General features: G+C 42.4%; 3 protein-coding genes across 3 annotated transcripts; all 3 read right to left on the minus strand.

Annotated features, from left to right (window-relative positions):
- Positions 1-7,456: 7,456 nt before the first annotated feature.
- On the minus strand, positions 7,457-47,677 carry LOC308400654 (extracellular calcium-sensing receptor-like; the record flags this gene model as incomplete). The annotated part of the gene is made up of 10 exons (XM_080888491.1): positions 47,574-47,677; positions 22,080-22,216; positions 11,549-11,843; positions 11,360-11,446; positions 11,010-11,279; positions 10,611-10,820; positions 10,207-10,482; positions 8,693-8,920; positions 8,476-8,599; positions 7,457-8,367 (listed from the first exon to the last, which is right to left on the minus strand). Exons 1-10 carry the CDS (start codon positions 47,625-47,627, stop codon positions 7,457-7,459), a joined length of 2,592 nt encoding a protein of 863 aa, XP_080744617.1. The 5' UTR covers positions 47,628-47,677.
- LOC308400993 (vomeronasal type-2 receptor 26-like) lies at positions 18,412-20,334 on the minus strand (the record flags this gene model as incomplete). Its single annotated transcript, XM_080889060.1, has 3 exons — positions 20,239-20,334; positions 19,441-19,564; positions 18,412-19,322 (listed from the first exon to the last, which is right to left on the minus strand). The coding sequence occupies exons 1-3, from the start codon at positions 20,314-20,316 to the stop codon at positions 18,412-18,414; spliced, it is 1,113 nt and encodes a 370-aa protein (XP_080745186.1). The 5' UTR covers positions 20,317-20,334.
- Positions 47,678-55,509: 7,832 nt separating the features above from the next.
- On the minus strand, positions 55,510-65,113 carry LOC308401084 (extracellular calcium-sensing receptor-like; the record flags this gene model as incomplete). Its single annotated transcript, XM_080889145.1, has 10 exons — positions 55,510-57,605; positions 57,726-57,849; positions 58,534-58,809; positions 58,936-59,145; positions 59,320-59,589; positions 59,671-59,757; positions 59,855-60,149; positions 60,313-60,443; positions 64,307-64,346; positions 64,611-65,113. 10 exons carry the CDS (start codon positions 65,111-65,113, stop codon positions 56,695-56,697), a joined length of 2,847 nt encoding a protein of 948 aa, XP_080745271.1. The 3' UTR covers positions 55,510-56,694.
- Positions 65,114-72,089: the final 6,976 nt, after the last annotated feature.

Below are 72,089 nucleotides of genomic sequence, written 5' to 3' on the forward strand. Positions count from 1 at the left end.
AGGAGGCTCCGGTCCATTCGCACCAGAACCTCTCGCCATAAGAACAGTTTCTTCCCCTCTGCTGTTTGACTCATGAACAATAACTGTATGACTGTTCCCACCACTAACACATGACCCTACGCTGTGTTCACTGCATCATTCCATGTTTGGCACTGATCACCACCTGCACTCATGTATATATCTATCTACTTAGCACTTTTAATTCTTATTCTTATTTTTATTTATTTATTTTTTTCATGTCTATTTAAGCGTAATTTATGACAGTATGTTTGCACTGAAGCACTGCAGCAATATCTTAATGTTGTAAACCTGCTCAACATTTGGCAATAAAACCCTTTCTGATTCTTTCTGATGCTGATCCACACAGGTATGCACAGAGGTGTACATTCACAGACGCGGACTACACCTTTCTTGGCTGTTGCCTCAAAGCACATTGTGCGCTGTCTATCTTGCGTGCTGCACAATATTGTTTATTATTTAGTATCTACTGTTATCTACTGCTAGCTAGTTTATTGTGATGGTGCTGTTTTTTTATTATGTTGCTCTTTGTTGTTTGCTTTCTCTTCTGTTTTTTTTCTCCATACAGGTGATCCAGGTGTTTTGTTTTTCTTTTCTTTTTTTTTTCTTTCTCCCCCCCCCTTCTCACCGTCTCTTCTCCCCTTTGGTGTTTTCTTTCTCTCCCTCTCTTTCTTTCATTCTTTCTCCCTGTCCTGTCCCCCAGTCATGTCTGTGTGCACTTAACGCCTACGCGTGGAAATGGTAGGCTACACTACAGTTCACTACCGGTAAAAAATAAACTTAATACAGTATTTGATTTTTTTTTATAGAACAATAAAATAAAAAGTGCTGGCTGAGGACCGCTGCCGTGTTGAACTTTGACCTCGGAGTGACGTGACGTTTGTTCTCACAACCAATAAAAGTGCAGAAAGTTGCAAATCAGGCATATTGTTCGTATATACACAAAATAAATAAATAAATAACGAAATAATCCCGATATTGTGCCAAAGACTGATTTACAAAGTTACTTTGTGTTCTATGTGTAATACCTTTGCTTAAATGACTAAATGGACTGTGTATTTATGACTCTGCGTTATAGTCCTGCATACATAAGTAACATTCATATGTACAGATTAAAATGTACAGAGATACAGTGGGGCAAAAAAGTATTTAGTCAGCCACCGATTGTGCAAGTTCCCCCACCTAAAATGATGACAGAGGTCAGTAATTTGCACCAGAGGTACACTTCAACTGTGAGAGACAGAATGTGAAAAAAAAAATCCATGAATCAACATGGTAGGATTTGTAAAGAATTTATTCGTAAATCAGGGTGGAAAATAAGTATTTGGTCAATAACAAAGATACAACTCAATACTTTGTAACATAACCTTTGTTGGCAATAACAGAGGTCAAACATTTACTATAGGTCTTTACCAGGTTTGCACACACAGTAGCTGGTATTTCTCCATGCAGATCTTCTCGAGAGCAGTGATGTTTTGGGGCTGTCGCCGAGCAACACGGACTTTCAACTCCCGCCACAGATTTTCTATGGGGTTGAGGTCTGGAGACTGGCTAGGCCACTCCAGGACTTTCAAATGCTTCTTACGGAGCCACTCCTTTGTTGCCCGGGCGGTGTGTTTTGGAACATTGTCATGTTGGAAGACCCAGCCTCGTTTCATCTTCAAAGTTCTCACTGATGGAAGGAGGTTTTGGCTCAAAATCTCACGATACATGGCCCCATTCATTCTGTCCTTAACACGGATCAGTCGTCCTGTCCCCTTGGCAGAAAAACAGCCCCATAGCATGATGTTTCCACCCCCATGCTTCACAGTAGGTATGGTGTTCTTGGGATGCAACTCAGTATTCTTCTTCCTCCAAACACGACGAGTTGAGTTTATACCAAAAAGTTCTACTTTGGTTTCATCTGACCACATGACATTCTCCCAATCCTCTGCTGTATCATCCATGTGCTCTCTGGCAAACTTCAGACGGGCCTGGACATGCACTGGCTTCAGCAGCGGAACACGTCTGGCACTGCGGGATTTGATTCCCTGCCGTTGTAGTGTGTTACTGATGGTGACCTTTGTTACTTTGGTCCCAGCTCTCTGCAGGTCATTCACCAGGTCCCCCTGTGTGGTTCTGGGATCTTTGCTCACCGTTCTCATGATCATTTTGACCCCACGGGATGAGATCTTGTGTGGAGCCCCAGATCGAGGGAGATTATCAGTGGTCTTGTATGTCTTCCATTTTCTGATGATTGCTCCCACAGTTGATTTTTTCACACCAAGCTGCTTGCCTATTGTAGATTCACTCTTCCCAGTCTGGTGCAGGTCTACAATACTTTTCCTGGTGTCCTTCGAAAGCTCTTTGGTCTTGGCCATGGCGGAGTTTGGAGTCTGACTGTTTGAGGCTGTGGACAGGTGTCTTTTATACAGATGATGAGTTCAAACAGGTGCCATTCATACAGGTAACGAGTGGGGGACAGAAAAGCTTCTTACAGAAGACGTTACAGGTCTGTGAGAGCAAGAGATTTTCCTTGTTTGAGGTGACCAAATACTTATTTTCCACCCTGATTTACGAATAAATTCTTTACAAATCCTACCATGTGAATTCATGGATTTTTTTTTCACATTCTGTCTCTCACAGTTGAAGTGTACCTCTGGTGCAAATTACTGACCTCTGTCATCATTTTAAGTGGGGGAACTTGCACAATTGGTGGCTGACTAAATACTTTTTTGCCCCACTGTATGTACACAAGCGTGTACACAAAAGTCTACTGCCGATCTAGCTGCTCAGTGGTCGTACAGTCTCATGCAGAGAGCGTGGAGGTGTTGTCCATGGTGGATGTTAGCTTAGACAACATCCTCTCCTCCCCAGTCTGCTCAGTGGGCTTTAGCGGAACGCTAAAGCTGGCCCTCCCGACCAGTTTGTTAAGTTTCCCCCTGTCCCTCTCTGCCATTCCACCACTCCAGCAGACCACAACATAAAAGACAGCAGACGCCACCACAGTGTCGTAGAACATCCTTAGAATACGTACTACCTACATCATAACCAATCAAGTCCTGCTTTTTTTTAAATACAGAAGAGGATTTATTATTTACTGAAAGGCTATGCCTTAGTTTGCTTCTTTCATTATTGTGTTTCGCCCTGCATAAAATAGATAGCTTTTCTGATAACTACAGTCAGTACTCTCCTACTGGCATTAGCGGTGACCTAAGAGGCTTAACCGTAATATTGTTGCAGAAAATGAATCAATGATCGGAACTTTTAAAATCAACTGGCTCAGAGCTTGTTTATCTCAGTCTGATTCCATGTGGTTTCATATACCCAGATCTTTATTTAAGGACTAGGAGGAATTGATTTTCTATTAAGATGTGACTTTGAAACTAGTAAAATACCTGTTACACTCTCTAATTTTCACAAACAGATTCTTCATTTTTGGAAAATGATGTTTACACACAACTTTTCTCTTCACATGTCGACCCTATGGAACAATAGAGTGATAACTGCTAACAAAAAGACATTATTTATCAGAAACTGGTTTGAGAGTGGTATCTTGTTTGTAACTGACTTGCTGGATTTGAGTGGTGCTTTATTGGATTATGTGTCTTTCTCGAAGAGACACGACTTTAATTGTCCATTAAAAGAATACAGAAAAGTTTGCTGTGCTATCCCTTTGGCCCTAAAGCAGCTGATACGCAACACAATGCTACATTCTGAGGTCAATCCAGCGCTGCCAAACTTAAAAATTGGTAACTACAACCTAAATGATAGTAAATGTAACAATAAATTTATCAGTGTGAATTTCAAATCTATTCTTTTCCAGGGGTTTAACTCGGGTAGATATTTGCAGGCCCTTCATGGGGATCAGTCACTCATGGAAAAGGCGTTCTCAAAATTCATCAAGTGGCCTGTCACCCCAAAAGTAAAAGAAACTCATTTCAAGATAATTAATAATATATATCCTGTTTCTGAATTTCTAAAGAGGAGGTTTAAATTTGAGGTTAATCAGTGTGCATTTTGTGATTCAGCCTGTGAAACATTACACCATTTGTTTTTCTCATGTCCTGCATCAGCTGCCTTTTGGTTAGAACTACACAGCTGGTTATCCCTCAAGATCAACGATATCCCCCAGTTTAATATTTCTGATATTATTTTCTATAAGGCTAAACAACATCCATCTGTCTCTACTGTGATTAACATTGTCATCCTGTTAGGTAAATACCATATACATTGTTGTAAATGGAGAAATAGAAAACCATCCTTTATATGGTTCATCAATGACTTGAAACATTATTTCATGTCACTTAAAAAACTGAAGTCAAGCAGATTTGCCACAATCTATGATGACATTTCCCATTTGCTACTGTTTTGATCATTACCTCTATTGTGTATCAACCTGTGCTCTTTTTTAATTCTTCCCCGTTAATACTGTGAATTTTTGTTTAGCCCCCTCCCCCCATATCCTTGCTGTTAGTTTTGTTGTATTGACTGTGTTCTTTTTTTTATTTATCCTCCACGAGAGTTCATTTGCACTATATTGTGTTATGTTGTTTGTGACTGTATTGCTCCATTTGTTAATAAAAAAAAAAAAAAAAAAAAACCTGGTGCACACCTGGACACAAAGAACCACCAACGCACCGATGTCTGAGGGCGTCTGCCACTAGCAGGGGAAGTGGTGGGGGAGATAGGCCTCCATACCTTCGAGGGCCTGAGATGTCCCTTGAGAGGTGGCGTCTGATACCCAACCTGACATATAGACACAGACATACAGGCACACACAGATACAGACATCCATTCCCACCCTCATGCTCTCATATGCAATTACTCAACACTCAACCAACGTGGAGACAGACAAAAAGAGACACTATACACACCTTTACCCCAAGGCCCTGCATGTGTGGGTGATTGTGGTGGAGCGGAAAGAGGGAGGCAGCTGGACATGGGGAGGGAAGGAAGGGAGGGGCAAGTGACCCCTCCCTGAGGCCAGCTCCCCCGCTGACCCCTGTAGGCACCCCCATACTCTGCAACCCGCCAGGGAAAGGGGGCTCAGGCCCATCCGGACCGGGGCCCAGTTCAGCAGCGCCACAGAGCCCGGGACAGTACCCGACCCCACCACAGAGAAAACTGCACCCACCCCGTCATCCACTCATCTTCCAGACTACACAAGACATTAGACGCCCAGGCTGAGATCTTCCTCCACCTCTCCTATATCTCCCCCTCCTGCAGAGTGAGTTCCTGAAGAGAGGAGACCTCCTGCAAGATTTAACAACCTCCCCCACCAGTTGAAGAGCCCCCCAGGTGGCTCGATGCACTGGCGGCACCCCGTGCCAGGGCTGGGCCCCATACACCCACCCGCCCACAACCCCAGCAACACACCAACCAGGACCCAAGCCCCAAGGCCCAGCCAGGGCCCCAGCCCAGAGATGGAGCACCCCCAGAACCCCACGCCTGTCCCGGACCCACCCAGGTGAAGCCAGGCTACCAGGTCAGTAACCCACGTCCATCAGCACAGACCCTCCCCTAGCCCCGCTGCACGCAGCCACGAGGAAACAGTCACCTAAGAGCCAACAGAGCCCTTAATAGGCCATGACCGCAACCCTCCAAGGAAGATGCTCCTGGGGAACCCCCCGACGCCCTAAGCCTGTCCCTACCCCCACACCAATCAGAACAGCGAAGGTAGGACCAAACTATGACCCCCCCGCCCCCACTAGGTGATGGAGCTGATCAAAGGAGCCCAGAGCAATTGATCTGATGTGGTGGCAGAGGCTGTATCAAGACTAATGTAATCTAATAGATAATTTCTATATTGGTTAGAATTAAGATTATTTTTATTTTTCCAGTTCATGAGGACTGTTTTCTTGGCTATGCATAGGGCAGTGAAGACCATATGGGCTATATTCTTTTCTGAAGTGACATTATCTAAGCTGCCCAACAAACACACTAAGGGGGAAGCTGGAATGTTACATTTCAGACACTTTGATAAGTCTTCACATATCTCGCGCCAAAACTTCTGAACTGGTGGACAGAACCAAAGAGCGTGGATATAATTGTCCGGTGAATTGGTTTGGCAGTGTGAGCAGTTGTTGGTAGACGTAAAGCCCATCTTGAACATCCGATGGCCTGTATAGTGCACTCTATGTAATATTTTGTATTGAATTAATTGAAGACTGGGATTTCTAATTAAATGAAAGGTTTTTAAGCATATCTTAGACCAGAAGTTTTGATCTAAGTTAACTGATAAATCCGCTTTCCATTTTGCAATAGGAAGTGATATTGATTCATCCGTTTTAGAAAGCATTCTGTATATTTTGGAAAGTAATTTTGGGGTTTTAAGAGTAAGAAATTGAACCACACTTGGTGGTGTTTGTATAGTTCAACTTGACCCGGTTTAAATTTCTTTTTTACTATGGATTTAATTTGTTGATATTCTAAAAATCTTTTCTTGTTGATCCCATATTGTGTAACTAGTCCGTCAAATGGAATAAATTCTGTTCCTTCTAATATATGTTCTAAGTATTTGATTCCTTTACCACTCCAATCTGGAAAGTTTATCATATTGTTTTGTAATATGTCAGGGTTGTTCCAGACAGGTGTACGTTTGCATGGGATTAATGAAGACTCCGTCAATTTTAGAAACTCCCACCATGCTGTCAGAGAAGAGCTGATGCTTTTGAAGCATTCATGTCGTTGGATGTTTGAGCTTATAAATGGTAGGTCTGAAATCTCTAGATTATTGCAAAGTGCTTGTTCTACATCTAGCCAGGATTCATCTAAGGAATCAAGTGTTATGTCTTGATTGCTTATAATCAGGGGTGCACATAAGTGGTCTGCAGGTGCGCATGCGCTTTTAAAATAAAATACGTGCACCAGATAAGAAGTTGCAAAGCGTGTTTGCTTACATAACATTTTCTGGAGGAGGACAGACATTTGTTTAGAACTCTTCAAGATGTCGAAGAAGCAAGCTCCTTTAACCCTTTAAGCAATTACTTTGGTGTTCCTCCACCTCCAAAGAACTGTCAGAAGGAGCCCGAACCGCAAAAGAAGCGCGTATTCTCGGAAAAGTGGTTCGGACAAAAACAGTGCCTTTTAATATAAAAGGCACCCCTGCTTATAATCCAAAATTATTGCTCAAAAATAAAACATTCTTGTATTTAAAACTTGTTAAAACGCTAACAATCTTGCATAAAATTCATTTATGTGAAAAATGGATTAAATCTTCTTTGTATCAACTATTTCTGTTGTTGATACTTTCAAATTCACATGCTTGGTTATGGAGTGTAAGAGTATTATAAACCCTGGTCAATATATTTTGAATACAAATCAGATTCAGAAAAGTAAGAAATAAAAGACTGAGTAATATGAGTATTAAATGAATCGAATTGTTTATATATTTATGATCTAATAATTTAAATGTATTTATTTTCATCCATGTATTTTAATTTATGTGGAAAAATGTTTACAATTCAGCACCACGACCCATTATAGCCTTTTTTGTGTTCAATTCTGGTTTCAGCAGGATGATGTAACATTTGGGTCCAAACAGTGTGATCAAAAGACCAAAGCTCGAGGCCAGGATGGCAAATGCCTCCACTGCATCTGCATAATTTCCAGGTGAGCTTATATAAACAGGAACAAAAGCCACCCACACAGCACAGAAGATCAGCATGCTGAATGTGATGAGCTTGGCCTCATTAAAACTATCAGGGAGATTCCTCACCAGGAATGCAATTAGAAAACTGAGGACAGCCAACATGCCAATATAGCCTAATAACACTGCAAAACCAAAAGGGGACCCAACTGCACACTCATAAACAATCATATCATTGTGGTATTGGGTGTTTTTATGTGGAGATGGGGAAGCAGAAACAAGCCAAGCAGTGCAAATGGCTGCTTGAACAGATGCAAGGCACAGAACTGTTCCTCTCTGCTGCATAGCACCAAACCACTTCAGACTGGTTCCCCCTCCTGGCTTGGAGGCTTTGAACACAGCCAGAACAACCATGGTTTTTACCAGGATGCATGAGACACACAGCACAAAGCTGATGCCAAATGCTGCATGTCTGAGTTGGCATGTCCACAGCCTGGGTCGTCCAATAAACAGCAGTGAACAAAGAAAGCACAACTTAAGTGACAGTAATACCTGGAAACTAAGTTCTGAATTGTTGGCACGTACTATGGGTGTTTTGTGATGGTAGATAAAGATCCCCAGAACAACAGCACATGTACATGCGCCCAGCAGTGAGGTTGCTGTCAAACAAATACCCAAAGGCTCATGGTAGGAGAGGAACTCTGTCTTCTTTGGAACACAATGGTCACGTTGGGGGTTTGACCAAAAGTCCTCTGGACAACTGGTGCACCCCAGGGAGTCTAATAAAAGGTAGAAAGATGAAGAAAGGGGAGGATGGTAAAATGCATATTATATACAGATACGAATTAAATTTTATTTTTATGCAATGTTGAAAGATAAACACTTACTGCTTATATTACTGACTTTTCCGTCAGAACAAGGGATGCAGTCAAAACAGCATTTGGGTTCCCCCTTCTTTCTCACCATGTGGGTACCAGGTGGACAGCTCTCACTGCATACCGATTGAACTGGCTGTTGGACAAAATATAAATAAATATTGCCTGCTACAATTTTATGTAATACAAATGTCATAAAAGATAACTGTCAAATAAAAACATATCAAACCTTTTTGGAATTAAAGTTCCAGAAGATTTTGTCTTCATCAAGTAAGATTTCTTCACCTTTGAAAGCTGACCCCTTAACCTCACCCACATTCTGAACTGTAGTGCTTCCATCAGGGAGCCACAACCAGTTCATCACATCGTAAATTGGCACAACATCACCATTTTCATCAAATGACACTTGATCACCAAATGGAGTGGTGAAGTTTACCCTTTCCAAGTAATAAACAAGCTGTTAAAAGGTAATATATAAGAAATTAATTTCACAGTGCAGGGAGTGGCACCCACTATCAAGTAACCAAATTAAATCTAACACTTAACCCTTTAAGACCTACCATAGAACCAAGTCCGCCAGAGCTTACTTTATACTTTTACATGCTGTGGAGCCATTTTTGGGAGCATTTCAAGTTGCTATACATCAATACAACCATTATAGCCCAGATTTTAATAATATGTATTCATTAAGTGCATAGTAATTACATAAATTGCAAAAAAGTGCAATAAACTACAAAAAAATTGAAAATCGTTTTTGCTTTTTTAACATATATTTCTAGTTAGAGAAATTTAAGAGGTTTATCCCTCAAAACTGTAAATACAAAAAAGTTGCACAAAATAGTTTCCCACCACAGGAAATTTATTTTGAGTGTCTTCATAGTTTTATTTTTGAAATACACCAATTTTTATACACTGCAGGAAAAACGAAAATAAATATTATACTGGAAATTTGCAAAAAAGCAGCATATGCATCAAAATAAACTATTTCCAGCAGTGCAATATGAGTCCTAAGCATCCCAGAAGCGACACAGAAAGTCATAAAGTCAAAGATAACTTTTAAAAAGACCAGTATAGGCCCTGAGGCCCTGATGGTAAAAAAGACTACATTTCCGCGAAAATGACGTCACTTCCGGTTTCGGGCAGGTAATGGCGGAAATGCAAAAGTTCGCGCTGACGTCTATTCCAACGTAGGAAGTGTTATGAACAGCTGATCGGATCGGCAAAGCGTGTTTCTGGAATATTATGTTTTTGTTCCTGCAAGCGCTTTTTATGCAGTTTTTGCAAAGCTTTATGTGGAAGGAAACCGTGACCTAGGACAAGCTGATGGCATAAGATGTAAGTACAACTCCTCCGGTTTCATATGCAAAAAAAAATTTTGCGTTAGCTTAAGTGGTTGCAGTGCTACCGGGATTTAAAAATAGTTACGCAAAACAGAGCGTGCCCACTCCGATCGGCTCTAAAGGGTTAATATACCTGTACATATTAAAGGCATTGAAATCGAGTTCTAAATTAAACAGGAACATCTCCAATTGTGCCATATATATGCATACTAGTTAATGTGCTCTAATATAAATATATTAAACACTACTTTTGCTCAATATGAAAAATCCATTTAGCTCTCTTCAGCTCATTTCATCTTATTGAATTGTTTGTTTGTTTTTTATCCAACAATTTTTTTTCTGAAAGTAATTATAGAATAAATGGTTTACTCAGATGAAGATGAAGTATAAATTAATAACTCACCTCCCATAGCTCCAGTGATTGCAGAGTGGCACAGCTGTGCCCACTGAAAGGCCCTCTTCCTGGCTTGCATTGCAGCATGTCATCAAGGGAATATGCCAGGGCATAAACGGCTTTGTACACATTGTACTCAGGCCGGAGGTTGGAAATGTCCAAGAACTCAGTGTTAACATTTTCTAGATCTTCCTGTCCAGTGCATATTGCACCTCCACCTTCCACCCAACCTGCTGGAGCTGGTGCAAATCTGCACTGAAATGTAAATTCCCAAAACTCATTCACCTGAAATATATGTTTGAAACATATTATTAATAGCTGTATGTGTGTGTGTGTGTGTGTATGTGTGTGTGTGTTTTAAAAGGACAAAATAAAAGTTTCGCAGCTAACACAGTAAAGTTTTGAACTCTCACCATTGTCTTTCCATAGCTATTACTGTCAAGTAGATCAGGGCGTATTTGTAATAGGAATTCCCTGAGCCCTGGTATTTCTCCTCGACGAATAGCAATGCCCAGTGTACCACCTAGGTATGGCATGAGCTCAGGTGTTTGAAGCACAGCAGCTGTTGCTGTCCAGCCTTCACTGGCTAACCACTGTAGGCCTGTTACATTCTGCCTTTCTATCTGTGCATTTTATTTCATCAGATATAAAAAGCAGTATTGTAAATGGCAACAACTGACATCATCATGACATTGAAGTACTTGCTTGACTTAAAATTAATTCTATATCATTATTTTTCTGTACTCCACTCAAATAAAGACATAATACATGTATTAACCAGTTTAGAGAAACAAATTCTTTTAAAACTGCACCTCTTCCATAAGGTTTATCATGTGAGTCTCAAACACAAAGGCAATGACCACACTAGCTGTGGATTTCTTCATCACATTCACAATCCTTCTGAGTTCATCTGTGTCTTTGTCAGTGGGTAAAACCTCAACATAGGCAAGGCAACCTTCTCCAGACACACTCAGCTCAGATTGTAAGGATCTGGCTGCATGAAATCCATAATCATCATCAGTGATGAGCAGACCTGCCCAAGTCCAGCCAAAATGTTTTAGGATCTGAATCATAGCTCGTACCTGAGTGAATACAGATTAAAACATGAGTGCTGCTCATCAGCTGCTGTTGACTTTTTGTATTGTCCAGATTGATTTTTAACCTGGAAAGCATCACTTGGGATCGTCCTAAAGAAGGATGGATACTTTTGACGGTCACTCAAACAGGAACATGTGGCAAAATAACTCACCTGTGAAAAACAGACAATATGTTGTACATTATTTTCACATTAAATTTACAATTACAGGATTATAAACAAAAATGACATTTTATGGTTAAAGTGATAACTTACCATGGGTACTCTGTACAAACCTAAGACGCTGGAGATAGCAATAGAACGTGTAGAGGAAGAATCACCCACAATCCCTACAACTGGAGGATTTCCAACACATGTATTATGTAATATAATTTGTTCCTCTTGACCACTGACTAATGACAACGCTCCACGGAATCCAATTCCAAGTTCAGCACAGTTGTCATAAAGAGTGTATCCCAACGTCACATTAGGTAGCAAGCTGGAGTTGTTGTTGATCTCGTCAACAGCAAAAGCCATGGTTTGTGCCAGCCTAAATCCTTGTACATTGAAACTAACAAAAAACATTTTGATTTGAAAAATACATCAGGATACGTAGAAATTAGCTGAGCTTTATTAATCAACAAAATATAATTACTTATACTAATATATTAATATAATTACTTAATATTTATATTACCATTAGGTTTGTCCTGTTTCTCTCTTTTTTTCTGTTGTTTCCTTGTCATACTTACCTGTGGCAAGTAGGCTGTTCTGGCTGTGAGGTAAATAACAGGTCAGAAATGCTTGAGAAAAAGTGGACTGGAAACAGTCCTCCCAGGATGACATCTCCGCTCTTCTGCATTCTGTTTATATGAAATTGCTCCTGTAGTTGGCACGAGGAGGGAAACAGAGAAGAGGGTATAGTATAAGAAAAATAAGAATACTGCACAATGAACAAGAGCAAATTGCTTTGTAAAAATGAGCTCATGACAGCTTTCAGATTTTTGGACCCTAGTCATTTCATTTTATTGCTTTGCCATTCCCTTTTATTGAGATGCTGTGTTGATGAATTTTCCATACCACCCATGTGAGAAAAACAAGGTGAAAGGGCGGGGCCTAAAACACATTTCATCAGAGATTGGTTTTGTATCGAGGAAGACTTAGGTAACGCTGTGAGTGTATTACTTTTGTTTATTTTATTCCTTTTTAATGTTATTTTATTTTTCAACAGTTATAAAGGAAGAATGATTTTCTTTTGGTTCAACCAAAATATGAGGTGCACACTGAGAGATATATCAAATTATTGTCGAATTATAATTCATGTACAGCAAAATTCATGGTAAATGTCTCAAAAGGGAATGATAAAAAAAAAAATTCCAAGTTCAAAGTTTGGGTTTTCTTTGAAAAAATATCAGTATATTTTTTTTAATCAATATTATTATTTTGAATGCCAGACTAAGTGGACTGGTACCGATCTCATTTCTTGAGACTGGTACCAGTCCAGGTGGGTAGTGGTGAGGGTTTCCTTAGGTTGTAGAGCATGAGGCCAATAAGGAAAGTAGATGGTTGGCATTGACACAATACAGATGGCTGATTACAGAGCCTCGGGAGGCTAAAGTGAAGTAGAAGGTAAGTAATAAGGAAGGGGAGCTGGTAACTGAGTTTAGTTTCTGGCTTGCGGTTGCGCATTCCGCCTTCACGTTGCGCCGTAAGATGGCCACACCGACGAGAGCGCCCAGTCATCTCAGCAAAAATGTTATTATTTATTTTGTACTGCTTTCTATTTCTGTGCGCATAGCACAATCATATACTTGACATGAAACACAAATGCTTTGGGAGCTACGTTCGTCAGCCAGTTCAGATGTTACAGTAGGTTTCGACACCGTGAACGCTCTGCTACCTGGGATCCTTTGTTTACAAAGAGGGGGAAATGCGCCGGATTTTTGAGCCGATCCCGACAGAGAAACAGCAAGCCACCTCTGCCCAGCATCCTGCTCGTGAATCTCCAGTCTCTGGACAACAAACTTTCACTGTTTACCAGGGAGACCGAACGAAGGACTCAGGTAAGAGAAGGAGAGGAGGGGTGTGCTTTATGGTTAACTCTTTGTGGGCTAGAGATGTGTGTATCTTAAAAATGTACTGCTCTCAGAGCCTCAAGCTGCTGACCAAGTCAGACCTTTTTACCTCCCGAGGGAGTTCAGTTCAGTTCTCCTTTCAGCTGTTTACATCCCCCCACATGCTGATAAAGCTACGGCTTTGGACGAACTGTATAACATCATTATTGGACTTGAGAACAAAAATCCCGAAGCTGCCTTTATTGTGCTGGGAAACTTCAACAGAGCCAACATGAAGTACTATCAACTATCAACACATCTCCTTCCCCACAAGAGGTGATCAAACACTGGACCATTGTTACACTCCATTCAAAGAGTGCTACAAACCACTCCCCCACGCAGCTTTTGGCAAGGCTGACTATTGTTCCATACTGCTGCTGCCTGCGTACAGACAAAGCCTCAAACAGGAAAAAACTGTTTCCAGGGTCATCTACAAATGGGACAGTGAGGCTGAGGGGGTCCTACAGGGCTGCTTTGAGACAACTGACTGGCAGATATTTGTGGATGCAACTGATGGCAACATCAATGAACTTACAGACTCTGTCATTGGATATATTGGAAAATGCATGGACAATACCATCACTAAAACCACCGTCCGGATATATCCAAATCAGAAACCCTGGGTAAATAAAGACATTTGTGCCATGCTAAAAGTGCGGACCTCTGCCTTTAACTCCGGGGACGCTGATGCATATAAAGCAGCCAGGTACGACCTCCGAAAGTCCATAAAAAAGGCCAGAAACGACTACAGGGACAAAATGTCCAGCTACCACAGCTTTGACACCAGGCAACTGTGGAATGGACTGCGCTGCATCACTGACTACAAGAAGGACAACACAGGCAGTGCTCAGCCCGCCGCAACTCTCGCAGACGAGCTTTGCAACTTCTTTGCTCGTTTTGAAGGCGACAACAGAGAACAGATCCTCTATCCTGAGGAGGACAGTGAGGCTGCAACTCTAACCCCAAAACAGAAGCTTTGAGATGGACTTTCAAAAAGGTCAATCCTCACAAAGCTCCGGGTCTGGACGGCAGCCCAGGCCGGCTTCTCAGAGCGTGTGCCGACCAGCTGGCAGAGGTGTTCACCAACATCTTCAACCTCTCCCTGAGGCAGTCAGTGGTCCCCACGTCCCTCAAAACATCCACCATCATTCCCGTTCCTAAGAAATCCGTGGTCTCTTATCTGAATGACTACCGTCCTGTTTCACTGATGTCCGTAATCATGAAGTGCCTCGAGCAGCTGGTCAAAGGTCACATCTGCTCCTCCCTCCCTGAGACACTGGACCCCCTTCGCCTATCGGACAAACAGAGCCACTGAGGGTGCCATCGTCCTGGCAATGCACACCACCCTCACTCACCTGGAAAAAGGGAATACATATTCATGAATGCTCTTCATCGACTACAGCTCAACATTTAACGCCATTGTGGAGTACACCAGGCACAAATACACGCACACGCAGGTATGTACTGCCAAATTCCACATTTATTGACGTGTTTGTTTTGACAGCTGAATCAGTCGCACAGCCTGACAGCTCACGAGCCCAGCTGATCTCTCCCTGGCCGCTCCTCCCCGTCTCACTATAAAAACACAGCGGAGGGAGACCATCATCAGTACATAAACACCATCAGCTGTTCTTACCGGCCTCGCAGCGCCGCCCTGTTGAGCCTTCTGCTCCACTCCTCCCCTGCAGCTGCGCCCGGGGCCACGCCTCCGCCACAGCCATCATCCACTCAAAACTTACCTCGAAGCTCCTTGACCTTGGCCTAGCAACACCAATCTGCAGATGGAGTCTAAACTTCCTCACAAACAGGCCCCAGGTTGTGAGAGTTGGTAAGCACACCTCATCATCACTCATCCTAAACACAGAAATGCCACAGGGTTGTGTGCTTAGCCCCCTCCTTTATTCCCTGTTTACACACGACTGCGTCTAACACCATTATCAAGTTTGCGGATGACAACTATCATAGGCTTAATCACAGACAATGATGAGACGACCTATAGAGAGGAGGTGATGGCAGTGTACAAGTGGTGTCTGTAAAATAACCTGTCTCTCAACATCAGAAAAACTAGAGAAATGATAGTGGACTACTGGAAACGACCAGTCAGGGAACACCAGCCCATCCACATAAACAGTGTCAAGGTCGAAAGGGTCAGCAGCTTCAAATTCCTTGGAGTCAACATCACGGAGGACTTCTCCTGGACCCTTCACACAGACACTGCTATCAGGAAAGCTCGCCAGCTTCTCTACTTGCTGAGGAGGCTGAGGAAGTTTGGCATGAACGCTAGCATCACCTCAAATTTCTACAGGTGTGCAATCGAGAGCTTGCTGATGAGCTGCATTACAGTTTGGTACGGAAGCTGCTGTGCTAGCAGCCGTAAATCACTACAGAGGGTGGTGAAGGCAGCAGAGCACATGTAACAGGGTCATAAATCACATTGTTATAATTACACAAAATGTGTTCTAAACCCCCAAACTGCTCCTTTTATACCTGACTTTTAGGACCTCCAAGCCTGTAGTTATGTTCATTATCAGTTAGAGCCCCTCCTCATTCTTTTCTTCTTCCTCTTTTGTGCAGTCCTATAAATACAGTGTACCCCTTTTGCCTCTCCCCTTTTCTACAATTCCCCTGTGGGAGAGGTGGGTGTCATTTCTTTCCAAAACCTTAAAACACACATATAATTCATATTTAGCCACCCTGATGTTGATTGTGATTTTAGTTCAATTATTGTCATTATTAAGCCTGTTTTTTGTTAGATGTTATAAGTGTGTAGTATGTGTGTATCATAAATGTGTTTCAGGTGCCATAAATGCTAGCATGAATATATACTCCTTGCTAGCTTGGAAGTTGTGGTGGGTTGAGCTAACCCTCTTCCCCACTGTTTGTATTTGGTCGTAGGAGCTGGAGTGGGCAAATTATTTACTTGGAGGTCTTTCTTTCTTTTACCTTTTTTATCAGGTATGTCAGATTTCATGTTTTTGTTTTATCTTATGTCAAATATGTCACGTGTAAATGCATACTTTATCTTTAATGTAAAAATAAATGCCAGCCCTTTTCTACAATTCCCCTGTGGGAGAGGAGCTGGAGTGGGCAAATTATTTACTTGGAGGTCTTTCTTTCTTTTACCTTTTTTATCAGACACAATGCAGAATCACACCGGTTACACACATCGCTGGCATGAAGCTTCCTGCCATTCAGGACATTTATCTTCAGCGATGCCTCCGCAAAGCATCATCAAGGGCCACAGCCACCCAGCACATAAGCTCTTCCCCTTGTTACCATCTGGCAGACGTTACAGTCTGTCTGCCCGGACTACAAGACTTAAAAACAGTTTCTACCATCAAGCCATACGACACCTGAACCACAACACTTAAACACATAAAAAACACTCCACAGCATGCACTCAGAAGCTACCCTGCAGCTTCACAACTACACTGTACAATCTGCACTGGTCACTTCACGTTATTGGTATTTATATTAGGAAAAAAATGTGCAATACTGTACTAACTGCCACTAAATTTTTTTTGTACTGTGAAGTCTGTACTACTGCTCATTCCTGCCACTGTGCAATATCCCATTTTTGAGTTCAAATTTTTTCTACACATTCTCACTTTTTATTCTACAAGCTCTCACATTTTCATATCTCCATACAAATCCTTCTTGTGGCCAGGTCCTTGGTCAGAGGCAGCAAGAAGACGTGGTTATTTTTCTTTTCCCTCGGCTTGCTTCCTGTACATTGGGATTTTGGTCAGTGGATGACAGGGTGGTTTTGCTGCCTCTTCATGTCTGGGAATGGGTTCTAACTGTTGTTTATGCAAAACATATGTGCAAAGCAATAGTTCAGAGTAATCAGCCTTCTTGGAGACCAACCATCTGACAGACGCTCAGAGTAGAGCTGCTACTTCTCAACATTAAAACGAGCCAGTTGAGGTGGTTCAGGAATCTGGCTGAATGACGGTTCCTGGCTGCCTTTTGGATAAGATATTTTGGGCATGTCCTACCAGAAGGAGGCAGACGCAAGGCATGTTGGAGAGATTATATTACTTGACTGGCTGGGAACACCTTGATGTTTACCCGGATAAGCTGTAGGAGGTGGCTGGGAAGAGGAAGGTCCGGGCAACCTTGCTTAGGCTTCTATCCATGTGATCTATCCAATGATAATTGGAAAAAATGGGTGCATGGATGAACTGATTATAAATCTCTTTCTCAAATATATCTACAGGGTATATCAGTAAAGACTTTCAATTCTAAAAGATTTTTATTCTTAAAAATACAGTCTTTGATTTAACTGTTCTGTTTAATTTGTGAGTAGTTTATATTTATTCAAGATTAACATGAAGGCTTAATATGCAGACACCTCTAAACCTCACGTCTGTGAAAAATGAGATAATGATGCGTACTGCGTACAATAAAAAAAAAATGCTTTTGCTTCTAACCCCATGAAAGTCCATGCTTAACATTTTCCAAAATCCTATATGTTTACAGAAGATTCTATCTCATCCTTCTGTCTGAAACAGCCACTATATTTACAGTACCGTCATTCAGAATATGCGAATAATGTGTGATTAAAAACAGGTCAGTCCCATTTATCAGTTCATTCACACTTATATTTTTTGACAACTTCGTGCACTCACTCTAAGCTTAACCTACATAACATGACAATAGTGCACTATTTTAAGCCTTATTTATTTTTGTTTATGGATTTTTTTGGTACAAATTTTATATTTTATCTGTGAATGTGGTTTGACAATGTGTGCTTTTTCCAACAAATATCCCCAGTAGAAAGCAAGACTGAAAAAAAGAGAGAGAAAAAGGCTGCCACAATTTATCTAAATACCTAATGCTGAATGCCTATTGTTTCAACTGTAATGATCAAAAATTCAAATGTTACTACTAACACCCACCCCTCAAAGAAAAAAGAGAAAAACATGTTTCTACTGCATCCTATTCAACGTGTCATAACTACTGGAGTTTCTCTTCTTTCTAATATACTTTAAAGCTGCTTGTCTAGTCTATGTGGAAAAATAATTAAGACTCACTGCCACGACCCATTATAGACTTTTTTGTGTTCAATTCGGGTCTCATTATTATTATGTAACATTTGGGTCCAAACAGTGTGATCAAGAGTCCAAAACTTGAGGCCAGGATAGCAAATACCTCCACTGCATCTGCATAATTTCCTGGTGAGCTGATATAGACAGGAACAAAGGCCACCCACACAGCACAGAAGATCAGCATGCTGAATGTGATGAGCTTGGCCTCATTAAAACTATCAGGGAGGTTCCTTGCCAGGAATGCAATTAGAAAACTGAGGAAAGCTAGAACACCAATATAACCCAATAACACTGCAAAACCCACAGCTGACCCAAATGCACACTCATAAACAATCTTATCATTTTGGTATTGGGTGTTTTTATGTGGAGTTGGAGAAGCAGAAACAAGCCAGGTAGTGCAGATGGCTGCTTGAATAGATGTAAGGCACAGAACTGTTCCTCTCTGCTGCATAGCACCAAACCACTTCAGACTGGTTACCCCTCCTGGCTTGGAGGCTTTGAAAACAGCCAGAACAACCATGGTTTTTACCAGGATGCATGAGACACACAGCACAAAGCTGATCCCAAATGCTGCATGTCTGAGTTGGCATGTCCACAGCCTGGGTCGCCCAATGAACAGCAGTGAACAAAGAAAGCATAACTTGAGTGATAGCAATAGCTGGAAACTAAGTTCTGAATTGTTTGCACGTATTATGGGTGTTCTGTGATGGTAGAAAAAGATCCCTAGAACAACAGCACATGTACATGTGCCCAGCAGTGAGGTTGCTGTCAAACAAATACCCAAAGGCTCATGGTAGGACAGAAACTCTGTCTTCTTTGGAACACAGTGGTCACGCTGGGGGTTTGACCAAAAATCCTCTGGACAACTGGTGCATTCCAAGGAGTCTGGCAAAAGGAGAAAGATGAAGAAAGCGGAAGATGGAGAACTGCATATTATATTTAATGAAAATGAAATTCAATATGTCATGCTGATAGATTAAAAAAAACGAAATAAAAGACTTACTGCCTTTGTTATTGATTTTTCCCTCAGAACAAGGGATGCAGTCAAAACAGCATTTAGGTTCCCCCTTCCTTCTCACCATGTGGGTACCAGGTGGACAGCTCTCACTGCATACCGATTGAACTGGCTGTTGCACAAAAATAAATATTTCCTAGCAGAATGACATTAACTGTAAATGTGACAAAAGGTAAAGTCTGAAAAGCCATGTGTAACCTTTTTGGAATTAAAGTTCCAGAAGATTTTGTCTTCATCAAGTAGGATTTCTTCACCTTTGAAAGCTGACCCCTTAACCTCACCCACATTATGAACTTCAGTGCTTCCATCAGGGAGCCACAACCAGTTCATCACATCGTAAATTGGCACAACATCACCATTTTTATCAAATGACACTTGATCACCGAATGGAGTGGTGAAGTTTACCCTTTCCAAGTAATAAAGAAGCTGTTAAAAAGTAATATATAAGAAATTAATTTCACAGTGCAGGCAGTGGCACCCACTATCCAATAACCAAATTAAATCTAACGCTTACTATACCTGTACATATTAAAGGCATTAAAATCGAGTTCTAAATTAAACAGGAACATCTCCAATTGTGCCATATATATGCATACTAGTTAATGTGCTCTAATATAAATATATTAAACACTACTTTTCCTTAATATGAAAAAATCATTTAGCTCTCTTCAGCTCATTTCAACTTGTTGAATTGTTGTTGTTTTCTTATCCAATAGGATACATTTTGTTCTGAAAGTAATTATAGAATAAATGATTTACTCAGATGAAGATAAATTAATAACGCACCTCCCATGGCTCAAGTGATTGCAGAGTGGCACAGCTGTGCCCACTGAAAGGCCCTCTTCCTGGCTTGCATCGCAGCATGTCATCAAGGGAATATGCCAGGGCATAAACAGCTTTGTATACATTGTACTCAGGCCGGAGGTTGGAAATGTCCAAGAACTCAGTGTTCAAATTTTCTAGATCTTCCTGTCCAGTGCATAGTGCACCTCCACCTTCCAGCCAACCTGCTGGAGCTGGAGCAAATCTACACTGAAATGTAAATTCCCAAAACTCATTCACCTGAAACACATTATTGGAAAATGTTTATTTTGTGTTTTGTTTTAATATAGACAAGAAAAATTTGTTGCAGCTAGTAAATTTCAAACTTTCACCATGCTATTTCCATAGTTAGTATTGTGATGTAGGTCAGGACGTATTTTTAATAGGAATTCCCTGAGCCCTGTTATTTCTCCTCGACGAATAGCAATGCCCAATGTACCACACAGGTATGGCATGAACTTAGTTGTTTGAAGCACAGCAGCTGTTGCTGTCCAACCTTCACTGGCCAACCACTGTAGACCTGTTACATTCTGCTTGGCTACCTGTGCATTTTATTTAACCAAATGTAAAAAGTGATCATTTAACAACTACTTTGGTGACATTTTCATGTTACTGAAGCATTTTGTCATGTTAAAATGTATTTTATATCATTTGTTTTCTGCATTCATTCAAATAAAAATTTAATACATCATTTACACTGAGTAGAAATGCATAGTTTTATACCAAGAAACAATCAAATTCTTTTAAAACTGCACCTCTTCTATAAGGTTTATCATGTGACTCTCATGTACAAATGCAATGACCACACGAGCTGTTGATTTTTTCATCACATTCACAATCCTCCTGAGTTCATCAGTGTCTTTGTCCCAAGGTAAAACCTCAATGTAGGCAAGGCAACCTTCTCCAGACACACTCAGCTCAGATTGTAAGGATCTGGCTGCATGAAGTCCATAATCATCATCAGTGATGAGCAGACCTGCCCAAGTCCAGCCAAAATATTTTAGAATCTGAATCATTGCACGTACCTAAGTGAGAACAGATTAAAACATGAGTGCTGCTCATCAGCTGCTGTTGACTTTTTGTATTTGTCCAGATTGATTTTTAACCTGGAAAGCATCACTTGGGATCGTCCTAAAGAAGGATGGATACTTTTGACGGTCACTCAAACAGGAACATGTGGCAAAATAACTCACCTGTGAAAAACAGACAATATGTTGTACATTATTTTCACATTAAATTTACAATTACAGGATTATAAACAAAAATGACATATTATGGTTAAACTGATAACTTACCATGGGTACTCTGTACAAACCTAAGATGCTGGAGATAGCAATAGAACGTGTAGAGGAAGAATCACCCACAATCCCTACAACTGGAGGATTTCCAACACATGTACTGTGTAATATAATCTGTTCCTCTTGACCACTGACTAATGAAAATGCTCCACGGAATCCAATTCCAAGTTCAACGCAATTATCATAAAGGGTGTATCCCAATGTCACATTAGGTAGCAAGCTGGAGTTGTTGTTGATCTCATCAATTGCAAAAGCCATGGTTTGTGCTTGCCTAAACCCCTGAACATAGAAACTAATTTAAAAAAAAAACAATTAAGGAAACTGAATAACAATAATTAAAGGGATATTTTAATGAAAAAATAACCAAGAAGCTTCATTCAACATCCATTTTTCTTAGCTTTGCTAATCAGCAAAGTATATTTATTTTAGATATGACAGTTACATTCATACTAGCATTAAGTTTGTCCTGTTTCTCTCTTTTTTCTGTTGTTTCCTTATCATATTTACCCGTGGCAAGAAGGTTGTTGTGGCTGTGAGGTAAAAGACAGGTCAGGAATGCTTGAGAAAAAGTGGACTGGAAACAGTCCACCCAGGATGACATCTCCACTCTTCTGCATTCTGTTTAGATTAAATTGTCCCTGAAGCTGACACGAAGAGGGAAACAGAGAAGAGGACATAGCATAAGAAAAGTAGGAATACAGCAAAATGGACAAGGACAAATTGCTTAGTAAAAATGAGCTCATGACAGCTTTCAGATTTTCTGACCCTGATCATTTCATTTTATTGCTTTGCCATTCCCTTTTATTTACATGCTGTGTTGATGAATCTTGGACACCACCCTTCAGCAAAAAAACAAGGAGAATGGGCAGGGCTTAAAATACACCTCATCAGATATTGCTTTTGTATCCAGGCATATTAAGATAAGATAAGATAAGATAAGATAAGATAAGATAACCTTTATTAGTCCCACACGTGGGAAATTTGTTTTGTCACAGCAGGAAGTGGACAGTGCAAAAGTTATGAGGCAAAAATTAGAATACAATAAGAATAAATACAGTACACAACTGTACAGAATAGATAAAATACTATATATAGTAGAATAAAATAAAATAAATATACAATAAGATAAAAATAGAATACAAATACAAATACTATATACAACTGAGTAAAAATACAACGATGACAGAAAGGATTATTGCACTTAGTATTATTGCATATGTATGGATGTGTGTGCTTGATCAGTTAAAGTCTTTATTATGGAGTCTGACAGCAGTGGGGAGGAAAGACCTGCGAAATCTCTGTCCCACACCGTGGGTGCCGCAGTCTCCCACTGAAGGAGCTGCTCAGTGCTGTCACAGTCTGCTGCATGGGGTGGGAGATGTTGTCCATCAGGGATGACAGCTTAGCCGCCGTTCTCCTGTCACTCACCACCTCCACTGGGTCCAGAGGGCATCCTAGAACAGAGCTGGCCCTTCGGATCACCCTGTTCAGTCTCTTCCTGTCCCCAGCAGAGATGCTGCCGCCCCAGCAGACCACGCCAGTAAGGTAAGGTAACACTGTGAGTATATTACTTATCAAGATGACCTCAAGCTCACAAAAAACAACATATTTTTGTGTATCTTTTCAGTTTGGTTGCATATTATTGTATTTCTCAACAGTTATAATAGAATAATGAATGTTCTTGCGTTCTTCTTCAGTCTCAACAGGCAATGTTAAAAAAATTCCAGCCCAAATTTGAATTGTCTTTTACTGTAAAACTGTCATCATCTATTCTGCCCCTCGTTTGTGGCTTGGCTGGGTTTCTTTGGCTGGCGAATTTCTCAGGTTTCCCAATAGTGGGCAGTATTACCCCTTCAGTTTCTTCTTTGGTTATTTGGTGTGCACTACACTGCCCCCTTTGGTGATGGGTTGTAAGCAGCAGGCAAAGTTCACGCAGGCAGTGTGAGAAAATGCATGGAGCAGAAAACAAGCTGCACAACTTTAAGCCCAGTTTACATCGTTGGGGAGTTTGTTGAGCCATAATCTGTAAGTAAGCAATGTCTAACTTCATTTTCTGTAAGATTTGTTACTTTCATGTTACTTAAAAAGGTTATTTGAACGTATAAGGAAAGATGTTAGTGATGAATGTAAAGCATAAGGAAAGCTATGTTGCTAACTTCTGTTTTGTTTACAACATATGTTGATACTGATGCTTACGTATTATTTTACTGTATGTTCACAGTCTTAAAAATTAAAAGAGGAAAAATCGGTTTTCAGTTAAAGACACAAAGACAAAGCGATGTGTCCTGTCGTTCCTGGAACCATCTCCTCTTATGTTAAGCTCGCTGCATAGGGTGAATAGCCATACATTCACCTGAGGGCAGCAGAGTAAGAAGATTATCTACCTATCAAGCACCCAAGATGTCTCAGCCTGAAGCGTCACCGCCTCTCTCCCAGATGGTGGTCCGGTCAGAGTGCCACTCACGCTCTTCACGCTCTTCACGTCGTACATCTACCAGTCAAGCTGCAGCCCGAGCCAGAGCAGAAGCAGAAGCCGCCCGCACCAGAGCACAGTACGCCAAATGCCAGATCGACATGGAGGTTGAGAAGGCACGCATCGAGGCAACACTAAACGCTCTAAAGAAGGAGGGTGAGGCTGAAGCAGTGCTCGCCGCTAGTGATGGGATTTCCGGCTCTTTTTAGAGATCCGGCTCTTTCGGTTCGGCTCACTAAAAAGAGCCGGCTCTTTCGGCTCCGAACCGGCTCTTCAGGTTGTTTTGTTGCTTTAATTAATTTATTATTAACAATAATATAAAATTATGCACAAAAGGAATTACTAACATAAAAACAAGTGGTTTTATTTATATATGTTTATATATAAATATATGCGGTGGCCCCTAGAGACAAAACACGTACAAACTCCAAAACACATTTCTAGCATGAACTGAACTTCCAAAGCAGAGCTACTAGATCACTTAAATTACACAACTGAAAGCATGTGTGTATTGTTTGTGTATTTATACACAGGCACTCATATATATATTCAAATAATTTAAAAAAAAGTTCATTTACCTGTTATTACCACACACCAAATCCGGTCGTTGGTACTTGCTGGCTTGTGTAGCCACAAGATAACAAAGGCTCAACACTGCGCCCAGCATCCTGGAGCACTTCTGTTGTCTTTTGTACGTGTTTTGAGTTTTTATGTGCTTCTGAGTTTTTATATGCTTCTGAGTTTTTACGTGCTTCGGAGTTTGTACGTGTTTTTACGTGTTTTGGAGTTTGTACGTGTTTTTACGTGTTTTGGAGTTTGTACATGCTTCAGAGTTCGTACGTGATTTGAAGTTTGTATGTGCTTTGTGTCTAGGGGCCACCGTAAATATACTTTTATTTATTCACTCCACATAAAATGTAATAAATAAATCATATAATACAAAAATCAACTATTCACATTTCAAGTTTTAACTATTTAAATTTTCAGCTTTTTCCTTTCACAAATTTAAAGTGAAAAGAACACAAAACACTGCAAACCACAACACAATTAAATATAAATTATAATATGAAAACTAAAAGAACATGCATATTCTCTGTCATATGGACCTGCATGAATAAACTTTCTCAATCCTTTATCATCTGCAACCGAAAATAGTTGTGGATGATTACTATACCTTTCTAATGTTGTTGTCCCTGCCTCTCTTTCTCTCTCTCTGGCTCTGTTCCTGTGCTACTGAGTGTAACTACCGCCCCTCCCCCCTCTGCCCAGCGTAAAGCACAAGGCTCGCGTGCAGAGTGAAGCGGAAAAAAAGTGCGAGAGAGAGGCTGAGAGAAAGAAAGAAAAAAAAAAAAACCCCACGTGACGGCTCGCGATAAGGAGCCGGCTCGCGTCGTTCACGTCAAAGAGCCGGCTCTAAGAGCCATTTCGTTCGCGAACGACCCATCACTACTCGCCGCAGCTCATGTCCTGGAAGCAGCAGCCGATGGAGCATGAAGCCGTTGACCTCACAGAACAAGGAGTCTCCTCTAAGACACCTCCTTCCATCAGACGTGCTCAAGATTATGTGAATGCTCACTTCACTAACCGCAGCTTGGTAGTTAATGAAGACGGAAAGCCTGATACAGGACAACTGGTTGGTAATAACAACGCTCAGCATCTACGACAGAGTCAACCACCAGTTGCCTCCTCTCCAGGTGAACATCTCACTGATTTTGTAGATCAGGAGCAACCAAAGTCCCCTCCTATAAACAGAAAAACTGACATTTCAACCCAGCCTAAACCTTCATTGCCTCCAAAGACTGAACTCTCAGATTTCACAGCCTATCTAGCACGCCGTGATCTGCTGACAGCGGGATTCAAGGTTTTCGACAACCGTCCTGAGTCTTACTTGTCCTGGAAGTCCATTTTCCGCAACGCCATAGAAGGCCTCAACCTCAAGTTCAGCGAAGAGCTTGACCTTCTCACCAAGTGGCTCAGCGGGGAGTCACTACAACATGCGCTGAGGATCAGGGCGGTCCATGTGAACAACCCACACGCAGGTCTTCAACGTTTGTGGCAACGTCTGGACAAAAGTTTTGGTTCTCCAGAGGTAGTCAAAGCGGCACTTTTCCAACGCTTACAGTCTTTTCCAAAAATATCTAATAAGGACACTCACTTATTGCAGGAGCTTGCAGATCTCCTGTTGGGGTTAGAGTATGCACAAAGTGAAAATTATCTACCCGGCCTTAGCTTTCCGGACACCCCAAGGGGGATAAACCCGATAGTGGAAAAGCTCCCCTATGGACTCCAGGAGTCCTGGGTGAAACAGGGGACAAAATACAAAAGGGACAACGGTGCAGTTTACCCACCTTTCTCATATTTTGTCCAGTTTATAAATGATTATGCAGAAATGAAAACAGATCCTAGCTTTATGTTACAAAGTTCAAACATAGTAGCTCCAAAACCTGATAAGCCATTGTTGAAACCAACTAAATACAGAGGTGCGGTTGCAGTGAACAGAACAGATATTAGTCAAACAAATGTCACAGCTCGAACGTCAGTTCTCAACCCAGACAGACAATGTCCTATTCACCACAAGCCCCATTCACTTGCCAAATGCAGGGGTTTTAGGTCAAAAACACTAGATGAAAGGAAAAGCATCCTCAAAGAACATGCTATTTGTTATAAGTGTTGTTCTTCCACAGGTCACCGAGCTAACGATTGCAAAGCCATTATCCAATGCTCGGAATGTAACAGTGATGCTCACGTGTCTGCCATGCATGCTGGCCCACCTCTGTGGGCAACCAAGGACTCTAACCTCCTGCCTCAAAGCCACGACGGGGAGTCTGATCCTTCAAGCCCTGTAACCACAACTGCTTGCACAGAGGTGTGTGGCCCACGTCTAAAAGGCAAATCCTGCTTTAAGATTTGTTTAGTCGACGTGTATCCCCGCACAAATCCTGAAGAGAAAAAGAGGATGTACGCCATGTTGGATGATCAAAGCAACTCATCCTTAGCCAGGTCTGCTTTCTTCGACATGTTTAATGTGAAAGACACTATGCTCCCATACACCATGAAAACATGTGCAGGTTTGTCAGAGGCTGGAGGACGCAGAGCAACTAATTTCGTTATTCAGGATGTAAATGAGGAAGTGTCCATGGTGCTGCCCACACTGACAGAATGTGATCACATTCCAGATAATAAAGATGAGATACCCACCAAGGAGGCTGTGTTGGCTCACCCTCATCTACACGCACTCGCTTCACAGATCCCTCCTCTGGACCCAGCCGCGGACATTCTCCTCCTCTTGGGCCGGGACATCATCCAAGCTCACAAGGTAAATGGTCCAAACAGTGCACCTTATGCCCAATGCCTCGATCTGGGATGGGTGGTTGTAGGTGATGTCTGCCTCTCAGGTGCCCACAAACCCACAGTAAACTCTTTCAAGACAGACATTCTGAATAACGGGCGCCCTACCTCCCTTAGCCCCTGTGCAAGCAAAATCTATATAAAAGACAAATACACAGAAAGCTGTCCTAAATTCGAGAAGACACAAGCAGAAGTAGGCAGACACATTTTCCAGCAAACAGCAGACGATGACAAAACGGCTCTTTCAGTAGAAGATGCACTATTCCTGGAAATTATGCACAGAGACTTTACTAAAGATGAGGCGAACAATTGGGTAGCTCCACTTCCATTCTGCTCCCCCAGACAGCGTTTACCCAACAATAGGGACCAAGCCCTTAGTCGCTTAATGACGCTCCGCAAAACACTGAAAAAGAAACCTGAAATGAAAGAACATTACATTGAGTTTTTAGACAAAACTTTCAGTAAGGGCCACGTTGAACCAGCTCCAGCTTTAGCTCCAGAACAAGAATGCTGGTATCTCCCTAGTTTTGGCATTTATCACCCTCAGAAGCCAGGAAAAATTAGGGTGGTTTTTGATTCAAGTGCGCAATACAACAATGTTTCTCTCAATGATGTGCTACTAAAAAGGCCAGATCTCAATAATACTCTTGTGGGAGTTCTGATGCGTTTCAGGTCTGACCCATACGCAGTCATGGCCAACGTGGAGCAAATGTTTTACAATTTTGTTGTCAGAGAAGACCACCGCAACTACCTTCGCTTCTTGTGGTTCAAAAAACAATAACCTGGATGGAGAAGTACAGGAATTCAGGATGAGAGTCCACGTGTTCGGGAACTGCCCCTCCCCATCAGTGGCCATTTATGGACTGAAATGAACAGCGATGGAGGGAGAAAAAGAACACGGCAATGATGTAAGAGAGTTCATTGAACGCCACTTTTATGTGGATGATGGATTAAAATCATTTCCTTCCACTGATGAGGCCATCAACATTCTCTGTGGGGCTCAGAAGATGCTGGCTCAGTGTAACATACGCCTGCATAAAATCTCATCCAACTGTCCTACCATCACAAACGCTTTTCCAAGTGAGGACCTTGCAGCTGACATGCAGGGCCTTGACCTTGGGCAGACACCCATGCAGAGAAGCTTGGGCTTGGGCTGGGACCTGTCTACAGACTTGTTCAGGTTCCAAATAACCATCAATGAGAAGCCCTTTACCAAGCGTGGAGTATTGTCAGTCGCTAATAGTGTGTATGACCCACTCGGCTTTGCTGTCCCTGTCATTGTAGAGGGCAGGGTCAAACTCAGAGACATTTCCACTGACATTTGTGAATGGGACACTGAACTCCCTAAAGACAAATTACAACAGTGGCAACAGTGGAAACACTCCCTCAAACATCTACAACAACTTGAGATTCCCAGAATGTTCACCTCAATACCACTCTCTGCAGCAGTAACTAAGGAAATCCATGTTTTCTGCGATGCCTCTACCAGGGCAGTGGCCGCTGTTGCCTACCTTAAACTCACAGACAGAGATGGTCATAATGAAGTGGGCTTCCTTCTCGGCAAGGCACGGCTTGCCCCAAGACCAGACCATCACCATACCCAGACTTGAACTCTGTGCAGCGGTCCTGGCTGTCGAGGTGGCAGAGTTAGTCGTGGACGAGCTGGACATCTCAGTTGATCAGGTGAGCTTCTATTCAGACTCCAAAGTAGTCCTTTGTTAGGGAGTTTTTATTGTTTTATTTGCTTATGCTTCAAAAGTTATGTTATACATATTTCACCAGACACAGTTTTCTGTAGAAACAGGAAGCTGACCCTGTGACACTGACAAGAGACCAGTACAGAAATACATATCCGCAGAAGCTGACTTGCATTATATTATTCTTAGAAATTGACTTGCAACACACATACTTTGTGACACACACACGCACACACACAGACAGCATCAGGACCTGCGTAACAGGAAATGTGATTATAGTTGCATATTGACGATGTAACCTATAAAAATAAACGAATACTGCAGTTCGGTGTGATTCGCTCTGAGCTTTTCACCCGTGCAGCACGTTAACCTACACAAGTGTCTCAGTGTTGATTATTCACCTGACTGTTTGTTAACTGAATATCTCTGACATTTAATTGGTCCTCCGAAGCCGTTAATGGACTGGTATTAATAATACTATTATGCTCCATTTCACAGTGGTATCCTTCCTCAAGTCCCGACGCCGTGACAAGCCTGCGTCGAAGTCTCTGCAGAGCACCCTCCAGGAAGGGTTGAAAGTCCAGGGACGCTAAATTCAGGTCCTGGCCGACGTTATACAGGCCCACGGCGCTGGGGGTTGAAAAGAGATGCCCGACAGACCGGCAACAGCGAAGCCAGGTGATTATTCCACATTTGACACACCTTGCGTAAAACGATCGGCTGGGACAGTCTGTCTGCTCTAAGTATATTAAATAGGAAGTGACCTATTCGCTAACATAAGTCTATAGAAAGACTGACTATCCGCTCACCTGTAAGAGGTTGGTAGCCTGATAGAATTAGTTGTCCGCTCGCCTGAAATAGTGGCTGGAAGCCCGACAAGTTGTCTGCTCGCCTGAAATAGTGGCTGGAAGCCCGACAAGTTACCCGCTCGCCTGAAAAAGGGCTGGAAGCCGTGTAACGGTTAGCAGCACGCCTGAAAGACGGCTAGTGGTAGATACTAAAGAGAGGCCCAGACTGTCCAACATAAATCTTGCGCGCATAAACTGTTTTTACTGTTTTGTTGGTTGAGTAAGTTGATCTGACAGCACATTAAGGTGGCTGAACTACTCCACTGAATTGTTTACCGTTGATAGCTCACGTACTGGCTGAATGAGGGAAAAAAAGTTGTGCGTCATCACGTAAAATTGACAGCCGCTTTCAAGAATAGATGAAAGTAGAAGCCTGTTGTTGATAACTTCTCTCATTCTTCGTGCCAGTGACAGTTTCACGGGTCTGTCTGTATATTTAACTCAATAAAATACCTTGTAAACAAATCTTCTACAAAACAAAACCAAATGGTTTGCAGTCCCTCTGCAGTAACTATTTTAAGAGGAACCTTACAAACAGAACTAAATAATGAAATAGTTGGCATGACGATCATGCCCAGATTGTATAAAATAAATAAAAGGAAATCATTCACATGAAAACCTTTTCTATAAAAAAGAGAGATGCATAAGGTAGATTAAGGCTGTGTCATTGTTCAGCCAAGGAAAGTGTGTGACAAGGTAAATGTCTCCAGCTTGGAAAAGGGTGGGACTGCAGCCCACCCGAAGCCCTTGATGGATACAAAATAAAATATAAAAATAAATATAATAATAAACTGCTTGTTTCGGCATGCAACAGAGAGAATGAATGTGACTGAAGGTTGGATCTGAGATGAGGCAAACAGAGGACCAGTCTACAAAGTAGGCACAAACCTGTTCAGAGAAAAAGCAAATTTGTACAGATTGGATGAATTCTAAATTATCTGTTTGCTGAGTAAGATGATCCAAACTATTAAATTGGCTCAGTAGTAGTATAGTGATATACACTGATAAAATGTTGTAATATACTGTTGTTATTATATGGAAAGTAAAAGATGATAATATTAATAAAAATATAATATTAATGACAAGAAGTGTCTTAGTCGGTATGATGTGAGATGGATAATTGTTATGAAGTAGTCTGCATCAAGTTTAAGGTTTGCTCGAACTCAGTATAATGGCATATGAGATGAAGAAAATAAAGAAAATATCCAAACTACTTCAGTACATAGAGGCACTACTTGACATGTTTGAAGACCTATATTGCTGAAATATAGAGCACATCTATAATAACAACCAATATGCTAAACCATGTATATGACAGCTAAAGCTACAAGATTGAGAAGCTGATTTAAATATGTGGACACTACTAAGCTAATGAGCGAGTTAAACATTTTTATTTATTTGTTTTTAGAGCAGAAGCTGCATAGAGGACAGCACAGGGAGCTGTCTATCAATGAATAGAAAACACGCATACACAAATTGTTACATGTGAAATTATTTTTGGAAAGAATCAGAAGTGAGATGGTTTTGAATTAAGACATCAGTGAAAAGATGCATGAATTAAACCTGATAATAACATACAGAGGCAATGAAGGAAGCAGCTTACACTCACTGAACATTAACATGCATAGGAAAAGTAATGAAGACCTGCTTACACTTATACACATAACATGAGTTGGTATTTCTGACCAGAGAGAGGGAAACGGGTAGTTTAAGTACTCAGGATAATAATGAAAATGTCTTAGTTGTGTTTCTTCAGGAGCAAAACAGACCTGGACCAATTCTCCAGGTGCAGCGGTCGGAAGAAACCTATAGGTTAACATGACTGGACATGTCAAAGCAAGTTTCTGGTTGAATTGTTCACAGCGCCATGTCTCCATAAACCTGACAAGTGGGCCCTAACTTGTGTCTGAGGACAAGGATTGCTGTTAATAAGGTGGGAACTTAAAATTTGGGTTAGCAAATTTGGGAAAGAAAACTGCGGAGAATTGTGCAGGAGTCTGAAACACTGCAAAAGCAACATATGCAAATTCACGTACATGATTTACAAATGCCCAGTTTTAGAGCTGTAAACTGTGAGCAATTCAAAGTTTAAATATATATATAAATAGAGAGAGATAAAAATAAGAAAACTTTAACTTCAAAGTTGAAATATGTAAGATGTGTGAATTCTTTGAAAAACTAGGGGGTATCTAGGAATGCCTCAGGTATAAACGTAATGAACAAAAAAAACACAAAGAAGAAGAAGCAAAGAGCAATGGAAACACGGACGTGTATAACATAGAACGATTACTTCTAGGCTCTGAACACAAACCCTCTGTTGTCAGATCTAGCAGATCCAGTTGTAGTAAAAACTACCACAACTTACGGGCCAGTTAAACCACAATATCCCTTAAGCACAGAAGCAAAAACAGGGATCAGGCCAGTAATTGCAGATATGGAAAAAGCAGGCATTTTAGTAAAAACAACTGAAACAACCTGTAACACTCCGATTTTTCCAGTGAAAAAAGCAAACACGGGGAAATATCGACTAGTACATGACCTTAGAGCAATAAATGACATAACAGAACAAATTCCACCTGTGGTAGCAAATCCACACACAATTTTAAATCAAGTGACACCAAAAGAACAATGGTTCTCAGTTATAGATCTTTCGAACGCGTTTTTCTCTGTGCCATTACATCAAGATTCACAAAAGCTATTTGGATTCACTTTTGACAACCAGAAGTATACCTATACAAGGTTGCTTCAGGGATTCCAGAATAGCCCCACTCTTTATGCAGAAGCTCTGAGAAAATCCATGTCATTTTGCACGCTTCCTGCCCCAGGTAAATTCCTGCTATACGTTGATGATATCTTGATTACAGGCTACACACAGACGGATTGCAAAGCAAACACACACAGTTTTGCAACATCGAGCAGAGCAAGGCCATAAAGTCTCACAGCATAAATTGCAATTGTGGAGCCAGGAAGTAACGTACCTTGGCCACAGACTGACAGGGCAAGGCAGACAGCTGTTAGACAGCAGAAAAGTAGCTGTACAAAACGCTCCTAAGCCTGTCACCAAACAACAAATGATGAGTTATTTAGGTCTCTGCAACTTTTGCAGATGTTTGATACCTGAATATGCACTGCTGGCCCAACCTTTGCAAAACCTGATCTATGGCAAACACTTAGCTCTGAAAGATGAAATAGAATGGACACCAGAGGCAGATAAAGCATTTATTGACTTAAAACTTGCCCTGCAAACAGGCACAGTTTTAGCTTTGCCTGACTGTGACAAGCACTCTCCTTCCTGCGGAAGTAGATGGTGCCGAACACAGCTGTATGCAGAAGCGAACTGAAAAAATGAAACCCCGACCAGACATTTTTAGTACACTGCAGCCTACTGTTTTAGAAGCGAAAGCCCTTACTTCCTCTTTTTCAGCACAGAGTGCAGAACTAGCGGCTATCATACGTGCATGCTGCGCAAAGGTCGAGAAATAGAAATATATAAATATTCACACTGACAGTCAATATGCGTTGCACACCAAAAAAGATAATTCAGAAATTACTGAAGGCAATAACTTTGCAGACCGAGCAGCAAAGAAGGCAGCACAGCAACCTGTACAGACTTTGATGTCTGAAACCTCACATCTAATACCACTTGATGTACTTAAAGACGAACAGAAAGCCGCACCTATTGCAGAGCGTAAGAAATGGCTAAAGTGTGGAGTAGAACTACACAATGACTTACTGACCTGTAATGGCAAACCAGTATTGCCAAAATCCCTACACAAGACAGCAGCATTAGCGACACACGGATTACCACGTGTGTCGGAAAGGGGGGAATGTCAGATATCCTCCCTAAGCACTTCACGGGAGACCTTTTTTCCACTGCCTCTCACTAGTGAGCCTATTAATAAGACTATAAGAGAAACCACCCTAGCAGAGTGGATGACTAAATTATTTGAGAATAAAGAGATTGTGCTAAACAATAAACTGCCGAGTAATATCTCTCCAGTTTCTTGCAGGTTGCAGCCAGGTGATTGGATCCTGATCAAAGTACTCCAGAGAAAGAATTGGAGTTCACCAAGGTAGGAAGGCCCATATCAGGTCTTACTTACTACACCAACCGCCTGCAAAATAGCAGAAAGACCATCTTGGATCCACCAAAGCCACTGCAAAAAAGTGAGTAACAACACAAGCATAGACGCCGGTTCCCCCGACTCCTAGGTGTTCCCTGGTGGAGGAAAGGGCTGTTTGGGTATATCCCGCCCTTTTGTCTTCTCGCCAGTGGTCTACTCACCTGGAGCCCGGGTGTGCCTGGTCATCATGAAGAACCTTGTCCTCATAATGACTGGCATTGCGCTCCTAGTGAGCCTACTGATACTCACCTGGACAGACGAGGACCCACAGCACCACCTGCAGAAGAAATGGTCATATGACAACTTACACCTAAAGGATATGGACAAAGAGCACAACCACCCCTGACTGAACAATGCCTGGTACCGGTACGTCTACAACCGAGTACATACAGAAGACAACCACACTGGCTGCTACGTCTGTTCTCACCTCCCAACAACAGCAATGCAAGCCACCCTATATGGAAAATCACCCAGCCTTTCCGAAGCCCTATGTATATTCTACAAAGCCACCAGCGGAACATGTTCCCCCGAAGACATCTTCGCCTTCAAGTTTGAGTTAAAAAGACAAGTCACAAAAATCGACCTGCGACGGTGTAATGGAACACTGATCAACTATAAACCTAATGAGGTAGTGTTTTGTACACCAGAGGTCTCAGACTGGAACTACAGCTGTGATGACCGATACTGGGTACACCTGAATGCGACCAATGACAAGGGAAAATCTTTCAACATCAGGAGGGAACCAGGAATACAACATCCAATGTGTTTCACCTTCGCATACGGCAACAGAAAGCTGGGGATGAACCAAAACTGCTCCCAGACTTTCCGGATGCCGCAGGACAGAAAGGCACGGATAAGCTTCCTGAATGGCACATATTGGGTGCAGGGTACAGCTTGGGCATGTGGCTCAAAGACATACTTCACCATCTCACCCAACAGCACCGGACTCTGCGCCCCAATTTTAGTGTCAGACCACACATTCAGAATATTCCATCAGGACCAACCAAGACGCAAGAGGAGCACTGATGACGTGCAACCTCATGATCCAATCTGGGGCAGTGATGTGCCAGCGGAGTTCAAGTTGTGGACCACCGGACAGAAAGTCCTGCACTCACTTTTCCCATGGATCGGGGATGGAAAAAACATGCTAAGAATCGAGACTCTTGACTACCGATTTGGACTTTTCCTGAACAGCTCAACATGGATAAACAAGGCTCAGAATGAGGAAATTGACGCGATCAGAATAGTGGTCATGCAACACAGAGTCGCCCTGGACATGATTCTCGCTGAGAGAGGGGGCCTCTGTGTCTTATTCAACACCACTTGCTGCACCTATATTCCAGATAACGTACATTCCTTGACCATGACCACCGCCCTGGAGAAGTTACGACAACTGAGTAATGCACAGCAACAAGACTATGTCATGAACACAGAGGACTGGCTGACCTGGCTGCTGAGCGGCAGCTGGAAGACCCTCGTGATCAAAGGACTTGTCTTGATAGGAGTTCTTCTTTTATTGCTTTGCATGTTCTCAACATGCATTCTACCCTGTATCAGATCAATGATTGGCAAAATGGTACAGGCCACAGTGATCACCTATGTTGGACTGCCACAAGAAGATGAACCGGACGAAGAAGATTTAGTATAGGAACACTCACACATACTGAATGATGCTACAATTGAAAATGTTATAAGCAAGTGATTGTTAGCTGATAATAAAGTATGATTGAAGTGGTGAAATACAGTAACAACAGGGAGGAATGTTAGGGAGTTTTTATTGTTTTATTTGCTTATGCTTCAAAAGTTATGTTATACATATTTCACCAGACACAGTTTTCTGTAGAAACAGGAAGCTGACCCTGTGACACTGACAAGAGACCAGTACAGAAATACATATCCGCAGAAGCTGACTTGCATTATATTATTCTTAGAAATTGACTTGCAACACACGTACTTTGTGACACACACACACACACAGCTTTCACACAGACAGCATCAGGACCTGCGTAACAGGAAATGTGATTATATTTGCATATTGACAATGTAACCTATAAAAATAAACGAATACTGCAGTTCGGTGTGATTCGCTCTGAGCTTTTCACCCGTGCAGCACGTTAACCTACACAAGTGTCTCAGTGTTGATTATTCACCTGACTGTTTGTTAACTGAATATCTCTGACATCCTTGGTTACATCTTCAACACAAAGAGGCGTTTTTACATCTATGTGCACAACAGAGTGGAACGCATCAGGCGATCCACACAAGCTCACCAGTGGCATTATGTGCCCACTCACTTAAATCCTGCTGATCATGCCACGCGCGCATTACCTGCTGAGCAGCTTTCCACCTCCACATGGCTCAGTGGACCTGCTTTTCTTACCAAGTCAGAAATTGGTCAATCTCAGGCAGAGTCGTTTGATCTTGTAGACCCAGAGACTGACAACGAACTGCGTCATGAGGTAACTACTTGTGTTATCACTCTTGCAAAGGATGTTCTCAGTAGTGCCAGATTCGAACGGTTTTCTAGTTGGAATGTACTACTGAAGGCTATATCTAGACTCCGACACATTGTTCAGTCCTTTAACCCTCCTGCCATCCTTTAAAAAACTCACACCCATCACCCTAGGGACCATTCTCAGCCACGCCATAAAAAGACCATATATCCATATTTTATTCCACTTTAAATTAGCCAACCTTGTAAAACTACTTCTCCCTGAAATATTCATGTAAAGTTTTAATTATATTTTCGTTGTTTTAACCCTTCAAATCCCAGTGTTATTACATGAGCGCCCTGTGTTATAAGCCCCAAAAACCAAAAAACGAAACTAAATATTTCCACAAAAAACCAGTTGAAGTAATATGTGATTGTCATTATAAGTAGGCCTTTAGATGGACCAAAGATTGGCACCAACATACATTTTGACCTGCCATTATTTTTTTTGCATTTTTTTTGCAATTTAAAAATTAAAACTTCAAGGCCCTGAGTCTTCATTGACATCCAAGAAAAGAAGAAAAAATAAAATCATATGATGATGATTTGGGGTTGAAAAATAGCGTTTATAATGGAAGTCAATGGGCAGAAAATGGTCCCCAGGGTGATGGGTGTGGGGATTTCTGCTGCTCAGCCATTTTAGGCTGATTTAAGGAATTCACACTGGAATATTAACATTGACAGGTAAAAACTATCCTGTGGCAAGTTTGGTTATATTCCACTGAACACAGTGGAAATGGCAGCCATTTAACACATAGCAGTGGCACAAAAAGGTCCCAAGAAGGCAGGAGGGTTAAGCAGAACATAGAAGGCACCTGTCAGGGCTGGCACAGCTGTAGTGAGCATTTAACCGAAAAGCAGCTCGATCAAGCTAAGATCATTATCATTCGCACTGTCCAAAGAGAAATCTATGCAGAAGACATAAGACAGCTTGAAAAGAGCATGCCCCTCAAAAGTTCAAGCCCACTTAGCAAACTGAACCCATTTCCTGACATAAATGGAATCCTCAGAGTGGGTGGGAGACTAAGACGAGCACAGTTGACTTCGGATGAAACAAATCCTATCCTCATCCCTGCCAAACACCACCTTGCCCAGCTATAAGACACTTCCATGTGAAAGTATGCCATCAGGGCAGACATTTTACTCAAGGGGCAGTCAGAGCTGCAGACTTTTGGATTGTGGGAGGAAAAAGAGCAATAAGCAAAATGATATTCAGCTGCGTGACATGTCGAAAACTAAGAGGCAGACAGCAGGAACAGATTATGGCTGAGCTACCAGAGGATAGGCTGTCCACTGACCCTCTGTTCACACATGTAGGGCTTGATGTGTTCGGGCCCTGGACAAGCGGATGCAAAGCGATTGGCAGTCATATTTAGGTGCATGAGTACACGGGCCATTCACATTGAAGTTATAGAATCAATTGACACGTCATCATTCATCAATGCCCTGCGTCGTTTTTTTGCCATCAGAGGTGCAGTCAAACTTCTTAGGTCCGATTGTGGGACAAATTTTGTGGGTGCCTGCAAAGAGCTGCAAATAGACAAACAGGGCTGCTACAACAGCAAACTAAACAGCTTTCTTGAAGACTCTGGCTGCAAATGGCTATTCAACCCCCCACATGCGTCGCATATGGCTGGCTTCTGGGAGCGAATGATTGGGGTCACGTGCAAAATCCTTGATGCAATGCTCCTAGAACACAGGAATGCAAAGCTTACCCATGAAATACTAGTGACCTTAATGGCTGAAGTCACTGCAATAGTGAATGCTCGTCCGTTAACAGCAGTTTCTGCAGATCCAGAAAACCCAGTCATCCTTACCCCAGCCATGCTGCTCACGCAAAAGATTTCGAACCCACCAATCCCACCAGGTCAGTTTGGAAACAGTGACCTGTTCAAAGCTCAATGGAGGCGCATACAATACCTCGCTGATGTCTTCTGGAGACGATGGAAAAAAGAATACATCTCAGGACTTCAGGACCGCCGCAAATGGAAAACAGTAAAGCCTAACCTACAAACAGGAGATGTTGTTCTTTTAAGAGAGACACCCGAACATAGGAACAACTGGCCACTTGGACTTATCACCAAAACCTTTCCCAGTGAGGATGGGCTCATAAGGAAGATAGAGGTGAGGATTTTCCGCAAGGATGAACACAAGTGCTACATAAGGCCTATAAGTGAGGTTATGCTATTGGTGTCTAAGGATTGTACTTAGAAGCAGAAACTTTGTTTCATTGTATGTCACTTGCCTTTTACATGTTAGTTGAGGGTGACATTCCATGGATGTCAGGCGGGGAGTATTCTGAAAATTAAGACAATAAATAAAAGACTATTAACGAAGTACCACATATGTCATCAGGTTAAGGGCACTAATTATGCAGCAATAAAAGGGAATATAAGAACAAAGTTACTAAGAACAGATATAGCTAAAAGATAAAGTACATAAATAAGAAATTGAACCAAATATAAAATAGGGACACTAACTAGATGGAAAAGCTATGTTGAATAAATGAGTTTTTAAACGGGATTTAAAAGATAAAACGGAGTCTGACGCACGGATAGCGATAGGAAGGTTGTTCCACAGATTCGGTGCAACCAGGGCAAAAAGCACGGTCACCCCTAGATTTAAGTTTAGATCTAGGGCTCGCCCAGAGACATATAGACTAAGAAAATCGACAAGATAACGAGGGGATAAATTTTTTTATTTTATTTATTATTTATAATTTTAAAGGTGAGCAACAATATTTTAAATTCAATGCGATATTTTATGGGTAACCAATGCAACTCAATAAGAACTGGGGTGATAGAGGCATACTTTCTAGTGCCAGTCAGAAGGCGAGCCGCAGCATACTGGACAAGCTGAAGTCTGTGAAGGAGAGTGGAGTGAAGACCAAAGTAGAGGGAATTACAATAATCCAAACTAGAAGTCACAAAAGCATGAATGAGCTTTACAAGATCTTTATGAGGGACATAGTGCTTAGCCGTAGCGATAAGGCGCAGTTGGTAAAAGCTAGATTTAATTACTGAAGACACTAGTTTGTTAAATTTGAAAGAGCTGTCCACCAGGACACCTAGGTCACAAACTGAGTCAGAGAAAGAAGTGGCAAAGGAACCAAAGGTATCAGCTGATAGGCCCCTAGGGATATGGTTGCCAAACACCACAATCTCCGTTTTCTTTTCATTCAGAATAAGGGAATTGTTTGAAAGCCATTCTCTGACTTCTCTCATGCACTCGAGGTCATCATCATGTCATCATCATCTAATTGAAAATAAATCTGTATATCATTGGCATAGAGGTGATAAGAAATGTTATATTTTTCAAAGATGAAGCCTAGGGGGAGCATTGTCATGGTCCTGAGTCTGAGGACTCAGTGTTTTGTTTCCTTATGCTTTTGTTCATTTCGAGTGTGTATTCTGTTGTGATTTTGCCATTTGTTAGGTTTCTGTTCTTTGCCTGCCTGCTCCCACTTCTCTGTGTTCCCTCTGTCTGTCCATGGTGTTATTGTGTCTGCTCATGAGTCTGCCTGTCAAGTTCAGTGTCCTGTCTGGTTCTCTGTGTCTGTTAGTTTCCTGTTTTATTCTGAAAGTTCTTGTCTCATGTCAGTGTGTTCAGTTTTACCTCTCCCCTGTCTCGTTAGCCTAATTGCTCCCAGCTGTGTCTCCCTCCTGTGGCCCATTCCCTGATTACTCCCCGTGTATTTAAGCCCTGTGTTTTCCTGTGCTCTCTGTCGCGTCGTCTGTTTAATTCCATGTAGTCTGCATTATTCCATGTTTCTTAGTGTCGCTCTGCTCCTCGTTTCATGTCCTCCCTTTTGCATTAGTTTTCCCAGTTTAGGTTTATGTTCGGTTCTGCTTACACCTTGGTTTTGTGTAGTGATGGGCAGATGAAGCTTCATGAAGCACTGAAGCTTTTCATCCAATTGGTTCACCCCAGCGCAAAGCTTCTTGAAGCTTCATTTGCTCTAGTAGGACACCTACTGGATGTAAAAATATTAGTTGGCATGAATTTGAAGAGTGTGGCCTTTTGCACACAGCCTGTAAATGTCAACAACAAAAGTAGTGTGTAAAACATGTATATTGTAGTGATGGCAGTACACTGTGTATATTTATACTGGCAGTATGGAAAATGATTATTTGGAAATGCTTAAAATGGAAATGATCATTTACTGTGAGGTGAGGTGTGGTTGGGGTGTGGACAGTGGTTGTGCTTTTGTAACGTTGAGGTATGGACAGCTACACACTGAGGCTTTGAGCCTCAGTCCTGCCTGTTCACATTTTATTCTGTAAAAACTAAATTTTCACTGCTTTTATGACCTTTTTAGTGGGGAGAACATAGCTAGGATTTAATGATTTAACAAATCTTTTGAATCCTTTGTCCTATTGCACCATCAGTATTATGAAAATACATCTTCTGTAGAAATTTACATACCTTGTTGGGAGGAATAAGATCAAAATGTTCCCACACAGGGGAGGACATGCTCCTCTTCTTAGCTGGCTCCATTCTCTCCTGACTTTCTCTCTTCACTCTCATAAACCTCCAAACTCTCACTAACCGCAACTCTCCATCAAACACCTACATTTTGAATGAAGTCTGAGGGGTTTATATCGCTGTCATATCTCGCGGCAAAGTTCGAACCACTTCATGAACCAGTCACGTGGTACAGCCGGGCAGCGAGGCTTCGGATGTCATCATTTTCAGCTCCTCCCATAAATGAAGCAAGCCTCGATACGCGCATCGCGGAAACACCCCCTCCATTACTCGACACAAGCTTCGAAGCCTCGATACAGAACGTCACATCACTAGTTTTGTGCACTGTAAATAAACCCACTTGCACCTCCGCCATTGTCTGCTATTGGATCCTCCTTTCTCACCCTCCACACGACTGCCGCCCCAGCCGTGACAAGCATATGTAATGAGAATAACATTGGGCCAAGCACAGAGCCTTGGGGCACACCACAGCATAAGGATGCAGTTGAGGAAGAATAAGTACCCAAGGTAACGGAGAAAAACCTGTTCAAAAGGTATGATTTGAACCAATTAAGGGCTTCACCCCGAATGCCTACAGTCCATTCTAACCTTGTTAATAAAATATTATGGTCAACCATGTCAAAGGCTGAGGACAAATCCAATAAGACTAATACAGCAGAATGCCCTGAATCAGTAATTAAGAGATCATTAAGGACTCTCAGCAAAGCTGTTTCAGTGCTGTGGCGTGGTTTAAAACCAGATTGAAATTTATCACAGATGTCATGCGCATCCAGGTAAGCCTGGAGTTGCGAAAGAACTATCTTCTCTAGGATTTTGGAAAGGAACGGAAGTTTGGATATCGGCCTATAATTAACGAAATCACAATGATCAAGACACCTTTTTTTAAGAACAGGTTGCACTATAACATGTTTAAAAACAGAGGGAACATAGCCAGAAGACAATGATAAGTTCATTAAAAACAGAATACTGGGCCCAATTACATCAATGCCATCATTCACAATGCGAGACGGAAGGGGTTCATATGCAGAACTAGTAATTTTCAGTTGCTTGACAATTTGCTTAAGTGTACAGAGTGACACTGGCTCAAACTGATGAAAAGTTGAAGCACATTCTGCAGTGAGAGCAGGGCTCACCACTAGGGGCAGTGAGGATTTGAGAGATAGGATTTTATCAGTAAAGTATTTTAGAAATTGTTCACAGAGAGCTGAGGATGGGACCATCGGCATATCAGGGCAGGGATTAACCACTGAATTAAAGATTTTAAATAGCAATCGAGGGTTATGGCCATTGGTCACAATAATATAAGAGAAAAAGGCTGCTTTAGCACGTTTAGCAGTAATTTGAAACTCCAGGCGGCTAGAACGCAAAGTATCAAAGGATACCTGTAAATTGTCTTTTTTCCATTTCCTCTCAGCTTGGCCGCATACACGCCGCAGGGCACGCGTAGAATCATTAAACCAACGTTGAGAATTAGTTCTAGGAGATTTCATTTTGATCGGTGCTACAGTATCAAGGATGGAAGAACACATGGATAGCAAAGAATTAGCGATGTCGTCAACCGTATGATGTTTGGAGCAGTCAAAGCTAGTAGTAGAGGCAGAGTTGAGGAAAGCCACAGAAAATTTTGTCACAGATTCATAATTAATAATACGCATAGGGCATATTCTCAGTAAACAGTTCAATCTTACACAGATCAGTGTCAAAGATAACTGGGAAGTGATCAGAGATCCCAACATTATCAATATGCTTAATACAAATATCCAAGCCATATGAGAAAACCAAATCGAGGGTATGGCCTTTGAAGTGGGTTGGCCCATTAACCCACTGAACAAGGTTAAAAGAGTCAATTAAGGTAAGAAAGTCTGTGGCTAAGAGGTCATCCTTACAGCAAATATGAATGTTAAAATCACCAGTAATAAGAACACAGTCATAATCAACAAAAATAGATCCTAACAGATCAGTAAAATCATGAATAAAAAATTTATTATACTTCGGCGGTCGATAAACCACGGCACACAAGGTTTTAGAAGAATTAACCAGTACCACTAATTGAATTTCAAAGCTACCGTAGGTAGGAGAAGGCAGCTGCCGAGCTTTATGTATATTTTTAAAAACTGAGGCTAAGCCACCACCTCAACCCGTAAGCCTTGGTGAGTTGAAGAAGGAACAGTCAGGGGGGAGAAGCTCCGAGAAGGAGAAGGAGTCATCAGGGCGAATCCATGTCTCTGTCAGGAACAAGATGTCAAGCCCCGAATAGAGGAAGAAGTCATTTAAAATAAAAGTCTTGTTCACCAGTGACCTTACATTCAGTAGAGCCATCCGCTAGCCCCTCACAATGGCGAAGAGAAAAGTTGATTCTGAAAACAGAGCCTTTGAGTAGTCTTTTTTACCATCAGGGCCTCAGGGCCTATACTGGTCTTTTTAAAAGTTATCTTTGACTTTATGACTTTCTGTGTCGTTTCTGGGATGCTTAGGACTCATATTGCACTGCTGGAAATAGTTTATTTTCATGCATATGCTGCTTTTTTGCAAATTTGCACTATAATATTTATTTTCATTTTTCCTGCAGTGTATAAAGATTGGTGTATTTCAAAAATAAAACTATGAAGACACTCAAAATTTATTTCCTGTGGTGGGAAACTATTTTGTGCAACTTTTTTGTATTTACAGTTTTGAGGGATAAGCCTCTTAAATTTCTCTAACTAGAAATATATGTTAAAAAAGCAAAAACGATTTTCAATTTTTTTGTAGTTTATTGCACTTTTTTGCAATTTATGTAATTACTATGCACTTAATGAATACATATTATTAAAATCTGGGCTATAATGGTTGTATTGATGTATAGCAACTTGAAATGCTCCCAAAAATGGCACCACGCCATGTAAAAATATAATATAAGCTCTGGCGGACTTGGTTATATGGTAGGTCTTTAAGGGTTAAGGAATTGAATTTAAGACGGCACTACGAGACAAAACATCAGGATAAGCTGAAAAACCTAAATGCAGAGCAAAAACTATAGAAGGTAGAAGAGCGAAAGAAGAATCTAACATTTCAGCAGACATTTTTCACCAGAGCAAAATCACAAAGTGAAGGTGTTGTGAAAGCAAGTTCTATTGTAGCAGAGGAGCTACAATAGAGGAGCCAAATCAGCCCGGCCATTTACCACTCTGAACAGTGCATGATGAAGGTGTGCGATGTCTTGTGTCCAGACAAAACGCAGATTTTGGCAAATGTGAGCCTGAAGAGAAATTCATTTGCTGATCGGGTTTGTGAGATGGCCACTGATTTAACGTTTTGATGCATGCTCAATCATCCAGGTAAGTGAATCTCCAAAAGTTGATTCAGTTCATCTGTGTCTTCATTCCACCTATTTCACATATAAGAGTCAGTTCTACAGGCAGAAACATGGGTTCACCAGTTTCACCCATCATGGCCAATTTCAGGTATGTGGATGACACCTGGGTTAAAATCAAATCTCAGGACGTTCCACAATTCATGGATCAAATTAACCCTTTAAAGCCGGTCGCAGTGGGCACGCTCCGTTTTGCGTAACTATTTTTAAATCCCTGTAGAACCGGAACTGCGTAAGGTAGCGCAATAATTTTATTTGCATACGAAACTGGAGGAGTTGTACTTACATCTTATGCCATCAGCTTGTCCTAGGTCACGGTTTCCTTCCACATATAGCTTTGCAAATATTGCATAAAAAGCGTTTGCAAGAACAAAAGCATAATATTCCAGAAATCCGATCAGCTGTTCGTAACACTTCCCTCATTGAAACAGACATCAGCGTGAACAATTGCATGTCCACCATGCCCGAAACCGGAAGTGATGTAATTTTCGCGGAAAATGTATTTTTTTTACTTGTAGGCCTTAAAAGCCTATATTGGTGTTTTTATAAGTCATGTTTGACTTTATGCTTTTCTGAATAGTTGCTGGGATGCTTAGAACTCAAATTGCACTGCTTAAAATACAGGGAGTGCAGAATTATTAGGCAAATGAGTATTTTGTCCACATCATCCTCTTCATGCATGTTGTCTTACTACAAGCTGTATAGGCCCGAAAGCCTACTACCAATTAAGCATATTAGGTGATGTGCATCTCTGTAATGAGAAGGGGTGTGGTCTAATGACATCAACACCAGGATGGTGTTGGATTATGGACAGTCAGGTGTCCATAATTATTAGGCAACGTCCTTTCCTTTGGCAAAATGGGTCAAAAGAAGGACTTGACAGGCTCAGAAAAGTCAAAAATAGTCAGATATCTTGCAGAGGGATGCAGCAGTCTCAAAATTGCAAAGCTTCTGAAGCGTGATCATCGAACAATCAAGCGTTTAATTCAAAATAGTCAACAGGGTCGCAAGAAGCGTGTGGAAAAACCAAGGCGCAAAATAACTGCCCATGAACTGAGAAAAGTCAAGCGTGCAGCTACCAAGATGCCACTTGCCACCAGTTTGGCCATATTTCAGAGCTGCAACATCACTGGAGTGCCCAAAAGCACAAGGTGTGCAATACTCAGAGACATGACCAAGGTAAGAAAAGCTGAAAGACGACCACCACTGAACAAGACACACAAGCTGAAACGTCAAGACTGGGCCAAGAAATATCCCAAGACTGATTTTTCTAAGGTTTTATGGACTGATGAAATGAGAGTGAGTCTTGATGGGCCAGATGGATGGGCCCGTGGCTGGATTAGTAAAGGGCAGAGAGGTCCAGTCCGACTCAGACGCCAGCAAGGTGGAGGTGGAGTACTGGTTTGGGCTGGTATCGTCAAAGATGAGCTTGTGGGGCCTTTTCTGGTTTAGGATGGAGTCAAGCTCAACTCCCAGTCCTACTGCCAGTTTCTGGAAGACACCTTCTTCAAGCAGTGGTACAGGAAGAAGTCTGCATCCTTCAAGAAAAACATGATTTCCATGCAGGACAATGCTCCATCACACGCGTCCAAGTACTTCACAGCGTGGCTGGCAAGAAAGGGTATAAAAGAAGAAAAACTAATGACATGGCCACCTTGTTCACCTGATCTGAACCCCATTGAGAACCTGTGGTCCATCATCAAATGTGAGATTTACAAGGAGGGAAAACAGTACACCTCTCTGAACAGTGTCTGGGAGGCTGTGGTTGCTGCTGCACGAATTGTTGATGGTGAACAGATCAAAACACTGACAGAATCCATGGATGGCAGGCTTTTGAGTGTCCTTGCAAAGAAAGGTGGCTATATTGGTCGCTGATTTGTTTTTGTTTTGTTTTTGAATGTCAGAAATGTATATTTGTGAATGTGGAGATGTTATATTGGTTTCACTGGTAAAAATAAATAATTGAAATGGGTATATATTTGTTTTTTGTTAAGTTGCCTAATAATTATGCACAGTAATAGTCACCTGCACACACAGATATCCCCCTAAAATAGCTAAAACTAAAAACAAACTAAAAACTACTTCCAAAAACATTCAGCTTTGATATTAATGAGTTTTTTGGGTTCATTGAGAACATGGTTGATGTTCAATAATAAAATTATTCCTCAAAAATACAACTTGCCTAATAATTCTGCACTCCCTGTAGTTTATTTTGATGCAGATGCTGTTTTCTTTGCAAATTTGCATCAAAGGATTGTTTTTGGTTTTTCCTGCAGTATATAAAAATTGGTGTATCTCAAAAATAAAACTATGAAGACACTCAAATTAAATTTCCTGTTGTTGTAAACAATTTTTTGCAACTTTTTTGTATTTAAAGTTTTGAGGGATAAACCTGTTAAATTTCTCCAAGTAGAAATATATGTAAAAAAAACAAAAATTTCAATTTTTTTGTAGTTTATTGTACTTTTTTGCAATTTACAGTATGTAGCTACTATGGACTTAATGCATACATATTATTAAAATCTGGGCTATAACAGTTGTATTGATGTATGGCATCTTTCAAATGCTCCCAAAAATGGCACTACAGCATATAAAAATATAAAGTAAGCTCTGGCGGCCTTGGTTCTATGGTAGGTCTTAAAGGGTTAACTCGGTGGACCGACACATCAAATTCACCAGGGAGGATATGAAAAGTGGCAGGTTAGCCTTCTTAGACTGTGAGATTTCCATCAGTAATGGGGGACATCTAAAAGCTCATGTGTAACGCAATCTGTACTTACGCCAAACCTTTAATGCGTGGAAATCAGGACTGTTGACCTTCGGCAGTTCACTAGGTGTCAGTGTCATCAATTTCACCCCGAAGTCTAAGCCCAGAATCACAGTTTCTCTAGAAATAGGTTACAAGAAATCAAATGTGTCCCAAATATCTGTATCCCATCAGAGGCTAGTTTCGTAAAGGAGATTGGTAGTAGCTGCTCCACCACAGGAACAATAAGGCTTCCAGCACACAATTTTAAATAATAAACCCTTTTTTGTAGTGTCTTCCCACTCAGTGTCCCAAGAAAAATAAAATAAATAAATAAATTCAAATATGTATCCTTCAAGGTCCTTTGGCCAAAAGAAAATCACCTGAGCTCAGGGAAAAGCAAAGTGCATCGTTGGGGCCCTTTGAATTGTTCTTACCGCTCTGTTGGAATGGTGTAGCATCCAATAATAGCATCCAGCAAGCAGAAGCATCCACCCGCAGCAACGACCATCTACTAGCCAGGACGGTTCAGCAGAGTCATCAGATGAGGGCTTCCACAAGGCAGTTCATCCAGTCGGATCCAGGGCACCAAAAGGGCAAACAAACCAGCCTACACACAAGTGTGCAGAAGAATTAACTAAAAACGTTCATAAGTCTCAGTACCACTGACTCAGTGTCCATGTCACTAATGGCTTATTAACAGTCTTACCATTATATTAATACAGGTTTGTCAAAATAAAAATATAACAGAACATAAATGCTGTTAACAATGCTTATTAATGCTGTTCCCTTAGGCACAACAAAATAACTCTGTAACTGACCTCGTGTCGGCCGCCATTTTAGGACATTAGCCAGGCTCACTTAACGGCTAACTTGCTAACAGTCAGCCAATAACACACGTTATACAATATTTAGCCTCTTTCTTAACAAACATGACAGTGGTAGATTTGACACCTCACTGCAGCATAATAAGGCACAAACATTTCATGCGAACATGAGCTGCAAGCTAACTCACCAGAGGGGTTCATGTAATGGCGAATGACTGTCGGATTCAGCTCAGCTTCACGTTCGTAACCGCTACAAGACTCCTTTTTCTAACAACATATTAAAACATTAGCTTCACATATAAAGGTTTTTAAAACTATTTACAGCAACTCAAATGTCTACTGTACCCAAATTTCCAGCTTGCAGAGGGCACGAGAGCAGCATGCGCCTCATCGGACAAACGGAAGGAAAAAAACTCTGTAGCTGGACTAGAGAGTGGCTATGCGCAAGGCACAGTGGTGAGTTCAGTGACTACCAAATAATCAGAAATCCCATACTCAAACAATGATCTGGGTTACATGTACCGTAAACTTATGCATACGGATCAGTATTTGAGGTTTGACTCTCATCATCCACTGGAGCATAAATTGGGTGTCATCAGGACGCTACAAAACAGAGTGAACACCATCCCCACAGACACAGTGGCCAGGGAAACAGAAGAACATCACATCAAGAAGGCCCTGAGTAAATGTGGTTATCCCAGTTGTTCAACTGAACACATCGCGCCACAAAACACAGCAACACACTTCCTCAACATTGGGTGTGAGTGGAGCCCTCTAGTGGTCCACCAAACATGCCCCCCCTCCCCGAACACCCAGCAGAACTAGTCCAGGACCCGGGGTTTAAGCAAACGGCCCGGAACGGCTGAACTGGGGGGGGGAACTGACTGAGGGAAAACCAGCTCGGGAGCAAGGCTGGCACTGGCGGTCAGAAAAAGCTGCAGACAACTCGGACTCCGTTGGTTGTGGGGCGCTCCTAGGGGAAAAAGCAAGGGGGGCTCTCAGCTAATTCCCCGGGGACCCGGAGGGGCTGGCCGATGTTAAATCCTCCCAATTCTTTTGATCTTTGGGCTGAAGGAAGGACAATACTCGGTGTATAAATGCTCAATCAACAATCTTTTATTCCATACAATTCAACACTTTATGAGCATAAACCATCCGGAGAGGAGATGAGCGCGGGAGGGTGTCCGCCTGATCTCGAAGTGTCTGAGCATTCCTCACATTCTTATAGCTTCAGCCCCCCCTCCACCTAGTCATAAAACCTAAACATCCACATTCTTTCTCTTTCACAGTGAGCCTAAGTTATGGCCTTGGCTTCCTGTGCAGTATGTTCTGTTCTTTTCTAATCAGACAAATAATGTGATGACTTTCTGGAAACAGTATTTCTTATAACTCAGCAGTACAATGCATCATAAAACAATATTCATTCACAATAAATCAGCAGTCTAATGTAAAACAAATCAGTTTAATAACTGTAATAATTATCACCTTCTTCTAAGTCAGGAGAATAATGCAAATTAAAACGACATAATGATTTCACAATCTTTAATTAGGGGTCTAACGTGGCATAAGATAATATAATAATCAGAACCAGTTCAGCCGGGGAAACCGCGCTACGCAATCCCAGCAAAACCCACAGAAGACGGTTGACCCAGTCATCACCTGTTAAGGAAGCCTGGAGCGCGGCCTTGAGTGACCGGTGAAACCGCTCGCACATCCCGTTAGCTTGCGGGTGGTATGCTGTGGTACGGTGGACCTTGACCCCCAGGCCGTCAGCCATGGCAGACCAAAGCTCAGAAACAAACTGGGGGCCCCTGTCCGAGGTAATGTTAGCAGGGGACCGAAACGCGAAATCCACGGTGACAATAATGCTCTGGCCACCGTCACCACTGTCAGTGGATGCCAAGGGTACCGCCTCCGGCCACCTGGTCGTGCAGTCCACCACAGTCAAAAGGTGCGTGAAACCCTGTGACTGTGGCAAGGCACCAACCAGGTCCTCATGAACGTGATCGAAACACCTACCGGGGACGCGGAAAGGCTCGAGGGGTGCCTGCATGCTGAATGTCTGTGGTAAACTCCGAAATGCCCGCCAACGGGCGCTGCTGGCGTGCGCTCCATGGGTCAGAGACCTTGGACATGGCAAACATCAAAGGTTTGTGGTCAATGTACGCAGTAAAGTTGCGACCCTTGAGGAAAAAATGTCGTGTCGCTAGGCGCAGGGCCAGCAATTCTCTGTCGAAAACACTGTACTTGCATTCGGCATCCCAAAGTGTCCGACTGAAAAAGGCAAGCGGTTGCCAGAGACCTGAAACCCGCTGTTCCAACACGGCACCCATTGCCACGTCAGATGCGTCAGTGGTCAGCGCGATCTCCGCCTGGGCCAGCAGGCGGCATCAGCCAGCGCAGACTTGGCTGCGGAAAAATGCCTGGATGCGTTCTGGCAGCCAGTCAACAGGATCTTTGGCTGTTTTACCTTTTAAGGCAGCATAGAGTGGCTGTAGCAGGTGGGCAGCTCTGGGGAGAAAGCAGTTGTAAAAATTGATCATCCCCAAGAACTCCTGCAATGCTTTAACTGAGGTGGGATGCGGAAAAACCGAAACGGCCTGGACCCTGTCGGGCAACGGTATCGTCCAGGTAAAGAAAAACGAATGGCAGCCCACGCAAAACGGAGCCCATCAGCTGCTGAAAGGTCTGGGTGGCACCTTTCAGGCCAAATGGCATGTGCAAAAACTCGAACAAGCCGAAGGGGGTAATGACAGCAGTTTTAGAAACGTCTTCGGCGCGTACGGGAACCTGGTGATACCCCCGCACCAAGTCAATTTTAGAAAAAAATCGAGGTCCCGCGAGATTGGCGGAAAAATCCTGAATGTGGGGGGATCGGGTAACAGTCATTCTCCGTGGCATTATTTAAACGGCGGAAATCTGCCACCGACCGTCCGATTTGGGCACCATGTGAAGCGGAGAGGCCCATGCACTGTTCGTGCGCTTTACAATGCCAAGGCGCTCCATGGCTGCAAATGCTTCCTGAGCGACGGACAGTTTCACGGGGTCGAGGTGGCGTGCGCATGCGAACACTGGGGGCCTGACCGTGGGAATATAATGCTCAACCCCGTCCTTTGTTACCGTGCTAGAGAAATTAGGGACAGAAAGCGATGGAAACTCTAAAAGCAAACGCTGAAAAGCATCCCCGGAGGTCACTACATTAGCCCGAATCAGGGGCTCGGCGGCCTGAGTAAAACAGGGTAGTGAAGAAAACGAGAGAGCATCAATTAAATGTCTGTTAGCAACATCAACAAGCAGTCCATGGGCACACAGAAAATCAGCACCTAAAATAGGTACAGAGCTAGTGGCAACAACAAAGTTCCACTGGAAATCCCGGCCATGAAAAAAAACAGTCACTAACCTTTCCCCAAACGTTGTGATGGGAGAGCCATTAGCTGCAATGAGCTGCGGCCCGCAGTTCGCTTCTAGCCTGTCGGCAGCAGTCGGGGGAGGGAGGCTCTTCTGGGAGCCGGAGTCCATGAGAAAACGTCTCCCAGAGCGTGTCCTCTATGAAGAGCAGCCTTTCTGTATTGCCAGTGGTTGCGCTGCTACGGCACGCTGGCCGGTCCTTTTCCCTGGGCCGTGAAAGCGCAAGGCGGCAGGCAGCAACGCGCTCTGGCGCCAAAACACTGATGGTAGAAACAGATGCTCTTTCCGCAGTGCTGGCGTGTAGCAATCCCTACCGTCACCAAAGGGGCAGATGCTCCGGGGGAGGCAGGTGGAGGCGTGGACGGGGCTGCCGGCAGGTCCGTAGCTTTTTTTTGTTTTGTTTTTTTGTTTTTGCCTGTCCCGTTTGGCTCTTTTGCCATCAGAATTGTTGTCTAAAGGCAAAGAAAGATGCCCAACAGATTTACTTTACCAAATTGACCATCCCAGCCTTGCCGTAATGGTCCATTTGATTCACCTTTTATTGTTTTTTTTATTTTCACTTACTGAATACGGGACAGACTTGACTGGGGGAAAGAAGGGGAGAAAGAAAGAGGGAAAGAGAAACAGCTGAGAAGAGGGACGGGGGAGAAGGGCAAAAAACAAAAAACAACAGAATGGGCAGAAAAAAAAAATAAAAAAAAATGCATATATCAATCACCTGGATCACCTGCTGAGAAAGAAAAAAGAAAACAAGCAGAAGAGAACAAGAGTAATAGAATAAACAACATCACAATGATATATGGGAATATGACAGTAAATACTAAATATTAAACATTATTGTGCAGCACATAAGATCAACAGAACACAGTGTGCTTTGAGGTAGGAGCCAAAAAGGGTGTAGTTTGTGGGTGTGATCACCCGTGTGTACACCTGTGAGCATGGACGCGCTTGTTTTTTTTTAAATGGTTCCTTCATGTAATGATCTGCTAGAGGGTGTGGGAGGGCCACAGCCCCGTCCTCCAGGGCATGAAGCAGGTATGGAGGAGATCAAAACTCCAGACATCCAGAGGCCCCCAGAACACAAGAGACCAAGGAAGACCAACAGAGGGGCAGCCGCGCCACTGTCCCAGAAAGAGCTGAGGAGAGTCCCAGATGAGGGCTCACTCAGCAGCCGCGGAGCAGAAGCCAGGGGGAGTTGCAGTGACGCGCTCGTGAGCTCCGCCGGCAGCCAGCCGTGCCTGAGTGACCGAGCCCCAGGCCGAGAGGCCGGGGGCACCCCACCTCCGAAGGCTCCAGGCCCCAATAAGCGGCCGCCAAGGAGTGAGCCGTGTGTACCTGGACGTCCATCCCCGGACACAAAGAACCACCAACGCACCGATGTCTGAGGGAGTCCGCCACTGGCAGGGGAAGTGGTGGGGGGAGATAGGCCTCCAAACCTTGGAGGGCCTGAGATGTCCCCAGAGAGGTGGCATCTGATACCCAACCTGACATATAGACACAGACATACAGGCACACACAGATACAAACATCCATTCCCACCCTCATGCTCTCATATGCACTTACTCCACACTCAACCAACGTGGAGACAGACATAAAGTGACGCTGTACACACGATCACACTCCCCAAGCGTACTCTACAAACCGGGTCTAGGTGCCCCCGCCCCTGGAGGGGGGAACTGCACCCAGACCCAGGTGGTGTTACCCTTTTCCCTGCGGTGGGGGGAGGCAGACCGCCCCGACTCCGCAGCAGCAGGGAGGCCCCACACTCCAGACTGCAGTCGGACGGCCAACTCCTCCTCCTAGCCCCCCCGCTCCAGCAGGCCGCAGAGAATGGGGGTGAGAGAAGACTCCAAACCTCCCTCCACCCGCTCATTGTAGTGTTGATGCATGTGTGTTCTAAGGTGCATTTAAAACCCAGGCAGGTCCGTAGCTAGGGCGTGAACGTCGAAAGTGCAGCTAGCCAGAATAATGCATTCCGCTTCTTCAGCCAGGGAGCGATAATCCTTCACAGCCAGAAGCAGGGAGTTGGCGAGGACAGCTCTCACGGCAGCCGGCAGTTGGTGGAGGAAGAGGTGGGCGAAGAGGAATCTCCCGTCATCCGGCCCGAGCAATGACAGCATGTTCTCCATGAGCTCAAGAGCCGTACCACCACCCAAGCCTGACAGGGTGAGGAGCTTTCGACTCGTTCTGTGTCGGAGAGGGCATAGCGCCAAAGAAGCAACTATTTAAGGGCGGCGTATATCCCTTTGGGCGGGTGGGTCCCGGAGGAGGGTCATCGCGCGATGGGTGGCCAGTGGGTCGAGCGAGGCCACCACATGGTGATACTTTGTGTCATCAGCCAAGATGCTGTGAAGGGCAAACTGAGCCTCCACCTGCACGAACAACGACGGGGGATCGTGGAGCCAAAAGCCTGGCAGTTTTAGCGCCACAGCAAACGTAGCTGCAGCAGGAGGCGGAGGACCGGCGGCCACTGTTGCATCCATAACAGAGTCTGCGTTATCCTCGGCCCGTAGCATGCTCGAGTCAGGGGTCACCAATGTGGAGGTAAGCATGGACGACACAGAGCTCTTAGTTCTCCCTCCTTCTTTATTCCTCTCCACACATCAACTGAACACATCACGCCACAAAACACAGCAACACACTTCCTCAACACTGGGTGTGAGTGGAGCCCTCTAGGGGTCCACCACAGCTGAAGGTACCAAAAGAAAGCTCCAGCCAATCCAGGAGAGAAGGACAATCAGTGACTAAGCGAAAACCTGTAGTGATCCCGTATGTGTCAGGAGTATCGGAACAGTTGAGATGCACTATTTCTAAACACCGGGTCTCTGTGGCTTTCAATCCCCAAAACACAGTGCATCAAAAATTGGTCCACCTCAAGGATCGGGTCCCCCGACACAAACAGAGTAACATAGTGTACACTGTTAAGTGCCAGGAGGATTGCCAGGACTTATACATTGGGGAAACCAAACAACCTCTGGCGAAGTGGATGGCACAACACAGAAGAGCTACCTCGTCAGGCCAGGACTCTGCAGTATATTTACACCTACAAGCCAGTGGACACTCTTTCAATGACGAGTATGTACACATCCTGGACAGGGAGGAACGCTGGTTTAAGCGCGGAGTCAAGGAGGTCATTTACGTGAAAAAGGAAAGACCATCTCTGAATCGAGGAGGGGGCCTAAGGGTACATTTTTCACTATCTTACAATGCTGTGATTGCAGCCATTCCCCAACCCTCTGTGAATGGTACTCATGGCCATTGATCAGTGGGCTTTGATCAGTGGTTGTTGATCAGTGGTCATGATAATTTGCATAATTATGATTAAGGAACTGACCTCCCAGCCCATTGTTCCTTCAGTGGGCTGGTTTCAGTTATTATGCAAATGTACTGTTTATATGATTGACAAATCCTGAAGTCTGCTGAGACTGTAGAAGACACTTAGATGAGTGACGAAACGTTTCTCCCACTGAAAACACTACGTCCAGATGAACAGAATCAACTTTTGGAGAGCCACTGATTTAAGAACACAGTTGTGTGACAGAAGCAAAAACTTTATTGCATACTCTCTTGCTGTGGATGAAAGTACAGACATGATGGACATTGCACAGCTGGCCATCTTCATCCGTGGAGTGGAAATATTGGACAATAAATCGATGCATGGGACAACGACAGGAAAAGACATTTTTGAAAACGTATGCCAAACATGAAACTGCCCTGGGACAAATTTGTTGGACTTACAACAGATGGAGCACCGGTGTTGTGCGGTGAAAAAAAGTGGACTAGTCGGCAGGATGCGAGTAAAGATGCAGGAGGAGAACTGTACCAGTGAGTTAACAGCATATCACTCACTGATCATACACCAGGAAACACTGTGTGGTAAAGTCCCAAAAATGGAGCATGTAATAATCCCCGTAACGCAAACCGTAAATTTTATCTGAGCTAAAGATTTAAATCACCCTCAATTTCAGTCTTTTATGTGGGAAATAGATTCAGAGTTTGCCGACATTCCTTATCATACAGAGGTCCGTTGGCTGAGTTGGGGAAAAGTTCTCAAAAGAGTTTTTGAGCTCAGCAAGGAAATCTGTCATGGACATGGCATCTATGATGCGGTGAAGGCATTTCAAGTGAAGCTGTCACAAATGCACCAGTGCAACTTGCCTCACGTTCCCTGTTGCCAAGTAATGTTGAACCAAGTCGGCACACTTTCCTAATAAACTGAGCACACTGCGCACTGAGTTCGCATGACACTTTGGTGATTTTGAAGCACAAAAAGAGAATCTTGAGCTACTTTCCAACCCATTTATGTGGAAACTGCACCTGTGCAGATTCAGATGGAGCTGCAGTGTAATGGGACACTCAAGGCAAAGAACGACATTGAATGGGCTGCACAGTTTATTAGTTCCATTCCTGAAGCAATGCCCCAGCTCTGTCTACATGCGGCTCGAACCTTGTAAATGCTTTCATTTATTTTTTCTGGGGTTTTTGGCAGCATGTTCATATTTCTAACTTGCATAATTTTGACAGGATATATTTTTGTTAAGAGCAAAATATTTAAAGTTAAAGTTTATTTTTTTTAAGTTTATTTGTTTTGGAATAATATTCCTGTCTATATTTATTTATATTTATGTTTAAAAAACATGTTTTAGTGTTTTCAAAAAATGTTTACCTTGTTTGGCCCGCGACCTAAAGTGTGTCTTGAGTTTTGGTCCCCTGTGCACGTTAGGTAAAAGCTCTCAGTAAACAATAAAAATGCTTTAGCTTCAAACCCCACTAAATTCTCCACTGAGGCCCTTTTAAATAACTGTTGGGAGAAACCTCTAAACATCCTGTCACCTAGTGAAAAAGAAAATCCTCCACTATCTTCACAGTACCATCAATCAGAATACGCAACACAAATCAGGCAAGATTAAACAGGTCAAGCAAGAAAGAAAATAGCTTCTATGAAATGTATGAATGCGTAATAGTGAAAGCATAATGTCTTGATTGCTTTTAATCCAAAATTATTGCTCAAAAATAAAACATCTTTGTTCTGAAGGTGACCTGAAGGTGACCTTCACTGAAGGTGACCCTCAGTTTTTTGTATCGGTTATACAGTTTAAAATTCTAAAAATCTTGCATAAAATTCAAGAAAATTCAAAGTCATATAAGAGCATTATAAATCCTAGTCAATATATTTCTGAATACATATCAGAGTTAGAATGGCAAGATATGCAAGTATAAACAATATCAGTCTTGTATGAATGAAATTATTTCTATATTCATGATCTAATCATTTAAATGTATTTATTTTCATGCATGTATTTTCATTTATGTGAAAACATTTTTATGATTCAGTGCCATGACCCATTACAGCCTTTTTTGTGTTCAATTCTGGTTTCAGCAGGATTATGTAACATTTGGGTCCAAACAATGTGATCAAGAGGCCAAAGCTTGAGGCCAAGATGGCAAATACCTCCACTGCATCTGCATAATTTCCCGGTGAGCTGATATAGACAGGAACAAAGGCCACCCACACAGCACAGAAGATCAGCATGCTGAATGTGATGAGCTTGGCCTCATTAAAACTTTCAGGGAGATTCCTTACCAGGAATGCAATTAGAAAACTGAGGAAAGCCAGCATGCCAATATAACCCAACAACACTGCAAAACCAACACTAGACCCAACTACACATTCATAAACAATCTTATCATTTTGGTATTGGGTGTTTTTATGTGGAGTTGGGGAAGCAGAAACAAGCCAAGCAGTGCAAATGGCTGCTTGAATAGATGTAAGAAACAGAATTGTTCCTCTCTGCTGCATAGCACCAAACCACTTCAGACTGGTTCCCCCTCCTGGCTTGGAGGCTTTGAACACAGCCAGAACAACCATGGTTTTTACTAGAATGCATGAGACACACAGCACAAAGCTGATCCCAAATACTGCATGTCTGAGTTGGCATGTCCACAGCCTGGGTCGTCCAATGAACAGCAGTGAACACAGGAAACATAACTTGAGTGACAGCAATAGCTGGAAACTAAGTTCTGAATTGTTGGCACGTACTATGGGTGTTCTGCGATGGTAGATAAAAATCCCTAGAATAACAGCACATAAAAATGTGCCCAGTAATGAGGTTGCTGTCAAACAAATACCCAGAGGCTCAAGGTAAGAGAGGAACTCTGTCTTCTTAGGAACACAGTGGTCACGTTGGGGGTTTGACCAAAAATCCTCTGGACAACTGGTGCATTCCAAGGAGTCTGGCAAAAGGGAGAAAGATGATGAAAGGGGAAGATAATTAAATGCCTACTATATTTAATGAAAATGAAATTCAACATGTCATGCTGACAGATTAAAAAAATCCCTGAAAATACACTTACTGCTCATATTACTGACTTTTCCGTCAGAACAAGGGATGCAGTCAAAACAGCATTTGGGTTCCCCCTTCTTTCTTATCATGTGGGTACCGAGTGGACAGCTTTCACTACATATTGATTGAACTGGCTGTTGGACAAAAAATAAATAAATATTGCCTGCTGCAATTCTATATAATGTAAATGTCATAAAAGGTAACGATCAAATAAAAGCATATTTAACCTTGTTTGATATAGAGTTCCAGAAGATTTTGTTTTCATCAAGTATGAGTTCTTCACCTTTGAAAGCTGACCCCTTAACCTCACCCACACTCTGAACTTTAATGCTTCCATCAGGGAGCAACAACCAGTTCATCACATCATAAATTGGCACAACGTCACCATTTTCATCAAATGACAGTTGATCACTAAATGGAGTGGAGAAGTTTACCCTTTCCAAGTAATAAACAAGCTGTTAAAGGTATAAGTATGCAAGAAATAAATTTCACAGTGCAGACAGTGACATTCTATATCCAATAACCAAATTAAATCTAACAATTATTATACTTTTATATTTAAATGCATTAAATTCTAATTCTAAATTAAGCATGGATATCTCTAATTGTGCAATAAATATGCATACTAGTTAATGTGCTCTAATATAAATATACTAAACACTACTTTTGCTCAATATGAAAAACCCATTTAGCTCTCTTCAGCTCATTTCATCGTATTGAATTGTTTTTTTTTATCCGACAGGGTACATTTTGTTGTACTGAAAGTAATTATAGAATAAATGATTTACTCATAGATGAAGTATAAATTAATATCACACCTGCCAAGGCTCCAGTGATTGCAAAGTGCCACAGCTGTGCCCACTGAAAGGCCCTCTTCCTGGCTTGCATTGCAGAATGTCATCAAGGGAATATGCCAGGGCATAAACAGCTTTGTACACATTGTACTCAGGCCGGAGGTTGGAAATGTCCAAGAACTCAGTATTCACATTTTCTAGATCTTCCTGTCCAGTGCATAATGCTCCTCCAACTTCCAGCCAGCCTGGTGGAGCTGGAGCAAATCTACACTGAAATGTGAATTCCCAAAACTGATTCACCTGAAATATATGATTGAAATATATTATTAATAGCTGTGTTTGTGTGCACCTGCTGTTTGTTTTTTGTTTTTAAAAAGGACAAAATTAAATTTTTGCAGCTAATACAGTAAAGTTTTGAACTCTCACCATTGTCTTTCCATAGCTATTACTGTCAAGCAGATCAGGGCGTATTTGTAACAGGAATTCCCTGAGCCCTGGTATTTCTCCTCGACGAATAGCGATGCCCAGTGTACCACCCAGATATGGCATGAGCTGAGGTGTTTGAAGCACAGCAGCTGTTGCTGTCCAGCCTTCACTGGCCAACCACTGTAGGCCTGTTACATTCTGCCTTTCTATCTGTGCATTGTAAAAAGCAGTATTGTAAATAGCAACGACTGACATCATCATGATATTGAAGTGCTTGCTTGACTTCTACGAATTCTATACCATTATTTTTCTGTACTCATTCAAATAAAAGACATAATACATGTATTAACCAGTTTAGAGAAACAAATTCTTTTAAAACTGCACCTCTTCCATAAGGTTTATCATGTGAGTCTCAAACACAAAGGCAATGACAACATGAGCTGTGGATTTCTTCATCACATCCACAATCCTTCTGAGTTCATCTGTGTCTTTGTCAGTGGGTAAAACCTCAACATAGGCAAGGCAACCTTCTCCAGACACACTCAGCTCAGATTGTAAGGATCTGGCTGCATGAAGTCCATAATCATCATCAGTGATGAGCAGACCTGCCCAAGTCCAGCCAAAATATTTTAGAATCTGAATCATTGCACGTACCTAAGTGAGAACAGATTAAAACATGAGTGCTGCTCATCAGCTGCTGTTGACTTTTTGTATTTGTCCAGATTGATTTTTAACCTGGAAAGCATCACTTGGGATCGTCCTAAAGAAGGATGGATACTTTTGACGGTCACTCAAACAGGAACATGTGGCAAAATAACTCACCTGTGAAAGATACAGACTGTATATTGTACATTGTTTTAAACATTTAATGTACAATTAAGTTAATATAAACAAAAATAATATTAAACTGAAAACTTACCAGAGGTACTCTGTACAAACCTAAGATGCTGGAGATAGCAATAGAAGGAGTAGAGGAAGAATCACCCACAATCCCTACAACTGGAGGATTTCCAACACATGTATTGTGTAATATAATCTGTTCCTCTTGACCACTGATTAATGACAATGCTCCACGGAATCCAATTCCAAGTTCAACGCAATTATCATAAAGGGTGTATCCCAGAGTCACATTAGGTAGCAAGTTGGAGTTGTTGTTGATCTCATCAATTGCAAAAGCCATGGTTTGTGCTTGTCTAAATCCTTGTACATAGAAACTAACAAAAAACATTTTGATTTGAAAAATACATCAGGATACTTAGAAAACAGCTGAGCTTTATTAATCAACACAATATAATTAGATATTACAATTATGTTTATATTAGCATTAGGTTTGTCCTGTTTCTCTATTTTTTTCTGTTGTTTCCTTTTCATATTCACCTATGGCAAGTAGGTTGCTGTGGCTGTGAGGTAAAAGACAGGTCAGGAATGCTTGAGAAAAAGTGGACTGGAAACAGTCCTCCCAGGATGACCTCTCCACTCTTCTGCATTCTGTTTAGATTAAATTGCTCCTGTAGTTGGCACGAGGAGGGAAACAGAGAAGAGGGTATAGTATGAGAAAAATAAGAATACAGCAAAACGAACAAGAACAAATTACTTTGTAAAAATGAGCTCATGACAGCTTTCAGATTTTCTGACCCTAGTCATTTCATTTTATTGCTTTGCCATTCCCTTTTATTGACATGCCGTGTTGATGAATTTTGGATTCCACCCATCTGGGAAAAAGAAGGTGAAAGGGCGGGGCCTGAAATACATTTTGATTAGAGATTGGTTCCTCACAAGAAGTGCACAATGTGTAGATCTGTGACTTGAGATCTACACATTGAGCAGTAAGACAAAGTTAGACTCGGGTGGTCCCATTTGAATGTGATTGACAGGTAAACCTTAAGTTAGACTCTTTTTCTCCAATTGATCTTTCTGAATTAACTTCAATAATTACTTCCTCCAAACCATCTGTCACGGTTCTGGTTCCGGTGGACCCAGTATTTTAAGTTTATTATGTTTTGGTGTAATTTTGCATCAGGGATTGTTTTCTTGTTCTCTTGTTGTGTTAATGATGATGATGATGATGTTTATTATTAGAGTTTCATGTTTGTGTTTAGGATTTGTTCTTCGGTTGGGTCTGCTTAGTATATGTCTAGTTCCATGTGTCATTTTCTGTCTGTCTCTCAAATGTCAAGTCTGTGTCTTAGTGTGATGGTTTCTTGTTCCTGTTTTATTGTGAAGGTCTGCGTCTTATGTTAGTGTGGGCAGCTTGGTTCCCCCCGTCTCGTTAACCCTGATCTCTCCCAGCTGTGTCTCCCTCTTGTTGCCCATTCGCTGATTACCACCCTGTGTATATTAGCCCTGTGTTTTCCTGTGCTCAGTGTCGCGTCGTACCCTCAGATATATGCCTGTGTGTTCAGTTCTCAGTGTCATTGTTCAGTTCTCAGTGTCATTGTTCAGTTCTCAGTGTCATTGTTCAGTTCTCAGAGTCATTGTTCAGTTCACGTTGTCGTTTATCACCAGCAATAAAGCTAAGGTTCTCAGTTTCAATTCAGTCTCAGAGTCTCGCATTTGGATCCTCCTCTCCATCCGCCTGCACACAGATCCCTGACACCATCAACGTGTCTTTTAAACCCCATTCCTACAACACTGCTCAAAGAAGTCCTGCCATTAATTAATTCTTCGATCTTAAATATGATCAACCTATCTCTAATAATCGGCTATGTACCACAGGCTTTCAAGGTGGCAGTAGTTAAACCTTTACTCATGAAGCCATTTCTAGACCCAGCAGTCTTAGCTAATTATAGGCCAATCTCCAACCTTCCTTTCATATCAAAAATCCTTGAAAGAGTAGTTGTCAAACAGCTAACAGATCATCTACAGAGGAATGGCTTATATGAAGAGTTTCAGTCAGGTTTCAGAGCTCATCACAGCACAGAAAAAGCTTTAGTGAAGGTTACAAATGATCTTCTTATGGCCTCTGACAGTGGACTCATCTCTGTGCTTGTCCTGCTAGACCTTAGTGCAGTATTTGATACTGTTGACCATAATATCCTATTAGAACATGCTGTAGGTATTACAGGTACTGCAGTGGTTTGTATCATATATATCTAGTAGACTCCAATTTGTACATATAAATGGAGAGTCCTCTTCACCCACTAAGGTCAGTTATGGTGTTCCACAGGGTTCAGTGCTAGGACCAATTCTGTTTACATTATACATGCTTCCCCTAGGCAGTATCATTAGAAGACATAGCATAAATTTTCACTGCTATGCAGATGACACGCAGCTCTATCTATCCATGAAGCCAGATAACACACACCAATTAGTTAAATTGCAGGAATGTCTTAAAGACATAAAGACCTGGATGGCCGCTAACTTTCTGCTTCTTACCGTATTTTCACGACCATAAGGCGCACTTAAAAGTCTTAGATTTTCTTCAAAAAGTACGGCGCGCCCTATAGCGCAGTGCGCCCTGTGTGTTGTAATGAGGACGTAGTAGAGAACACAATGAGAACGCTAAAGGGTGAAGTGTGGCCGAGTTGGAGGAAAGACTCGAGCGGTGGATCATCGAGCAAAGAACGAGCGGGAGAAGCGTTTCGACGGTCACCATTCGGCTAAAAGCAGTTTCACTTTCACTTTTTATGAAACGGTGCCATTTTTCCATCAGGACCAGGACTACGGTAGCGCAGCAACTTCCAGCGGATTATAAGGAAAAGCTGGCCATCTTCCGCTCCTACTGCAGCAAACACATCGGCGACAAAAACATCCAGCCCAGCCACATCACTAACATGGACGAGGTCCCGCTCACTTTTGACATCCCGGTGAGTCACACAGTGGAGAAGAAGGGGACCAGCACGGTAGCGATACGCACAACGGGGTATGAAAAGTCTTCTTTCACTGTTGTGCTTGGCTGCCATGCTAATGGACAGAAACTGCCGCCTATGGTGATTTTTAAGCGAAAGACTTTGCCTAAAGAGAAGTTTCCAGCAGGAATCATCATTAAGGCAAATGAAAAGGGCTGGATGGATGAGGAAATGATGAAAGAATGGCTGAGGGAGGTGTATGTAAGGAGACCAGGTGGTTTTTTTCCACGCATCACCATCGCTCTTAATCTGTGACTCTATGCGTGCCCATCTCACAGCCGATGTGAAAAAACTAGTGAAACAAATGAACTGTGAGCTTGCTGTCATTCCGGGAGGCCTGACAAAGGAGCTCCAACCGCTGGGCATCGGTGTGAACCGCCCGTTCAAAGTAAGGCTGCGAGCGGCCTGGGAGCGATGGATGACCGATGGAGACCACAGTTTCACCAAGAGTGGAAGGCAGCGCCGGGCGAGTTACGCCACAATTTGCCAATGGATTGTAGATGCTTGGGCTAACATGTCTGCTGGCACTGTTGTTCGAGCTTTCGCAAAAGCCGGCATCATTTCCGAGGAGCCGCACGGCACGGAAAGTGACTCTGACAGTGAAGAAAGTGAACTTGGCATGTTTGATGGAGATTTAGCGCAGCTGTTCAGACACAGAGGATGAGGACTTCGATGGGTTTGATTGATGATAAAAATGTGAGTACCAAACTCAGTTTTGCTCCTGCTTTATTTTTAAATACGCACACTTGTATGCTTGTGTGTTGTTGATGATGACGATTACCGGTAATAGAAATGTGAGTAAGGTACCGAACTCAGGTTTGCTCCCGCTTTATTTTTAAATACGCATACGGTACTTGTATGCGCCCTATGATCCAGTGCGCCTTATGTGTGTGTTAAATACAGTAATGGCACACATAACTGAGACTGCGCCTTTTAGTACAGTGCGTCTTATGGTCGTGAAAATACGGTAATTCAGATAAGACTGAGGTTATTGTACTTAGCCCTGAAAATCTTAGAAATATGGTATCTAACCAGATTCTTACTCTGGATGGCATTACCTTGGCCTCCAGTAACGCTGTGAGGAACCCTGGAGTGATTTTTGACCAGGATATGTCCTTCAAAGCACATATTAAACAAATATGTAAGACTGCTTTCTTCTATTTGCGCAACATCTCTAAAATTAGAAATACCCTGTCTCAGAGTGGCTGAAAAACTAATATCCTGCTCTCCTTGTGTGTGTACGCTACACAATTCAGCAGTAGCCTAACTCCACTTGAAATATTGCGCGAAGTCAAGATGTAGCGTCCAACTCCTTTTAATTAGTGAGTATTTCCTCATGGAGTAAAACTGAAATACAAATAACATAGCTAAAATTAACCTAGCATCATTAGCACAACAAAATTAGATTCCAATACACATCCATTAGCGTTAGCACACAGCTACTAAAGTATTCATCTACAGCAAATATTTCCACAAAATATACATAAAATACAATCCTACAATTCAATACAAATGAAACTTACAGACGGTGGTGTCGATGGCACAAACAAAAGGCAGATGTCGCTGGATCAAATTTCCCCACATGTGATCCGCTAGGAACTAAACAAACATGGCTGACATCCTGTCATCCTGGTTTTCAAAATAAAACGAATTTCAAAATAAAATTAGCTCATTGCAAAGAGCGCCTATATTGCAATAAATTAAGAGCGGAACACTCCCCGTCTGGTATCTGTTAAGATGCCATATATCAATATTCAAACCACAACATAACCTTTTCAGTCCTGGTTCTTTAAAACCATAACAACCTCCGTTATAGGCCTGAGGTACACTTTGGCCACTCCGTCTTTGACGACCCGGATCTCGATCTTGCGGACCTTTCCATCACCACCGGGGAAAGTGTTTGTTACAAGAGCCATGGGCCAGTCGTTCCGGCATGTACTATCATCTTTCATCAAGACAACATCACCTCTTTCGATGTTTGGGCTGGTTTCTTGCCATTTACAACGAAGTTGCAGTGTCTGCAAGTATTCGCGTTTCCAACGATTCCAGAATTGGTCAGCCAATCTTTGCACTTGGCGCCACTGTTGTTTATACAGGTCCTTCTCAGTGAATGTCCCTGGAGGAGGTGGAACACTCTGCTTCTGAGTGAGAAGCATTGCTGGGGTAAGTATCTGAGGGACGTCAGGATCTGAAGAGACAGAGAAAAGCGGTCTGGAGTTGATGATGGCCGTCACCTCCGCCATCAGGGTGCACAGGACTTCGTGGGTCAAACTGGAGGAGGGAGTACGCATCAGCATTGAGTCTAGGATTCTCCTTGCAATTCCTATCATGCGTTCCCACGCACCGCCCATGTGCGAGGAGTGAGGTGGATTGAAATGCCATGTACATCAGCGATTGTTGGTGTATCTCTGAACTTCTGACTTCGACAAAACTTTTTGGAACTCCAACTCTTTGCAAGCACCAACGAAATTGGTTCCACAGTCTGAGTATAGGTGTTCAGAAGGACCTCGGATCGCAAAGAATCTTCTCAAGGAGTTGATGAACGAAGAGGTGTCTAAAGACTCTATCACTTCTATGTGGACTGCACGTGTGCTCATGCAAGTGAAGAGAACGGCCCAACGCTTACTCTGAGCAATACCTCCTCTTGTGCGCCTGGCTATCACGGCCCAAGGACCGAAAATGTCCACACCAGTGTAGGTAAAGGGTGGTGAAGTGCTTAGTCTCTCTTGCGGCAGGTCTGACATCTTTTGTTTCTCTCTTTTCCCACGAAGCTTTCGACAGGTGACACATCCGTGAAGAACAGTACTCACGCATCGCTTGCCGCCAACTAGCCATATGCCAGCAGCTCGAATAGCACCTTCTGTGATGGTACGACCTTGATGCTCGACCTGCTCATGATAGTGTTTGATGAGCAACGTGGATACATGGTGTTTGCCTGGCAGAATGACGGGATGCCTTTCTTTGTCGCTTAAGTCAGCTAATGTCAACCTGCCTCCAACCTTTAGCAGACCATCTGCATCTATGATCGGGTTGAGTTTCGTTAGAGCGCTTCTCTTGGAAACATCGGCTCCCTTGGAGAGAGCATCTAGCTCTTCAAGGAAAGAAGCTTGTTGCACAGCAAGAAGAATCACTGTAGTTGCCTTGGACAACTCGTCAGCTGTGAGAGGTTTAGGGCACCAATGCCAACCATTACATCCATTGGTTCCTCGGCTGCTTGCCTTAAAGGAACAAACCACATGGATGAGTGTTGCAACTCCTCTCCGTATGGACTTCCAGGAAGAGAATTTCGTGAATCTCTCACAACCCAGCAACTTGTCCTTTTGACTTGTAACACAGGTTGTAACTTGTGGTCGTATCTCAACATCTGCGTCTGGGTTGATAAACTCAAAGGTCTCTTGTTGCTCGCTGCTTGGCTGTGACTTGTATAGAAATGTTGGACCCGTGAACCAGTTGGTTCTGGTGAGCTGTGAGGCTTGAACGGACCTAGAAGCATGGTCAGCTGGGTTATGCTCCGTAGGTACATACCTCCACTGATTCGGTTGTGTGGACTGGTGGATTCTCTGGACCCTGTTGTGGACATACACATAGAAACGTTTGGACTGATTATGAATGTAGCCCAGCACCACTTTACTGTCACAGTAGAAGGTGACTGCATTGATTTGGATATCGATCTCTTGAACGATGAACTCAGCAATTTCTACGGCTAGCACTGCCGCACACAGCTCCAGTCTAGGCATGGTAGGTTCAGTTGGTGGTGCAAGTCTAGCTTTTCCAAGAATGAAACCCACATGAACCTGGTCGTTTGCATCTGTTGTCTTGAGGTACGCCACCGCACCAATTGCTTTGGTTGAAGCGTCTGAAAAGATGCATACCTCTTTACGACTGGCATTGGAACAGGTGGTGGTATACGCTCGAGGGATATGAAGATGTTGCAGTTCTTGAAGCGAATTTTTCCATGTCTCCCAAACCTTACATTTGTCCTGAGGGAGTGGACTGTCCCAGTCAGTTCCATCTAAGGTCAACTCTCTCAGCAACGACTTGCCTTGAACGGTCACAGGAGCGACGAAGCCGAGAGGGTCAAAAAGACTGTTTATGGTGGAGAGAATCCCACGTCGTGTGAATGGCTTGTCACTGACTGACACTTGGAAGGTGAATGTGTCCCTTTTAACATCCCAACTCAATCCAAGGCTTCGCTGTGTGGGTACTGCGCTTCCATCTAAGTAAAGATCTTTAATGCCCTTAGCATGATCTCCTGCAGGGAAGGCTTTCAAGACGTCAACGCTGTTGGACGTGATCTTATGTAGTCTCAGGTTTGACTCAGAGAGAGATGCTTGGGTTCTCTGTAGCAGAGAAATTGCCTCTTCCTCTGTGGATGTGGAAACAAGACCATCGTCTACATAGAACTCGCGTTCCACAAAATGTCTGGTGTCTGACCCATACTGCTGTTCTCCTTCCTTTGCAGCTCTTCTGAGACAGTATATTGCCACAGCTGGAGAAGGACTGTTGCCGAATACGTGAACCCTCATCCTGTATTCAACAATGTCCTTGCTGGGATCATTATCTCTATACCACAGAAAGCGTAAGTAGTCTCGGTGGTCTTCTCTCACGACAAAACAATGAAACATCTGTTCGATGTCAGCCATGATTGCTACTCGCTCTCTCCTGAAATGAATAAGGACTCCCATTAGACTGTTATTCAAGTCTGGTCCGGTGAGTAGCACGTTGTTCAGCGAGATGCCATTGCATTGTGCGCTTGAGTCGAAAACAACTCTGATTTGGTCGGGTTTCCTGGGATGATAGACCCCAAACATCGGCAAATACCAGCACTCTTTACCTTTAGGGAGTGGAGGGGCTGGTTCTGCGTGATTGTTGTAGAAAATCTTGTGCATGAAGGCAATGAACTGGTCCTTCATCCTTGGTTTACGCTCTAGTGTGCGAAGTAATGAGAAGAGGCGGGTCATTGCTTGCTCACGATTGTTGGGCAAAGGTGGTCTGGGGGGCCTGAAGGGAAGAGGAGCCACCCAACTATTCGACTCGTCCTGAAAAACCTCATCACCCATTATCTGCAGAAACTGTTCGTCCTCTATGGAGAAGGCACGCTTGTCATCATCCGCTGTTCTTGCAAAGACTGTGTTGCCGAGTGAGTCGTCGTCCATTGTAGTGCTACGGCAACTGTGTGAGAGTCCCTTGACTTGACTGGAGTTGACAGTTTGCTTGAGATGGATGTGGCTCGTACAAGGTCTGAACAATGATGGCCTTCCGTCTTCCAGTATGTTCGTTCTATAACAGTGGACAATGGGCTTATGAACCTTTCTCAAACACACATCACCTACTAAGACCCATCCAAGGTCAAGCCTTTCAGCAAAGGGTATATCACTCTCTAGCAGATCATTACATGGAGAAACCTTTGGAATGCAAGCATGCTGATCCACACAGGTATGCACACAGGTGTACACATGGGTATTCACAGATGCGGACTACAGCTTTCTTGGCTGCTGCCTCAAAGCACACTGTGCGCTGTCTATCTTGCGTGCTGCACAATATCGTTTATTATTTAGTAACTATTGATATCTATGACTAGCTAGTTTATTGTGATGGTGCTTTTTTTATTATTATTATTATGTTGCTCTTTGTTGTTTGCTGTCTCCCCTGTTTTTTTTGTTTTTCTTTCTCTCCATACAGGTGACCCAGGAGTTTTTTGTTTTGTTTTTTTTTTTCTCTCTTCCCCCCCTTCTCACCGTCTCTTCTCCCCTTTGGTTTTCTTTCTTCCTCTCCCCCTCTTTCTTTCATTCTTTCCCCCTGTCCTATTAAAAAAAAAAAAAAAAGGATGACAAAGGATGAACTGAAGCTCCGCCATCACGTGATGTCACATGCTGCTGTTTCTGATGTCACTTCCAAAATAAAAAAAAAAAAAAAAAAGGGTGCATCACCAGGACCGTTGATCTGCTGCCTCACCTTGTGAACCTGGAGAATGTCTCTCCCAAGCAAAAGAAGGATCTTGGCATCATTATCAAGAGGTGGGATTTTGCTGGCAAGGCTCTTGAGGTGCGGGTGATGGAGGGCAGCTTCAGGTGTCGGTATTTCATCACGATTATCTGGTAAGTCATCACATTCGATCAGTGTTGGTAGCGCAAGGCTAACTTCACCATTTACTGCTTCGATCTGATAGCCATTTGCTCTCCTGCCGGAGGTTGCGGCTAAGCCAGCACAAGTTTTCAGGATGTAGGGGTATGAGCCAACTTCTATTCCGAATAAGTTGAAGAACTCTGACCTGGCTAGAGACTTGTTGCTCTGGTCATCGAGCATAGCATACATTTTGATGGCTTGTTGTGGGCAGTCTTTAGGATAAACTTTAACAAGACATATCTTGGAACAAGATTTTGACCTAGCGCCATTGCCACAAACTTCAGTGCACAGAGCGCTTGCAACTGGTTCTGGGATAGTGTCCTCTTTTCCCGGCTCCCCGCCGTCACCTGTTCGGGAACTTGAGGCCTTGGTTGACAGTTGTGGTGGACCAGGATGAAGAGCTGTGATGTGCTTGTCACTGTTGCACTCATCACATTTCAGGACAACTTTGCAGTCTCGTGCGAGATGAGATGTGGATGCATAGCATTTGAAACAGACGCCTTGATCTTTCAAGTACGTTTTGCGTTCTTCAATGGTCTTTAGCCTGAAACCACGGCATTTCTTTAAGGGGTGGGGTTTTTTATGGATGGGGCAATGCTTGGATATATCCTCTCTAGGATCTGGATCGCTTTGTGGGCCCTCAGAAACTACTTTGGTCGTATGAACTGAGACTGGGGTTCTTAAATTTGTGTGGCGTGAGATAGGCTTTTCTGTGACAGGACTGCTTCCAGAAAGAGCAAAGCTGGGATCGTTTCTTGTTTTAGCTTGATAGCAGATGAAGGAAGTGAAAAATGAAAAGGGGGGATAACCAACCTTGTAGTCCTCTTTGTATTTTGAGCCTTGAGTGATCCATTTTTCTTGCAGGTTGTATGGCAGTTTTTCCACGATGGGTTTGATGCCACGGGCGGTATCCAGGTATGCTAAGCCAGGCAAGTAGCCATCCTCTTTTGCTGAAAGTAGTTCCATCAATAGATCTCCAAGATCCCTTAACCTGTAATTGTCCTTGTTTGTTATTTTAGGAAAGCTGTCCAACTTCCTAAAGAGAGCACTTTCGATAACTTCTGGAGCACCGTAGCATTCATCGAGCCTGTCCCAGACCATTTTGAGTGCAGTATTTGGGTTGTCGATATGAACTGCTCTTAGGCGCTTGACATACACAGAAGATTCCTTCCCGAGCCATTTTAAAAGTAAATCCAGCTGTTCGCTTGCAGTAAGGTCCAAACCCTTAATGGTATTGGAGAAGGCAGATTTCCATGCTCTGTATGACTCTGGATGATCGTCGAAGTGGGTTAAGCCAGTGCTCACAAGCTTTGATTGATTGATTGATTGAATCTTTATTTTGAACATGTTGAAAAAGTATAAAAAAAAAAAATAGAATTAAAAGAGACAAATGAACAAAGCAAACAAAAGGAAAACGAGCAACCACAACTCCAAATAACGTCCATGTTCAAAAAGGAGCAGGAAGAAGCATAAGCTTATTTAATCCCACCCCTTTTCCACTATCTAGTATCAATAGACTACAGAAATACCTCCTTGTAATTACATTATATGTTATGTGTAATTTTATTTTTTTTATTTTTTATTTTTTTAATATATACACATATATGTTTCTATCTATCCATACCTACGTATATACACACATACGCACATATACACATTTTCAATAACCCCATTAACACCTGAAGGATACACAACCTACAATTTTATATATATTTTATATATATATATATATATATATATATATATATATATATATATATATATACATACATACACACATACATACACACACATACACATATATATATATATATATATATATATATATACATATACATATACACATATATATATATATACATACATACATACATACATACATACATACATACATACATATACACATACATATACACATACATATATACCCATACCAACAAACCCGTGCATGCGCACACACATGAAAATATTAGACAAGAACACCCTATCAAATCTCTACCTTTTCCCTGTACCCTGTAAAAACCATATCCTTAAACCGCTTTTTAAACTGCGCCATGCTTGGACATTGCTTCATATCTTTACTTAGTCTGTTCCACAGCTTCACTCCACACACAGAGATGCAAAAACTTTTTAATGTTGTACGGATACGAGGATGTTTTAAATTTAATTCCCCCCTCAAATTGTATCCCCGTTCCCTTTTAGAAAACATTTTTAGAATATTGTCAGGAAGCAGGTTATTTATTGCTTTATATATAATTTGTGCTGTGAGAAAATGAACCAGATCTGTGAATTTTAGAATTTTTGATTTTAAGAATAGTGGATTTGTATGATCTCTGTAACCAGTTTTATGGATTATCCTTATGGCCCTTTTTTGTAATATAAAGATTGATGATAGCGAACATTTGTAAGTATTGCCCCAAACCTCTGCACAGTAATTCAAATATGGTGCAATCAGGGAACAATAGAGAATGTGGAGTGATTTGTGGTCCAGAATGTGTTTTACTTTACTCAAGATTGAGACACTTCTTGAAATTTTGTTATGTATATGATTTATATGAGACTTCCAGTTTAATTTATCATCTATAATCACACCAAGAAACTTATGTTCAAGTACTCTTTCAATTTCCACACCATCTACATGAATCTGCACTTGTGCATTTCTAAGGGAATTCCCAAATAAGATAATTTTAGTTTTACTTAGATTTAGCGATAGTTTGTTCCTGTTAAACCATTTTTTAATTTTGCACATTTCTGAAGTAATTGTATCCAGCAGCTCCTTTAGATTCCCCCCAGAACAAAAAATATTTGTGTCATCTGCAAATAATACTAATTTTAATATATCAGATGCCTTTACAAATATCATTTATATAAATAATAAATAATTTTGGACCCAGTACAGAGCCTTGTGGAACACCACAAGCAATGTCCAAGCATGATGAGGAATGGACACCCAGCTTCACAAATTGTTTCCGGTCACTTAAATAATTTTTCACCCATTGCAGTACAACCCCCCTAATCCCATACCGTTCCAGTTTATTAATTAATATGTCATGATTGATTGTGTCGAATGCTTTCTTGAGATCCAGAAATACTCCAGCTGCATACTGTTTCTGATCTATAGCATTCGTAATCTCCTCAATTGATTCGATTAATGCCAGAGATGTTGATCTTTTTGATCTG

This window comes from Rhamphochromis sp. 'chilingali' (genome assembly GCF_963969265.1).
Source record: "Rhamphochromis sp. 'chilingali' genome assembly, chromosome: 8".
Lineage (NCBI taxonomy): Eukaryota > Metazoa > Chordata > Actinopteri > Cichliformes > Cichlidae > Rhamphochromis > Rhamphochromis sp. 'chilingali'.